Source organism: Mytilus trossulus, chromosome 1, assembly GCF_036588685.1.
Source record: "Mytilus trossulus isolate FHL-02 chromosome 1, PNRI_Mtr1.1.1.hap1, whole genome shotgun sequence".
Lineage (NCBI taxonomy): Eukaryota > Metazoa > Mollusca > Bivalvia > Mytilida > Mytilidae > Mytilus > Mytilus trossulus.
This window is the reverse complement of record NC_086373.1, coordinates 99,089,115-99,161,203: the sequence shown is the minus strand read 5'-3', so window position 1 is coordinate 99,161,203 and position 72,089 is coordinate 99,089,115. Positions and strand designations below refer to the sequence as shown.

The window sequence follows — 72,089 nt, the reverse complement described above, 5'->3', positions numbered from 1 at the left end:
CTTAATTTTATCCCTCTACACATCTACACATGACAGAAGGATTATCCCTCTACACAGGTACAACACCATATAGAGGGCTTGTTTACAACCTGATTTAACTGCATAATGTTCTTATAAATCACAAACTTCAACAGATTTGTGTGGGTGCCACTGGCACTTACATCTTCAGGTGATCAGCTGTTCAGAACATGACCTTTTATTTTACAACTTGACAACCAATTTGCAATGCAAAATGTTTATTATCAGACATCAGAAGATTCGAATAAATGGTCTTGTTAACATAATGCGTTTACCTCTTTGCAATCAAAGATGTATTTTAAAGAATATCAGGAAGCCATTGCTTGATCAAAACAACAACAAAGTAAAGTGTGACGTCATTCATTTTTATTCACGTTGCTTCGGATATCACTGTTTTCACTGTTAATTTGCAGGATAAATCTTGAGGTTTCTAAATGGTTTTTTACAACCTTTCAACTAACTTAACATATTAAACCAAAAAAATAAATAAGACAACTCAGGAACAAAAATAATATTTAAAAATTATCGGAGTACAATGAAAGTAATTGTTTAATTATTATTTTCATTTCAAACAGAAAGTAGAACGTTTTTTTTTATCGGAAAGTAGAATAGGTAAAGTCTAAAGACATTCCGATATAGGTTTTTTTTTCGGAGTACATCAAGTTTTTTCCCTAAAATGATCTACGGAAAATTACGGAAATGTCCGGAAAAACACGAGTATATGAAAATACAGGGAGTTAAAAAGAACAGCTACGAAATTAATTGGAGGATATTCGGTTTTACTCCCTTTATTGGCAGAATATTGAACTTCCTGTTGGATGGTAAGACAAATTTGTGTTAAAAAACACACAAAACTTTACGAAAAAAGAAATTTACTGCGCAAAAATAGTTAACGCATAATTAAAAGACATTTTCTATCATTTTGTGAGAACGGAAGTTCTAATTATTTGTTTATTTTAAATTAATATGTGTTTGCGTCGCTACTTTTAGTTTTCGATGACATTTTCGCTTCCAAAGTGCTTTTAAAAAACGTTAATGCGCTATTAAAATTGATATATCATATATTGCATTGCAAAACATGTATATTTCAATGTTTGTTTTCAAGCAGAATTGTGTAAAGATGGTATATGCGCTTATTATTTTACTTTTGTCGGTTGTTTTTCATGTTTTTGGGTCTCCGGCGGAACATAAAATTTTAAGCGAAAACGAGGCTGAGACATTGAAAAAATATTTTTCAACTTAATGTTCTTATTTTTAACAAAAATAAAACTAGACCCAATCATATACAATGTTTAATAATCAAAATGTCTCTTTCTTTATTTTTTTCACATGAGACCAGTAGCAACGACAGTTATTTTGCAAAAATATGTGTTCATTATATCTGAAAATGAGGATTATTAGGTTCTAAAATTATAAATGTGTAAAACAAATTAATTTAGATACTTTGTATTTAAAAGCAACATACCATTATATATTAAAATGTTATGTTGTACATGTATATGTTTTAACAGTTTGGTCCTTTGTTTAAGTTGGAAACCAATCAAGTCTTGTAAAATCATACTTTTTTTTAATAAATTTTTATATCTCAAAATGAGTTTTTACAAGCCAAATAATTGTGTAGAAAGATGTAGTTATTTTAATACTCAAGTAATAGCTTATTTGTTACTTGATGGCTAATGAGAAATTTAAAAAAAGGAAAATATTGAAAATGTTGATATCAAATATTCAAATAGATCTTCATCGACAAACTGTTAAAAAATAAGCTCATACATTGTAGTAAATTAAAAAGTATTTAACCTCATGTCATCCTTGTAACATACATATAACACATGTAATATTGACTTAGCATGTTTAGATTTTGTTTGCTATTTCTGCATGTTAAATGTCAATTTTACCAATTTCTTCTTTTGAAATACACTGTTTTATTAAAAAATCAACAACATGTCTAAAGAAAAACCTACTAAATTACATGGCATAATGTACATGTAATACACTATATACCTTGTAAAACTCAAAAGTTTGGATAAGGCTGACACAGTGTTATTGCCCAAAATTAACAATTAACAAATAAGATACATGTAAATATGTTCAGTGTTAACATTTGCTTTATAAATGGTATAATTAATGCTTTCTGTTAAAGTGACATTTGGATAACACTGAAATAGGACTGCAAATTTAAATTTCAATTGTACCTTCTCCAGATTTATTTAAAATTAATACACATAAGGCCACACCAATTTAATTTCTTGTTCTACGGATTTTTGGACTCCAAAAATTGGGGCGAGCGAGCGATTTGAAAATTTTAATAAAAAAATATTTAATTTGCAAATTTTTGAGGCGAAGCTTAAAAAGTAAAGGCGAGCGATTATAATTTTTTTTTGTAAACATAAAATAGTGGGTTTTGACTATATTAAAACTTGATTTATCACTTGTACCTTGACATTTCTTTAATTTATGAAGTATTTTTTCCCTGTTCAACAAGAAATATTTGAATAATTAAATCTGGTCTATGTATGTGTGACTGACAATGAGACAATTCTCCATCCAAGTCATAATCAGGTTCAGAACAACCCCTTAATGTTATGAATATCCCTTTTATGAGGGTTCAAAATTAGTTATATTATTTTTTTTGTAAAAACACTTCAAGTACAAAAGGGCTTATATTTTCCCAAAGAACTATAATATTTGGTATTAAATGGTCAAAACGTGTGCAAGAATTTTGTAATATTCCTGGACTTTAACCATGTTAACACATTTACTTTAACAGTTTAATATTATTCAAAATAAATGCACCCATCCCTCCTTTAGAAATGTTGTTTAAAATATAATGTATTTCTCCTCTTTTTGAGTAAAAAATTCTAAGTTGTCAAAGGTTTTGTATAGTAGCACTGTACAAATCCTTAGTATTTCTATTTTCTTTTCTACAACAGTAAACATGGTAAAATGACACCTTCAAGGCCCTTGTCTGAGGGAGGGTTGGTCCCAACCTGATAATAACAAACATAGGTCAAAGTACGGCCTTTTACACAGAGCTTTGAGCAAGACCAACCAGCAAGCTATAAGGGACCCCAACTTAGGATTGTACACAATTCGAACAGGAAAACCAACGATCTAAATTATATTTCCAAACGGGAAAATACCAATGAACCACATCAACAAACGATTACTGCTGATCGACAGGTCCGTGAATCCACAATGACAGGTGCACAAACCTGCAACGGGTATGACCGTAACCATACATTATAATTGCAGTTGAAGGCAAATCCTTCAGAAGTTCTTTGTACTTTATTTTAACAACGAACATTTATTTAAAGGGAATACACATGTATAAGTTAGGGGGAAAGAAACCAACGTTTTGTTCTGTACTGATATTTCTATTTATATCGGAGCACTCCCGCTTGGAATAAATTGGTTTCATGCTGAAACAAATATTCTTGCAGATATTTACAGTGTTGTGGGGTGCTGATAGGTTTAAAATCGTTATATAAAGGCTAGACTGTGATTTTAAAAAACAACATATGTTGAAATCTTTATATAATATTTACAAAAAAACGGTGCGGGAAATGGACATGATTTCATTTCCGGATGCGGGAAGCGGGAATATAATAAAAATTAAAAAAAATTGTTTTGAAAAAAATAGGTCCGGGCAGGTCCGTCGAACAAGGAATCAAATTGGTGTGGCCTAAGTTCAACAATAATTTTTGTGTTTTTTGTTTAATTTCTACCTTCATAGAAAAAAAAACTCTTTCAGTTTTGATATTTCCACTTTTCTGAACTATGTACAATACATTCTTCAAATACATTCGTTTTGCTTTTAAAAAATGTGCTGAAAAAAAACGGTTATTTCTTTACAAGATGAATTTGAGCTTTAAATGCAATGGCAAACAAGCTTTATGTACATTAAACATTTTTCTATACTGCTTTGATCTCCACATCATAGCTAGCTTTTCTGAAATTGGGGAGGTCATTTTTTAAAATTTAAACTAATATCATAATTTCCTGCTTGTTCCACATCTTAAATACTGATTACCGTAGTACAATGTAACACTTTTTTATGTTAAAGAGTTTCAACATGTATTCCATTATGATCCATAAACACAGTCCTACAATCTATCAATATCTTTATTTTGGCATGGTCACAGGCCATGTTTTTCTCTAACTGTTAATGATATCTTTACAATAAATCTAATGGATGTTGGATGTGTTCTGATTGATGAGGCAGAGGATTATGTTTGGTGCCAACAAATTTTTTTTGACACTGCCACAATCTGTATGTACATGTATTTGCCCCAAATCAGCAGCATGTAATTCACAGGTACATGTAGTTGATTGTATATCATAATAATTTTCTGTTTTGTTTTTTTTTGTTCATTAATCAGACCATAAGTTCCTCGTTTGAATTGTTTAGCATTTATCATTTGGGGTCCTGTAGTAAGCTATAAAGGACGAATGATGAGTATGCTGTATGATTTATTCTCATTGTTGAAGACCATAAGTACCCTTACATTATATGGTTTCAGATGAAGGAGCGTTATCTCATTGGCAATCATACCACATTTTCTTATTTTTATGGAAAATCAAACGAAACATTTTAGCTTGTGTGCTCTTGTTTTTTTCCAATTGTAAGAATTTATTTTTACCTACTAACAGTTAAAAAGTACTACAGGCAACTGTTAAGTATTTAATGCAAAAAAAATAATTTTGTTATGAATTTCTTATATCTTATACCTTTACATTGTGAAGTTATGCTTTTCAGAAAAAAATAATGAATCCAACACAAGGGGGAGATAACCCATCTGCTGCTAAAAAGTTGAGAACAGATAGTAATGATGAAGCATCAGTATCTACAATGGGTATCATTCCTACCACCAGCGGTTTGCAGTCCAGGCCTATCAGTCTAACTATAGCCAATGGTAAGTGTTTTCAAGGGTATCTTTCCACCCGCCACCTGCTTATAGTCCAGACCTATCAGTCTAACTATAGCCAATGGTAAGTGTTTACAAGGGTATCTTTCCACCCGTCACCTGCTTATAGTCCAGACCCATCAGTCTAACTATGGCCAAAGGTAAGTGTTTACACGGGTATCTTTCCACCCGCCACCTGCTTATAGTCCAGACCCATCAGTCTAACTATGGCCAAAGGTAAGTGTTTACACGGGTATCTTTCCACCCGCCACCTGCTTATAGTCCAGACCCATCAGTCTAACTATGGCCAAAGGTAAGTGTTTACACAGGTATCTTTCCACCCGCCACCTGCTTATAGTCCAGACCCATCAGTCTTACTATGGCCAATGGTAAGTGTTTACAAGGGTATCTTTCCACCCGCCACCTGTTTACAGTCCAGACCCATCTGCCTAACTATAGCCAATGGTAAGTGTTTACACGGGTATCTTTCCATCCGCCACCTGTTTACAGTCCAGGCCTATCAGTCTAACTATAGCCAATGGTAAGTGTTTACAAGGGTATCTTTCCACCCGTCACCTGCTTATAGTCCAGACCCATCAGCAGGGGTCGAATTTAAGCTTTTTTGTGTACTGGTCAGCTGGACCAGTGGACTGAAAACTCTACTGGTCCTGCAAAAAATGACATTAATTTGACAAACATTTTGACGATCCAGTTACGAAAGTACATTTTCTATCTAGGTCTGTCACCGCAAATTTTTCACATATTGTACAGTTCATTAAATTCCGATCTACAATATAATGCAACCATTCACGATCTTTTTCCCATGATTTTTGGTATTTGCGTTTCCTTTTGTCACTTTCGTATACATACTTTATTTCGATCTTCCTTTTGATTTTCAGTTATCTTATTTTTTGTCCGGTGGTTTAACTCCTTCCAAAAATTTCCACATTTTATATTGTTGTGAAGGACGCTCACCCGAGATATTAATTAACTTGATCAATTGTAATACCCCCCCCCCCCCCCCCCCCCCCCCCCAAAAAAAATAATTGATTTCACAGGTAAATTGTTTTGTAAACAAACGGAAATTGCGATGCAATCTGTGATTTCTATTGACATATTTCTACTGGTCCGCCGGATCATCAGCTGACAAAATCTACTGGTCCGACTCAAATTTTACTAGTCCCGGACTACCGGACTAGCGCTAATTTCGACCCCTGCCCATCAGTCTAACTATGGCCAATGGTAAGTGTTTACAAGGGTTTCTTTCCACCCTTCATTTTTCAGTCCAGACCTATCAGTATATTGCCAATGGACAGTGTTACAAGGGTATTACACCTCCCAATATGTTTATTTTCTCCAGTCTTACAATTGGTTATTTTATGAGAAATAAAAAGCTGTCATTTTGTATTATGAATGTTTGATATATTGACTGAAATCTATTGCTTTTTAGTATTCAATTTAGAATTGTGCAAACAAAATTTAAATATTTTTTCATCATGTTGCTGTTGAAATTTATGTTATTTGAAAATTGTTACAGAATATACGATTGACAATACATATGTTTATATACCCCATATACCACTAGGAAATAGTAGCTTTTAACTTCTGAACATTTTTTAATTCCATTTCATATCATATTCATCATTTTATTATAGCCTTAACAGTGGCGGATCCAGAAATTTTCATAAGTGGGGGCCCACTGACTGACCTAAGAGGGGGCCCGCTCCAGTCAGGCTTCAGTGATTCCCTGTATAAACAACCAAATTTTTTCCCAAAAACGGGGACCCCCCATAAATCCGCCTCTGCTTAATATTGTTATCTGGCACAGATTCACTGTTTCAAATTTAATGAACAATCGAAATTAAATTTCTTTTTTCAAGTGACTTCATGCATGAATAAGATTATGTCATCCATATTTATATCCATTGATGCTGGAATACTTTTAATCATGATAGATTTTCTTTCTTATATATATGAGACCATATAACTGCTCTTCAATCTCCATAAATACATACTCATATGCATGTTTACAGGAATGATAAACTGGAAGACAACTACAGAGCATGCTGCTATTCCTGTTACCATGGTGAAGGGTAAACCTCTTTTTATATTTTTCTGTATATTTACATTGCTTTGAAACAAATTATTTAATCACACCACACCCCTGTATACAGTTTTATGCCAAGTTAAAATTCATGATACAATATTTTTCCTTAGATTATAATTGAAATAACTGAAATTTAAGAAATAGATGAATACATTTTCTTTTTCCCTAACTGTGCCTCTTGATGTCTGTTAATCCCTCTTGTTTCACATTAAAGTTTTGGTTAACCTTGCAGTTGTTCTTTACGTTAACTCAAAAGCTAGATAGAAATAAGAAGATGTGGTATGCTTGCCAAAGAGACAACTCTCCTCCAGAGATCAAATGAAATTAAAAGTTAGCAATGACTGGCCACTGTAATACCTTTAACAATGCAACACCATACCACATAAAAAGCTATAAAATGCATGACTTAATGTTAACAATTCAAACCAGAAAACTAACTGCCAGATTTATGCAATAAACAAAAAACAACAGCAACAAACAACAACAACCACTGAATTACTGCTGGCTTCTGACTTGTTACAGAATCAAACATAATGTCGCTGAATGTGGCATAATCAAAAATTTGTTGGAAAAGGCTTGACTTGTCAGATCAACTTAAAGAATAAAAAGAAAAGAACTTGAAAAAAAACTTTAGACACAGAGTATAGATTGAACACATATTCATTCTATTGCTAACTTTCTAAGTTATACGGTCTTATATGTCAAATTAGGGGTAGTGACCAAGATTTCAAAATATTGTTTGCATGTTTAATATTATTTGAACTTTAAAAAATTAATTCCAAATCAGGGTTTTTTACTCAGATTTTATGGTTCACTTAAAAAATTGATAATTGGAGTGGGAAATGGTGTCCTAAAGACACATTTTGTGTTGGAAAAGACAGTTTTTATAGTTCATAGGGAACAATTTTAATGTGAACTTTAACTTGGCTAATAACTGTTGTAAAGCATGCTGGTTGTTGTTTTTTCAGTTATTCATTTATTCATTTCGACTTTTCATTTCTATATCTTTTAATTTATTTGATTTTAAAAGTCCAAACTACAGTCACAGTGCTTAACTGCATGTTAGTAGAAGACTGTTAACTTCCAAATGAAATTATAAATAATGTTGGTAGAATATATATGATACCATAAAATAGATAGATATTTTTTTATTGATTGTTAAATTATTGATTTTTTTAACTTATATTTTACAAACTGTTAGTGCAATTCAATTTGTATGTCCCCACTGAGTGATGGTGGAGGCGTTCCATTGTAGTTTGGTCTCCTCAAGTGCTGGTGTTCATGAATTCAATCTTTGCGGGGTCAAACTAAGAATTCATTGCATCTCTGCTAAGCATGATTCTTTTCTTTTAACCCTTTCCTCCCAGAAGAATTTTTTACATACTTTTTTAATACATAGGATATTTTGATAAAATGTTGGAAATAACACTTTAAAAAACAAGGTGATAGAAAGCAAACAATCATATTTTAAATAATAAGGCATGGTGAAATAATTTATTTCAGATATTCCTTGTGTATTTTTTTAATAATTTAATGAAGTTTGATACTGCTTGTTTTTTATAAGGTTAAGGGTAAAAGCAAAACTAGTCGGTTCTGTGATAGATACATTTGTCTGGGAAGGGTGACTTGTCTTCCTTGGACTGTATCCTAGGAACTAGTGTATTACATTCTAGTAAAGAGTATTATTCTAGTAGTACATTATGCAGAGTACATATTCCTATTAACCTGTTCTCAATTATCTTTAATTTGCATTAAACTGTGGTCGGCCATTCAAGATTCATCCATCAACCCATTAACCATCAAATTTTACCCTGGTCTATTTGGTAATTCCAAAACTTGGTTTCCATTCAAAGTTGTTAGGAATTTCTGAACACAGATCAACTTTTTGAAAATATTAAATATTCACATACATAGGTACAACTGACAGTTATCATTTTGTACTCATCCTAAATATCATGCACCCCATCAGACCCTATTGTCCAAAAGCACAGGTGGTCTCATAAGTACTTCATTAACTGTATCACTAGCAAGCACTGTGAGCTTGAACCCTACATGTTACTACTACATGTACTAATAGTCAGTCAATGTTATTTGGTAAGCAGTTGTATTAGTATTTGAAGGTATAAATTCCATGGGGATTACAGGGCAAGTTTTAAGGGAAATCATATTATAATGGTATTGGGAATGCAGTTGTATTTATAGCATTGGCATTTATTATTTCTATGGCACTGCATTGTCATGTTTCATTGACATTGAATTGTTTTGGTAAAAATTTACCAATTATTGCCGTTTTAATTTCAATTTGCAGTATACTATCAAATAACATACAGACAAGACATATCTCTGTGTCAACAATTTAAATGATTTGTTTATATAGAAATCATTGAATGTAAAAGAAGAAAAAATCTTTAGATATAAATTCAGCATATGTTTCGCAGAAATTTCTAATTTTTGTTGAAAAAAATTTGTGTGACAGGTGATGAGCTCATGTTTTCATAAATCAAGGATTGATTTTCCTAGTCATTTAATCATTACATTTATACATTATATGATTTTTAAAATATAGGTGTTTCTTGGCTGTGAAGGACATGCAAATATGCAGCCACATCTGTTCAGAATAGGGACACTAAACTTGTTGCATTAATGTTTTATGAACAAACATAGTCTTAGAAAGTTAAACTGAAATCAGTTCAGTGTTAGTCGATGTAACTCAATGAACTATGAATGTGTATTGTAGGAATTACAGTACAGTCTGGACAGATGAGATTTTCTGCTCCAAGCCCCAGGGGCAATGTATCCTTTCATAACCAGCCACAAAACATACATAACATTGGTTCCAGCGGTATGGTAACACTTAGACCTGGTAATCTAGCTTTTACTATGGCCAGACCAGGACTGGCAGGAGGTGTCCAGACAATACAGGGAGCTGTACAACAGAAACAGATACCAGGAGGACAGGTCCAGTTTCAAGTTGGACCACAAACAACACAAGGCATTACCACACAGAAAGTGGTAAGTAAGATTATATTTTCAGCACAGACAGTGAAAACTCTGTGAATTATAAACCAGTAGGCATAAGTCTACTATTATAATGATTTCATTTCTACATGTTCTAATATCATTGACAGGATATCACTAAACATACATGTATATATGAATGCAGGGCTGATTATAAGGTATAAACTATTACAAAGGTTGATCGTAAATTGCAATATCAAAAGATTCTATTTTTTTTGTCATTGATGAAAAAGGGATAGTTATTCTATATTTAAATGCCTGGAATTTTGAATTGTATTTTGTAGATCCAAGGTCAAGTTTCTTTGTCACAGTTGTCAGGTGGGATTGTTGCCCAACAGATTCCTAATGCTGCAGTTCTTAATCAACAGCAACAACAGCTGATCATACCAAATTTTCAGACAACCAGATATATCCGGCCACAACCTGCTATTAGTGGTCAACAAGCTAAGTTATCAACAGTGCAGACAACAAACCAGCCAATATTTTCTGTCAGACCTATTGCTCAAATTCCATTAGTTACAGGTGCTAATAATAAAACAGACACAAATTCCCAGCCTTCTAATATTATGACTGTTCAACAACAGGCTAGCCTGCTTCAGCAAACTGGAAAAGCCCAGGCAATAAAAGCACAACAACAACAACCGTTAGTTAGTCAGATACAACTTCAGAATGCGAAAGGACACCAACAAGTTACTTTTACTATAAATACACAGGCTGCTGGCCAGGTTAGGCTCAATCCAGTCATCCAGAGTAATAAGGCACTTCCTAACCGTAATCCTTCGGCTGTTTTAATCAGACCCCCTATCCGACAAACCACTCAAATCCCACCTAAATTGAATATAAACCCACAAAACGTAGCTCAGTCTAGTATTATAGTTCAGTCCCCTGTCAATAGATTCCAGACACCAGGTGTGAAAGCTCACATCCTTGAAAATCCAAAGAAAAATCCACTGGCAACACAATATATGATTTTGTCTCAAAATAAAAACTTGGTTCCAATGCCTGTAATGCAGCAGGATACGGCACATCAGATTCCAACTCCTGTGTCGGACCTAGATGGATTGATGCCAGAACTGACAAAGAAAACAGATTTACCAGTAGTTGAACCAAAACAAAAAACAAGTAGAAAAAACTCAGCTAATTTACCTGCTAAGGAAAATAAAACCTTGTTACCTGCTAAGGAAAATAAAACCTTGCCGCAAGTTGTTACCTCTATTGGTAATGTAGACAAACAACTTCTTGAAAATCAGAATATGGCTAATCAATTGAACGATATTATCAAGTTAAATGAAGCGGCTTTAGGAAATATGAATTCTTCTGGTGTTATTCAGATGGTTGTAGAAGATAAACCCGAAAGTTTGCCAGTTGTTGATTCTACTGTAAAGGAGGAACCTTCTAATGTAGAGGAATCTATCCATACTACAGTAAAAGATGAAAAAATTGAAGAAACGATCAAACAATTTAAAAGTGAAAAAGGAGACTTTGAGAAGCTTTTAAGGGAAAATAAAATCACCATAGAAAACGAAATGACAGAAATTAAAGTTGAAAATAAAATGTCTGTTAAAAATGAGCCCAGTGAAAATTCCTCAGAAACTGTGAAACAAGAAACAACCGAAAATGCAATGGAAGTTGATGAAGTAAAGAAGGAAAAAGAAACTTTGGACGGAGAGAAAAAAGAAGAAAATAAAGATGTAGCAGATTATGAAGCTTTGACATGGAAAGATGGTGTAGGAACATTAGAGGGGAGTGAACTCAAGGTAAATTTTATGTTGAAATACAATCATTGGTTGAAATTTTATGTTAAACTACAATCATTGGTTGAAATTTTTTTACTTCGTATAATATCCTAAATAGCTTTGACTTATTTTTTATATAACTTCATTTGCTAATTGTCTTAATTTACAACTAGCACAAGCACTGCATTTAACATATTACTGTTATTTCTCTTCTATTGCAACAATAGGGTCAAAGTTAAACATGAATATTGTACAAACATAAGTTATGAAACACTTGCCAATGACTGCAATCATAAGTAGAATGGATAGTCATGATAAGTGGTTTCACAGGTCAATTAGCCTTAAAATTTACGGTTTTACATTCAATGTTATTTAACTCCTTGATAATTTAATGATTTTTGCTTGTATCAATCCAGAACTATTGGACTTATTCTAATTTTAAGTTGGTTTATAAATTTCATTAAACTTAATGTTAAAGTGTAAAATTAAAACTAAAAGGATAATCAGAGTCTAACATGATGAAGGAAACCTTGCATTGTCCATGATTATTGTTAGCTGCATCATAGATTGTTTCACAGAGACTACATTTTATTTACAGTTTACGCTGAATGAGTTTGGTTGTGTTGAAGTAATAACTGAGGAGTTAGAATGTGATGAGACATTGAACACTAGTAGTGAGACAGAACAGAGTAAGGATGTTACAGAGGCTACTGGAGATAATGTGTTCAAAGATGATACAGAAATGAAAGAAGGTAGGATTATTTATGTCTGTTCCTTGACAGATAAGTCTTATACTACGAAAGGTAAAGAAAAAACTGGATGTTACCACAACAGGTTCATGACTGGGGACAGGTGCAAACAAATGCAGCAGGTTTAAACGTTTTTAAAGGCACCAACCTTCCCCCTAACCTGAAGTAGTACTGTAAAATTACAACAGAAAGACACAATATAAAATATCTATTGGAATGGCTTAAATCAATCAATAAAACATTATCAAAAACAAGTACTGGTAAACATAACTAATAAATTCACTTTTAATATAAAAAAAAAAGAGGGGGGGAGGTAAAACAATATCAGAAAGACAACCATAACCTTGGACAAAATGGCGAAAAATAAAATAACATATACAGGTAAATATAACCATTTTGTTGTAAGAGGTTCATGGTTTGATTTTGACATTTTAGAAAAACCAGATGAAAGTGGTGACAAGAAAGATTTAGTTTGTCAGTGTAATCATTGTGGAGAATATGGATTTTACAGTGAATTCTGTCAGAATGGACAATTCTGTAGTCAGACTTGTGTTGGAGCATATCAGTCAAAGTAAGTTATTACAGTGAATTCTGTCAGAATGGCCAGTTCTGTAGTCAGACTTGTGTTGGAGCATATCAGTCAAAGTAAGTTATTACAGTGAATTCTGTCAGAATGAACAGTTCTGTAGTCAGACTTGTGAGGATCATAACAGTCAAAGTTAGTTATTACAGTGAATTCTGTCAGAATGGACAGTTCTGTAGTCAGACTTGTGTTGGAGCATATCAGTCAAAGTAAGTTATTACAGTGAATTCTGTCAGAATGGCCAGTTCTGTAGTCAGACTTGTGTTGGAGCATATCAGTCAAAGTAAGTTATTACAGTGAATTCTGTCAGAATGAACAGTTCTGTAGTCAGACTTGTGAGGATCATAACAGTCAAAGTTAGTTATTACAGTGAATTCTGTCAGAATGGACAGTTCTGTAGTCAGACTTGTGTTGGAGCATATCAGTCAAAGTAAGTTATTACAGTGAATTCTGTCAGAATGGCCAGTTCTGTAGTCAGACTTGTGTTGGAGCATATCAGTCAAAGTAAGTTATTACAGTGAATTCTGTCAGAATGGACAGTTCTGTAGTCAGACTTGTGTGGAGCATATCAGTCAAAGTTAGTTATTACAGTGAATTCTGTCAGAATGGACAGTTCTGTAGTCAGACTTGTGTTGGAGCATATCAGTCGAAGTAAATTATTACAGTGAATTCTGTCAGAATGGACAGTTCTGTAGTCTGACTTGTGTTTGAGCATATCAGTCAAAGTTAGTTATTACAGTGAATTCTGCTGGAATCGACAGTTCTGTAGTCAGACTTGTGTTGGAACATATCAGTAAAAGTAAGTTATTACAGTGAATTCTGTCAGAATGGACAGTTTTGTAGTCAGACTTGTGTTGGAGCATATCAGTCAAAGAAAGTTATTACAGTGAATTCTGTCAGAATGGACAGTTCTGTAGTCAGAATTGTGTTGGAGCATATCAGTCAAAGTAAGTTATTACAGTGAATTCTGTCAGAATGAACAGTTCTGTAGTCAGACTTGTGAGGATCATATCAGTCAAAGTTAGTTATTACAGTGAATTCTGTCAGAATGGACAGTTCTGTAGTCAGACTTGTGTTGGAGCATATCAGTCAAAGTAAGTTATTACAGTGAATTCTGTCAGAATGGACAGTTCTGTTGAGTCAGACTTGTGATGGGGCATATCAGTCAAAGTAAGTTATTACAGTGAATTCTGTCAGAATGGACAGTTCTGTTGAGTCAGACTTGTGATGGGGCATATCAGTCAAAGTAAGTTATTACAGTGAATTCTGTCAGAATGGACAGTTCTGTTGAGTCAGACTTGTTATGGGGCATATCAGTCAAAGTAAGTTATTACAATGAATTCTGTATACACTTGAAAAATAAGCCTGTCTGTATAATATAAATACATTATACCTGACTGATAAAACAGCATCTTTTACATTACTTTTTAACAACTTTTATATTTTGCAGAAGAGAAAGAGAAGTAAAGAAGAATAACTTGGTATCTAAGATGGTGCTTGGCATGAAGAAAAAAAGAAAGAAACTTCTTCTGATGAAGGGGGAAGATGATATAAAAATAGCACCAGGTTAGAATTAGTCCTGAATGGATTATATGTTATATCACTTATGTTTTTGAAAAAGAATTACGTATTGGGGGGATAATGAATGAGACTTAGTGCATGTTTTCAAAAATTTTGAAAAGTTTGTATAGACAATAACACACAAAATAAATGGACGAAGGTTAAATTTCTTCAGGGATACAAAACTATACTATTTTATGTATTGTTACTAACTAAATATGTTTACATTGACTGACATAAATATATAACATTTCCCAACACGGCTCATATTATTGTAATTTTACAGGTTTTATTTAAAGTTAAATTTAAGAAACTCAACTGTATCTTTGTAATTGTTTTATAGGAAGAAAATCCAAAACCTTTTCGTGGACAACCTATATATCTGAAGAGAAATGTCCAGCAGCACCTCCAAGATTGTTTAAAAATGTTAGTATTTTATTGAAAAGATATAAAAAGATATAAAATGCCAAGAATTATACACTAGGTCTTTTGCAGCTCATCTATCCCAAATTAAGAGTGTTATTTCTAGCCATTACTTGTTGTCTTTCATAAACTTCTACTTTTTACAAATACCAGTAATATGCTCCTATGGAACTACTGAGACAATTGAAACCAAACTGCTTCACAACCATTATTGCGAATAGTAGTTAAAAAATGGTTTTACATTATGCTTACTGACCAGCATGGCCAAAATACTATAAATAGAACATAAGGGTAAAATGTTAGCAATGGTAATATCTTGAGAGACTAGCAGGGACAAAAAAAGTTCAGAAAGTAAACATATTTGCCAGACAACTTCTTATAGGAGTTAGTTATCATAAGTGATTGCATAAATTTCCAATTGTCACCAAATGTTTAAATCTATAATAGAAATAGAGAAGCTTAGAAAAAAAATATGATCAACAAATGACTTATATTATATTGGTAACTAAAATAGATTGACAAAAACTTTGAACATCAAAAGAAATAATCAATGTAAAATCTACAAAGAAATGGTCAGTCACCTTATAAATCATGATTGTTACCATTTTTTTCTACAATTAACAATTATAGCTCATTATAGTTGATGACCCAAGATCATATCATTTGTCATCTAAGTTATAAAAATCTATTTTTGTTTTTAGGCATTCCCCTCTCACAAGAATGGATTTAAATTAGGTATGAGGATGGAAGGCATAGATCCCAAGCATCAGACATTGTTATGTGTCTTAAGTGTAGCAGAAGTCTGCGGATATCGAGTAAGACTTCATTTTGATGGTTACTCAGAATGTTACGATTTCTGGACCAATGCAGATTCACCCTATATATTCCCTGTTGGATGGTGTGAGAAAAATGGAAAAATATTACAGCCTCCAAAAGGTAGGAATTAAAGAAGACCTCATGAACTTTACAAAATATTATAACTCAATACATTAAGAGACCTCATATATTGCTTATCAAGAAGTTGTCATGTATTTATTATTTATCAAATCTTGCTACACAACTCTTCATTTATTTCAAATATGATAAGAAGGGATTCAAAATATACAGCAATATGACAGCTAAAACACAACTCAAAACATCCTAGACCAATTTACACAGCTATAAAAAATATGTGTTATTTCATTTTCAGGATTTAACAAAGATACTTTTAATTGGGCAACCTATTTAAAGCTAGCTAAAGCTATATCTGCTCCAAAGCAGATGTTTCACAACCAACCTAACACAGTAAGTATTATTCGGTTATTACAGTTAACTTAAATTTATTATATTCTGCATAAATAGCTTCATTTTATACGACTTCACATGATTAAAGTTTTATTATATGTACAGACTGAAAGAATAATACCGGTTTATAGATTAATACACATAAAATACCTTCCCGAAAGATGTATACAAAATATCACAGATGATTTTATACATAAAAAGTAAGCCTTAAATCTATTCTATTTATCTGTTTTTCAATAACTGTACAATATTAAAGAGAATATAGAAACCATAGCATTAGTATCCATGAAAAATAATTGAGCTTACAGCTAAAAATTTGATTGTTCAATGAGTTTTGTGTAAAGAAAACATGTTTTGAGAAATCATATTAGAAAAGTTTAATGTAAATACTTATATTTATTTCAGCCTGTGACCCCTAGTTTATTTAGAATAGGCAGTAAACTGGAGTCTGTAGACAAGAAAAACAATAATTTAGTGTGTGTGTCGACAGTAGTGGATACTATGGGAGATAGAGTGCTAATTCATTTTGATGGATGGGAAGATACATATGATTATTGGTGTGACATTACCTCCCCTAACATACTTCCTGTTGGATGGTGTGAAGAGCAAGGACTACCATTAAATCCCCCATGTGGTAAAGTTTACTTATACGGTTAGAAATAACACTAATATTCTATAACATTTTAAGTTAAGTATTGTTGAATTTTCAAAAATACATTTAAAATGCTGATTTGGTAATCAAATATATAGGAGTTTATAATCATAATTAATGTAATTGTTGATAAGTTATATTTGTTTTATTTCTGTTATAAATTCATATTGATAAAACAAATTTGATCATGTTTTTTATCAACAAATCTTAGTCAATTTACCTATTTTTTGTTCAGAATGGAAAGGTGCAACTTTTAGATGGGATGAATATTTGGTAAACACAAAGTCAGCAGCAGTCCCAGCCAGAGCATTTAAACCGGTAAGATTTTTTTTACATTGCAGTAAAAGAAACATGAATATTGTTGGTAAATAATGACCAATATGCTTGATTTAAACTGTTATTACTCCATTAAATTATTAGTTTTACAAATCATTACTTTATGTCATCAATTTGTAAGAATCAAAGTCTGTACTTTGAGTGAAGGGATAAAAGTCTTTTTCATTAAATTAATTTCAATATCATGTCTAAAATGAATGATACGACTAGCATATTTCTGTCAGAAAGGTTGAATAATGTACTTTTGAATATTAAAACAAATGACAATATCAAGCAAGCACACTGTTAATTCAAGGAAGCAGAGATCTTATCAGCCAATATCACATGTAAGGATGTAAAAAATCAGAGAAAAGTAATAGTTTATTCTAGTTATTAATGGAAATGATGTTAAATAAGCTTGACTATTTATATGAGTAATATTTTGTATGAAATTAAATTTTAAAGGTATTAAATGTGTGAAAATTTCTTTACTTTCATGTTCCAATTAAGTACAAGTTTTTATCTATGACCACTTTGTTACCTATACATTAACAGAGAGCCCCCCTAGGATTTGAAGTGAGTATGAAGTTAGAGGTAGTGGACAAGAGAAACCCTATCCTAATTAGAGTAGCCTCCGTTGTGGATACTGATGGACATCTGATTAAAATACATTTTGATGGATGGGCTGACAGCTATGACTACTGGATGGATGATGATTCTTTGGACATTCATCCGCCAGGCTGGTGTGCTAAAACAGGACACCCTCTCACAGCACCTATATGTAAGTGTTCAATGTTATATTGTGGTGTTCTAAAACAGGACATCCTCTCACAGCACCTATATGTAAGTGTTCAATGCTATATTGTGGTGTTCTAAAACAGGACATCCTCTCACAGCACCTATATGTAAGTGTTCAATGTTATATTGTGGTGTTCTAAAACAGGACATCCTCTCACAGCACCTATATGTAAGTGTTCAATGTTATATTGTGGATGTTTAGTTGTAATACTATCAGCAGAACTGATCAGTGCAGTGTATGAAGATGGAACAAGAATTGTGCAGTTAAATTATGTAATTAATCTTTCCTTGGTAACTTTTTTGATAGCAAAAGCTATGATAAAGATAATATTTCTAAATTCCAAAATGATTAAAAAAATCATAAAATTTTACACCCATCATAAAGTTTTAATTAAGGTGGCATCACTTTCATTGTTCTTGAGTTATGTCCCTTTATAAATGGAATAATGCAGAATTTTCTGATCTGATCTATCCATAGAATCTTAATAGTTAACAGTAGTAAATGTTATGTTGTTCTTTAACCCCAGAAGATCAGATCCAGTCCCCAGATTCTTATCATTAAACAGTATTATGTGTTTTTTAGCTCCAGAAGATATTATCCATTCCCCTGGACAGTCAGGATGTCCTACACCAGGTTGTAAAGGGATAGGACACATCAAAGGGGCCAAATATATAGGACATCACAGGTACTATTTTACATTATTATTTTATCATCATATCAAATAAGTTGTAAAACAGTATAAAATATGTTTACCATAAGATACAGATTAAAACTCCATATTAACAAACATCAGTTGGAAATTATTTCTATAGATACTTTAGAATGTAATTAATGGCTTATGCTTAACTTGTTTGGAAAAAGACTGCTGTCAAATATGACTCTTGTAGAACTTGAAAGGCTTTTGTACATTTATGAATTTTCATAGATTGATTAATGTGTCTTTAATTGTTGTTGACATAGTTTTACAGTTTTCTCACTGAAAAAGTTAATTAAATGAAAGATGGTTAGAAAAGGAAATTACACAAACATTATTAGAGCTTAGGGTTATTTCTAATCCAAACCAATTTACAACCTAAAGAATGTCATCAAAACTAATATAAGCGCTTAGAAGATACAAGTATAGATGCCTGATTTTAAAATGATTATCACTTTGACATTTTATTTATTTTGATTTTTGAATATGACTGTTGTAGAACTTGAAAGGCATTTTGTACATTTATGAATTTTCATAGATTGATTAATGTGTCTTTAATTGTTGTTGACATAGTTTTACAGTTTTCTCACTGAAAAAGTTAATTAAATGAAAGATGGTTAGAAAAGGAAATTACACAAAAATTATTAGAACTTAGGGTTATTTGTTATCAAATCCAAACCAATTTATAACCTGAAGAATGACAACAAAACTAATATAAGGGCTTAAAAGATACAATTATAGATGTCTGATTTTAAAATGATTATTACTTTGACATTTCATTTACTTTGATTTTTGAATTTTATTTCCCAGTGCTTTTGGTTGTCCATATTCAGCGTTGAATATGAATAGAGAAACAACCCTCCAAGATAGGTTAGGGTCAACACGTGCTGAGGAAGGACAATCTACGCCAATGCCAGGATCTGGTGATGATCAGTCATTAGACGGATTAGATACACTAAAGTCAGAGCCACAATCTCCTTCGTCACAAGAAAATGGGTAAAATTTACAGCTTTTAAAAGAGTAGTTTCATGATATTATATGAATAGTAAAACTTGTTTTACAAAGCAGTATTTTTACTATTAAAGGGAAATATTTTTACGTTGCAGCAGCTGTGAATGAAATTTTGAGAAGAAGTTATTTTAATGAAATAAGAGAATTATGAGATTTTTATGTGTTTTAAAATACTATTATAGTAAATGTTCTATTTGTAAAAGAAAACAAAAATTTGCTTAAATCAATGTAAATTTAGTAATTTTTAAAGAACATGTATGTATTAGGTTTTTTGTGGCTTTAAAAGTTGTACAATCTACAATGTTTATTCAAAAATAATGTCACAAACACGTTTACAAATAACTGACTGTGTGGCATTTTATTTTTACTCATACTTTTCATATAAAATTTGATAACCCTTTTCTGTTCCATCTGTAAACATATTGGAAAACACGAACAAACTAGTTGTTCAATAAGATAATGCAGTTAAAGTCTCTTGTTTCAAAATGGGCATTTAATAATCAAGTAAGTAAAATATAATGTTATATAATTATAAAATCAGAATTATCAAAGATATTTCAAATTATAGGAAATGTGAGACCCCTGGATGTGATGGCTCAGGTCATGTGACTGGTAGATTTACATCTCATCACAGAAAATCAGGCTGTCCCCTTGCCCAGGAAAATCTCATAGAAAAACAGATGCAGCAGTATAGACAACAGTTAGAAGTCAAACCTGGTTTTAAAGTGAAATCCACTAGAGGAAGAAAACCAAGGTTTGTAAGAAAGGGAGATCATTTTTTTTTTAAAACAACTGAACATATATGATTGGTTTGTTCTTATTATAAAAGAAGTATGAAGGGATTAAATAAAACATCTTTGTATGCATGATGCGTTTCAGAACATAGAAATACTAGGTGCTTGTTTATGTGTCGGTCTGTCTAATCTTGTAAGCACTCTCACATGCACAACTTTTGCCCAGTTTTTATCAAAAGGTTATATCAGCAATGTCTGACAAGTTCATAGAGTGTCAATCAAACTTTTTTCAAAGAGTGGAATATTGCATTGTATAGCGAAAAAATTCTTGCAAGATTTTTATCAGCAATGTCTCGAACAAGTTTCAAAAACTGCAGATCAACTCATCTTAAAGGGTTAACGCCTATTTGCAATATTAATTGTATAAATTATACTGCTTTGAGTCCTCTAAAGTCTACATTTCTGTAAGATATTCATTTGATATTCATGCTACAGCTCTGTTCAATTTGTATTGCATATTTATCACAGAATTGAAAAAAAATAAAGGTGAAATATCTGATAAGACATTTCTGTTATGGACACACATGACACATGTTTTAGGATTGACAGTTAATTATTAATAAATCAACACATGAATAGATACCACTTGTTCCAATTAATCATTGACATTTTATTTCTTGATTAACTCATTAATTAAGATGAGTGGTGTACTCAACTTGTCAAGAAATGTACTTAGATATGACAGAATACTCAAAATAAAAGCTAAATATTTTGTTTATATTTTTTTTTTTAATCAACTAGAATTTTGAAATAATGTGAATTCTGCTGTCTTGAAATTGAACTCTTGATGTACAGATATTGTAATAATACCTGATTTTTTTATTAGACATGTTTTATAATGAGATATATGTATTGTAGAAGTTATTACCTGAATATGGGTGACAGAGGGCCATTTAAATCACATCTTACTGCGAAAAAAGAAAAAGAATTTAAAGAAGGTAAATATTTGTAAAATTCACAGAAGAAACTATACTACACACCAAATTGTTAGTAAAGGACAAAATTGTCAATATAAGACAGCAAGCATTTACTGATTAGCATGAGTTTTTATTGAAATTATAATTTTCTAGTGAGTTAAAACTTTTAGGCCTATAAAGAGGTGTGTTACCTTCATATTCTTAGATATTGTTTTCAACAATTAAGGCAAGCTGTGTTAAGCTCTTTTGTTTTGACAACATACATTATTTTATTTTATAATGGGTGCAATTCTATTTCATCCCTTACTTTAATTCACATTATTTTATGTTGAAAATTACAAATTATTTTTCAAACTTAAACGAGAGTAAATATAATTGAGTAGTCAAAATATTTTGTTTCATCCGTTAAACTATTTATATTTGTACAGGTCAGAATCAAGCTGAGAGAAAAGTTGAATCATCAATTCACAAATCTGTGTTTTCTTCTTCATCCATCATCAAACCATCTAAAGATCTTCCATTAGGTTGGGAACAACATTCCAAACTTTTACCCGGTGTTAATCTAGGGACAGATATCAGCAGCTGGTCTGTTGAAGATGTCTGCCATTTTGTACGCAATTTACCTGGATGTCTTGACTATGTCAGAACTTTCAAAGAGGAGGTAATTATATTATACAAGTTCCACTTTATTATCCATTGAATTTTTAAAAAAGTTGAATTTATATTGTAAAAACAACATTTGGTATAGTTCCAGGCCATTTGATAAATAATAGCTTGTAAACCATATTTCTTTATGCAAGGGATATGTACCGATTATCAGGTTATCTGCATGTTGATATCGTAAAATATCAGCTGCGAGACATAATATGAAGCTTTTTGTCGAGTGAGCGTAGCGAACGAGATCAAAAAGCCTTCATATTATGTCAAGCAGCTGATATTTTATAATATAAATATTCAGATAATCTGATAATCGATTTATCGGGCTATATTTGTGTGTTTCGGAAGTGTTTTCTTTGTTTCACCAGCACTCAAAAGATGACTTGATAAGTTCGGGTCAAAGTTATTAACGTCGGTTCAAACATTATGACGTCGCTGATAAGTCCGGGTCAAAGTTATTAAGGCCGGGTCAACGTATTTGACGTCACAAAGACATGATACGGAATAATATTAAGAGCTGAACAGAGTGATATAGACAGTGGGACGACCGATAATTAAGCATACAATACTAGTGTTGTAGGGTTACAATGATGAGACATAAAACTTAGAAAATATAGCTTACAAAAATTTCATAGGTAGGAAAAACATAAAATTGACTATTAAATGACAAATCCATGGGCAGTAATTCCTTGAAAAGAGTTCCAAAGATTTACGTCTCATGGGGTCAAAGGTTTGATCCCAGTTAAGGTCAAACCAAAGTCTTGAAAATTGTTATTTGCTGCTTTTCTGCTTTTAGGAGAAAGGGCAAAGACTGGTCAAGTGGGAGTCATAATGATGGCTAAGGTGACATGTCTTTCCTGTGTTTAAAAATATCCTGCTCAGCACAGTAAAAACTAAAAACTGAAAGAAAAAAAAAACCCACATTATTCATTCCATGCATCTAAATCACTTTTCTGGATTTGCCTTCACCAGGAACACTCAGAGCTGATCATTTGAAAGCCAAGGATGTATAAAAACCAAAACAGTTGAAGAACTATATAAACCAAAATGTAATGAACCAGAAACAGCTGTATATTTGTAAGCAAATGGAAAAAAAAAGGTCTCAACAACTTATGGGTAGCATTTTATGACAACGCACACAGACTGATTGGTTAAATAAGTATCTTGCTTACTTTACTCATACATTTATTGTTATCTTTTCAGCAGATTGATGGTGAAGCTTTTCTTCTGATGGACCAGACAGATTTGTTGAAGATTTTAAACTTAAAACTGGGACCTGCTTTAAAAATATACAACAGTTTATTAATGTTCAAAAATTCTCTGGATGTGTGAAAAATTATTGAATACTGGTTATTACATTTCTACCTGAAGAACCAAGAGAAATTAACATGTTTCAAAAATTCAAATTATTCCCTAGATGGGTGAAAAATGTTAAATGACAGTTATAATATACAGAAAGTGTTATTTACTATTTAAATTCTACTAAAAGAATCGGAATATTTATTATCACAACAAAAGTATCATAAAATATATTTAACATGCTTTTAGAGCATGGGAGAGTTGTGTTCTATAAACAACTTGTCTTTATGAAGAGCAGTTGCAATGATTTGAAAAATAACTAAAAATAAGGCATTTTTTTTTCTTCTTCAAAATATGAATAATGCATGCGTTGGAGAGAAGATCTAGCCTTAAAAAAGGAGAAGATTGAAGTGGAAGGTTTGGATATAGAAAGGAGATTCACACCTTCCAAGAGAAGGGAAGGAGGATGGATTATGAGAAGATGAACAGAAGAAAGCTGCTTCTCTCTGTCAATCTGTAGTTGTTTCTCTACTTACTGAGAATATATTGTAAAAGATGTAGTGTATAATCTCCTTATATGGAAATCTTTTTTTACTGCATTAATAGAAACCTATTGGTTATTTAGTTTTGAATTGGAATTAACATATATCATCTCCTGTCTAATTTGTAGATATTACTGAATTCTTCAAATAATCGTTTGTCTGTAAGGTGTTTAGCTAATTTCCTAATGCATGTAAAGCAAGACTTTGGTTAGCTTGCTTGCTTTGTTTGTACATTGTACAATTGCAGTTGGGATAACACCCAATCAAATTTAGATACAATACATACAGGTTGAAATATACCTATGCATATATATTGTTTGAAGATGTCAATGGTTATAACAAAGCTTGAATGAATATTTATACAAAAAGACCAAGTAAGCCTAATAAAGTTTTACTCTACAAACATTTAGGAAATTAGCTGTAACACCAGAGTTGTTGTAGGTTTTAAGATATTTACAATTTATCATTTTTGTTAAAAACTGTGATAAATCTAAGAGAAGAAGTAGCAATACACTTTAAAGGTTTATTTTAATAGACTCCTATTTATTACAGATATACAGATATACTTTGAATGGTTAATATATTTTATTATAATTAGAAAAATAAATATCAAGAAGGATAACTCTGTATTTTATAGATTTTTTGAAATTATTGTTGTTTCTTGAACATGTGAATTTTATTATTATCACAGAAAAATCTCATGTTAAGCATCTTGAAAATGTTAACTTATTATTATTATTGTGAGGAATCTCATGTTAAGCAGCTACTGAAGACCTTGAGTGAGAAGGGTGCCAATAGTAAAAAAAATCATGGAATAATTTAACATTCATTTGATTTTGATAATGTTTAGCATATGCTACACAAAAATCCAAATAAATTCAGCCCTTTAATATTTGTATTTGTCAAACAATTTCTTTAGATTTCATTTGTCATCTGCATCCAATTTTGACCAGAATGATACACAATTCTCTTAGTTATTTTGGTGAATTTGCTTGCCATTATAGTTTTTTTATTCAAAAGTTACATAGGGCTTTTAGGGTTGTTGTTTTCATGCGGGTTAAATGTTATTATGAAAATAATAGACAAATATAAATTATCTTGCAGCAAATTTCGATTCAATGAGATTCTGTGAAGATTGTCAAATTCTTTAAAATGTCATTGGAGATGACTGACAGTTACTTTTCAGACCAACTCTTAGATAGAAGAGTAAATCAACATGTTTCTCTATCTTGCTACCCAAATACCTAGTACTTTTGAAACCTAGCGCTTAAGAAAATTGTAGTCCATACTCAGAATTTCCAGAGATGATCCATGCATAATATTGACATAATGTTTGGTGCTACATGTATTATCGTCATGCAGAAAATGTGCTTAAATTTCATGATGCTGTTAAGAATGTGATTAATAGAAAGGAATCGATGTAGCCTTGTTTTTTTTATTGTTTTTGTATGCTTGAATGAGTGAAAATGTTTGCCAGATTGTGCTATTTGTATGATTGAATGAGTGGTAAGATCTGCTAGATTGTGCTATTTGTATGATAGATTTGTTATAAACACATTGTATTGTTAATTTTAAAAGCTTAAATCATGTTACTTATCTGATTTGTTTAGGATATAAATTGAGTCATGTGAAAAATTAGTTTGCATTGTAGATTGCATGTGTAATATTGAAATCATGTCAGGCATGGTAAAAATGTGGTATGGATTGGTGGTGCAAGTGTAATATTGAAATCATGTCAGGCATGTTAAAAATGTGGTATGGATTGGTGGATTATTGTGCACTTCATTTGTGAGAAATTTAATGTGCTTTGTAGATTGCAAGTGTAATATTGAAATCATGTCAGGCATGGTAAATATGTGGTATGGATTGGTGGATAATTGTTCTCTTCATTTGTGAGATATTTAATGTCATTTTGAAACTTACTTGAATTGCAAAAATGTTTACACTTATCACATGTTTGGGTTTCACTCTAGTTTTGACAAAGATAGATAAATTTGAAAAATAGTTTTTGTTGCTGTTTGGTAATCACAAAATTTGAAGAATTGTATTTCAAGTTATTACAAATTCTTCAAAAAATGTTTGTTGTAAAAAATTCATAGGGATCAAATAAGTATTCTTAATATATAAATGGAACACATATAAATGTCTAACATTTGGGTAAGAAAGAAAGTGACTGAGGAAGAATTGAATGCTGTGATTTTGAGGAATAAATATGTTTTTGTTATGTTTTGTAATGATGCTGAAAATGTGATAAATAAATATAATATAAAGGTAATTTGTTTTTCTTTTCTTGTTCAAATATATTACTTTTTGTCCCTTCTGCGAAGAAAGTAGTAGATTTGTGACAGTGATTAAAATATCCCATAGTGGTAGCTTACACTATTTGTAAAAAGCTTTATATTTCAGTCCTAGATGCTTGATACCTTGAAAGCAGATTTATTGGGAAAGAAGTTTCTGTCTTTCATTTGTCCATTGTCCTTAATATATAAAAAAGAAGATGTGTTATGATTGCCAATGAGACAACTATCCACAAAAGACCAAAATGACACAAACATTAACAATAAAAGGTCACCATACGGCCTTCAACAATCAGCAAAGCCCATACTGCATAAAGTCAGCTATAAAAGGCCCCAGTAAGACAATGTAAAACAATTCAAGCCAGAAAACTAAAGGCCTTATTATACCCCACGCAACGAGTTGCGGTGGGTATAATGTTTTTGACCCGTCCGTCAGTCCGTCTGTCAGTCCGTCCGTCAGTCCTGTTTCTTGTCATCGCAACTTCTCTCAAACCGCACAACAGAATTTCACGAAACCTTTTCAGATAATAAGGACATACTATGTAGTTGTGCATATCGACGGGAAATTGCGATTCAATTTTTTTTCTAGGAGTTGCGCCCCTTTGAACTTTTTTACTTTAATGTACTACTGCAACAGTTTGTCATCGCAACTCCTCTCAAACCACTCAACAGAATTTCATGAAACCTTTTCAGATAATAAGGACATACTATGTAGTTGTGCATATCGACGGGAAATTGTGATTCAATTTTTTTTCTAGGAGTTATGCCCCTTTGAACTTATTTACTTTAATGTACTACTGCAACAGTTTGTCACCGCAACTCCTCTCAAACCACTCAACAGAATTTCACGAAACCTTTTCAGATAATAAGGGCATACTATGTAGTTGTGCATATCGACAGGAAATTGCAATTCATTTTTGTCGAGCCTTCGACTTTAGTCGAAAAAGCGAGACTAAGCGATCCTACATTCCGTCGGCGTCGTCGGCGGCGTCAACAAATATTCACTCTGTGGTTAAAGTTTTTGAAAATTTAATAACTTTCTTAAACAATACTGGATTTCTACCAAACTTGGACAGAAGCTTGTTTGTGATCATAAGATAGTATCCAGAAGTAAATTTTGTAAAAATAAAATTCCATTTTTTCTATATTTTATTTATAAATGGACTTAGTTTTTCTGCGGGGAAACATTACATTCACTCTGTGGTTAAAGTTTTTAAAATTTGAATATGTTTCTTTAAACTATACTGGATTTCTACCAAACTTGGACAGAAGCTTGTTTATGATCATAAGATAGTATCCAGAAGTAAATTTTGTAAAAAGAAAATTCCATTTTTTCTGTATTTTATTTATAAATGGACTTAGTTTTTCTGTGGGGAAACATTACATTCACTCTGTAGTTAAAGTTTTTAAAATTTGAATATCTTTTTTAAACTATACTGGATTTCTACCAAACTTGGACAGAAGCTTGTTTATGATCATAAGATAGTATCCAGAAGTAAAGATCGCAAAAATAAAATTCCATTTTTTCTGTTTTTTACTTATAAATGGACTTAGTTTTTCTGCGGGGAAACATTACATTCACTCTGTGGTTAAAGTTTTTAAAATTTTAATAACTTTCTTTAACTATCCTGGGTTTGTACCAAACTTGGACAGAAGCTTGTTTATGATCATAAGATAGTATCCAGTAGTAAATTTTGTAAAAAAAATGAATTATTTTTTTCCGTATTATACTTTTAAATGGACTTAGTTTTTCTGCCAGGAAACAACACATTCACTCTGTGGTTAAATTTAAAAAAAATTTAATGACTTTCTTATACTATTTTAAATTTGTACCAAACTTGAACAGAAGCTTGTTTATGATGAAAAGCTAGTATCTAGAAAGGAAATTTTGTTAACAGTTGGTACCTGTGTATCTGTATTTTAATTATAAATGGACTTAGTTTTTCTTCCAGTTAACATTACATACAGCCTGCAGTTTAAGTTTTTAAAACATTTATTCGATTCATAAACTATCCTGAAATTTTTACCAAACTTGGACAGAAGCTTCTTACAATCAAAAGATACTATCAAGAGGAATATTTTTATTGATTGTTTTCCTCATTTTTTTTTAGCCTGGGAGTTACAGCAAAAGTAGGCGAGACACTGGGTTCCGCGGAACCCTTACGAATTTTTTTTCTAGGAGTTATGCCCCTTTGAACTTATTTACTTTAATGTACTACTGCAACAGTTTGTCATCGCAACTCCTCTCAAACCACTCAACAGAATTTCATGAAACCTTTTCAGATAATAAGGACATACTATTTAGTTATGCATATCGATGGGAAATTGTGATTCAATTTTTTTTCTAGGAGTTATGCCCCTTTGAACTTATTTACTTTAATGTACTACTGCAACAGTTTGTCATCTCAACTCCTCTCAAACCACTCAACAGAATTTCACGAAACCTTTTCGGATAATAAGGACATACTATGTAGTTGTGCATATCGACGGGAAATTGCGATTCAATTTTTTTTTCTAGGAGTTGCGCCCCTTTGAACTTATTTGCTTCAATGTACTTCTGCAACAGTTTGTCATCTCAACTCCTCTGAAACCATACAACAGAATTTCATGAAATTTTGTAGATAATAAGGACATACTATTTAGATGTGCATATTGGCAGGAAATTAATTTTTCTTATATAATTTTATTTTCTTACACTTATTTAATTTCTCCAATGACAATGTGGGGACGTGGGGTATGTGAGCGTGCTCACTAAGGTTCTTTAATTTATGTAAAAAAATGAACAAAAAACAAATATGTAACACATAAACAAACGACAACCACTGAATTACAGGCTCCTGACTTGGGACAGGCACATACATAAATAATGTGGCGGGGTTAAACATGTTAGTGGGATCCCAACCCTCTCCCTAACCTGGGACAGTGGTATAACAGTACAACATAAGAACGAACTATAAAAATCAGTTGAAAAGGCTCAACTCATCAGATAGACAAAAAATAAAAGTGGACGTGGACGGGTACTTATACATCCCGACACTAAAAGACACAAATGAACAGATCTGAGAGTACTCCCAGTTATCTGACAGCTAGTTCAAAGCCATTAACAACTAATAAAAAAATCATGCCTCTAAGAATAAGCAATCAATCCGTTCACATCCAACATACAATGGATTTAGTGAAAAGACGTCATAAACAGCCAGAGAAAAACATGACCTTGAGCAATGCCAAGTTACAGGTATCGACAGATTGTAGATCCATGAAAATGTATATGTATATAACATACTAGTAATATTTAGTTAGCTTTTAATTTACTTATAACAAAGTCAATATTTATACCAATAAAAACAATATTCAATGATCTTATCACAGTGTTGAATAGGTAACCTTTAAGAATAAGTTTATTTAAAGGAGCAACAAGTTTACATGGATCATTTCTAAGGTTCCAGGCACGGTTAACAACATTTCCGTAAAAATAAGGATGTGCTATCCCGTTTGAAATAAGTTTTCTACAGGTACAACCAAACTTCAAAACCAAATCTTTATATCTATGGACAAATTTCGTAAAGGTTTTAAGTAATTTATGGTAATGATATCCCTGGTTTAATTATTTACCAGTAATACATAGGTTGCGTTCGTTTAAATCAAAAACGTCACAACAGACACGGGCATAGCGAACAAGTTGTGAAATAAGATGGTGCCAAAGGAACATCACCATCTAAAAATGGAAAATTAACAATAGGGAACGAAAAATCGTCCCTTTTGTCGTAAATTTTAGTGTAGTTTCCTGTTTAAAACCGAAATATCTAAAACCAGATGCTCCGCAGGGCGTAGCTTTATACGACCGCAGCGGTTGAACCCTGAACGGTTGGGGCAAGTATGGACACAACATTCAAGCTGGATTCCGCTCTAAATTTGGATTGTGATTAAATAGTTGACACAGCATAGGTTTCTGACACAGAATGAATGTATTCAAATGAACTTAAAATTTTTGTTTTCTCTTAGAGCAATTCACTATGCTGTTGAATATTAATCCTCTCAAAAAAATGTTTGAAGAAATTTTTCTTTTTATTTATGAAATTTCAAATGAGAAAAATTGAACCCAATTTTTTAATCACATCCCCCTTTCCCTTATTCCAAAACTAATTTCAATTAAAATATTCTAATGGAGTTTGCAACAATTACTACTCATTTAAATACATCATAAAATATTAAGATGTAAAAAAACTGCTTGTTATCACTGAATGGTAAAGATTATTTAAATTTATCAGTTGGTAGTAAAAAGTGAATATACATTGTATATTGTATATAACAAAGATTTAAGTTGATTCTGGACAAAGAAAGATAACTCCAATTAAAAAAAATTCTTGCAGATATTTCTTGCTTACTATACTGGACAAAGAAAGATAACTCTTAATTAAAAAAGAATTTGCTATTTCACAATATTGTGAAATTAGATATTTCTTGCCATTGCACAATACTGTGCAATTGAAAAGACTTGCTATTGGACAATACTTAATATAATAATTTTAGATCCTGATTTGGACCAACTTGAAAACTGGGCCCATAATCAAAAATCTAAGTACATATTTAGATTCAGCATATCAAAGAGGCCCAAGAATTTAATTTTTGTTAAAATCAAACTTAGTTTAATTTTGGACCCTTTGCACTTTAATTTAGACCAATTTTAAAACTGGACCAAAAATTAAGAATCTACATACACAGTTAGATTTGGCATATCAAAGAACCCCAATTATTCAATTTTTGATGAAATCAAACAATGTTTAATTTTGGAACTCGATTTAGGCCAACTTGAAAACTGGGCCAATAATCAAAAATCTAAGTACATTTTTAGATTCAGCATATCAAAGAACCCCAAGGTTTCAATTTTTGTTAAAATCAAACTAAGTTTAATTTTGGACCCTTTGGACCTTAATGTAAACCAATTTGAAAACGGGACCAAAAATTAAGAATCTACATACACAGTTAGATTCGGCATATTAAAGAACCCCAATTATTCAATTTTGATGAAATCAAACAAAGTTTAATTTTGGACCCTTTGGGCCCCTTTTTCCTTAACTGTTGGGACCAAAACTCCCAAAATCAATACCAACCTTCCTTTTATAGTCATAAACCTTGTGTTTGAATTTCATAGATTTCTATTTACTTATACTAACGCTATGGTGCGAAAACCAAGAAAAATGCTTATTTGGGTCCCTTTTTGGCCCCTAATTCCTAAACTGTTGGGATCGAAACTCCCAAAATCAATACCAACCTTTCTTTTGTGGTCATAAACATTGTGTTTAAATTTCATTGATTTCTATTCACGTTAACTAAAGTTATTGTGCGAAAACCAAGAATAATGCTTATTTGGGCCCTTTTTTGGCCCCTAATTCCTAAACTGTTGAAACCAAAACTCCCAAAATCAATCCCAACCTTTCTTTTGTGGTCATAAACCTTGTGTCAAAATTTCATAGATTTCTATTAACTTAAACTAAAGTTATAGTGCGAAAACCAAGAAAATGCTTATTTGGGCCCTTTTTGGCCCCTAATTCCTAAAATGTTGGGACCAAAACTCCCAAAATCAATACCAGCCTTCCTTTTATGGTCATTCACCTTGTGTTAAAATTTCATAGATTTCTATTCACTTTTACTAAAGTTAGAGTGCGAAAACTAAAAGTATTCGGACGACGACGACGACAACGACAACGACGACGACGACGCAGACGACGACGCCAACGTGATAGCAATATACGACGAAATTTTTTTCAAAATTTGCGGTCGTATAAAAATTGTTATGTGAATTTCTCACATATAAGTAATAGGATAACACTATTTGGTGTATGGGATCCTTATATTGCTAATGACTGTCTGACGGTTCACCTGACATTGACCTCATTTCATGGATCAGTGTTCAAGGTTAAAGTTACATGATTTGGTAGGTTTCTATAATTATATAAGCAGTAGTTCGACTAAGTGTAGAGTATGTGACATTGACCCAAGCAGTAGTTCGACTAAGTGTAGAGTATGTGACATTGACCCAAGCAGTAGTTCGACTAAGTGTAGAGTATGTGACATTGACCCAATTTTCATGGTTGATTGTTCAATGTGAAGTTGTGGTGTTTTGGTCTGCATTTCAAGTACTATTAGAAGAATGTCAAATTAATGTGGTGTAATTAATGATTATAGCGGGTACATTCCAGTCTAGTCGTTTCATCTGATCTTGATCTCATTTTCATGGTTTATTGGTCAATTTTAAGTTTTATGTTTTGGTCAATTTTTCAATTACCATAAGCAATAGTTCAACTATATTGGATGTATGGAATTATTTTAAGGTGTACATGTCTGTCTGTGTGGTTTATCTGACCTTGACCTCATTATAATTGATCTATAAAAATGTTAATATTATGTAATGTAGGAATTTTACCCTGCATTTTATTACAGAAAACTTTCTGAGTCAGAAACATATATATTGGTTTATTAAAGCACCAGAAAATAAATAAAATAAAACTTTATATTCATGCTAAGTCATTTGAAACAAAAGATAAATTCCACACATTTTCTGACTGTCAATTTGACAAAGACTATAAAACAATAGGGGTACTACCATTCTATAGGAAATTGCATTGCTGGCCCCCTCTAGCATACAATTCTTGTTGGATTTTGATGAACCTCATATCAAAGGTTTATATCATTATGTCTTGAAAACTTTTAAAAAATCAGTGCTGATCAACTTCAAAATATCATCTATTTAGAACATTGCACTAATAGTACTCTTGAACCAGTCCTACATTTTGTGATTGTCATTATATAAAATCTACATTAAATGTTTGCATTAGCAAGGTCATCAAAAAGTTTGATAACCATTGTCTAGCAAATAGAAAATACCATATGAAATAATAATATAATAAATAATTTCTTGTCTACATTTCTAGAAGGATCAATGATAAAAGAAAAAGTTCTTGTGATAAACAAAAGGCCAAATATAATTGGTATGGATTAATTGTAAGGTGTGCATGTTTATATGGCAATTGGAATTTTTCCATTTATAAAAGGTGCATAACTCTAGAACAGATGAGATCTAGCGAACCTACCCAAATTTAAACTTGATCTGTATTTTGTGTTAATTAGCATTGTGTATAAGTTTCATAACAATTGGTTAATAAAGTTAGAGAACAGAAACTACAAATTTTGCAATTTTTCCAAATAAAACTTATACAAAATGCTTATTACCATAAAACAAAGATCAAGTTTGATTTTTTGTGTATCACATTTACTGGTTTTTTTCTTTCTGTTCTTTAACTTTAGTTTGCCTCAAACAAATGTTAGTAAACTTATACACAATGTTTATTACCACAAAACACATATCAAATTTGATTTTTGGTGGTGTCACTTCAACTGTTCTAAAGTTTTGCTCCATTAGAAATTGAAACTAGAGGCTCTAAAGAGCCTGTGTCGCTCACCTTGGTCTATGTGCATATTAAACAAAGGACACAAATGGATTCATGACAAAATTGTATTTTGGTGATGGTGATGTGTTTGAAGTTCTTACTTTACTGAACTTTCTTGCTTCTTACAATTATATCTATAATGAACCTTGCCCATTAGTAACAGAGAAAAATATTTGGTAAAAATTTACATAAATTTACCGAATTAATGAAAATTGTTAAAAATTGACTATAAAGGGCAATAACTCCTTAAGGGGTCAATTGAACATTTAGGTCATGTTGACTTATTTGTAGATCTTACTTTGCTGAACATTATTGCTGTTTACAGTTTATCTCTATCTATAATAGTATTCAAGATAATAACCAAAAACGGCAAAATTTCTTTAAAAATTACCAATTGGAGGGCAGCAAGCCAACAACCGATTGTCCAATTCATCTGAAAATTTCAGGGCAAATAGATATTGACTTGATAAACATTTTTACCCCATGTCAGATTTCCTCTAAATGCTTTGGTTTTTGAGTTATAAGCCAAAAACTGCATTTTACCCCTATGTTCTATTTTAGCCGTGGCGGCCATCTTGGTTGGATGACCGGGTCACGCCACACATTTTTTAAACTAGATACCCCAATGATGATTGTGGCCAAGTTTGGTTTGATTTGGCCCAGTAGTTTCAGAGGAGAAGATTTTTGTAAAAGCTAACGCCGGACGACGACGGACGACGGACGACGGACGCCGGACGCCAAGTGATGAGAAAAGCTCACTTGGCCCTTTGGGCCAGGTGAGCTAAAAAAGGAATCTTATAGCTGTTCTAAAAATATCAATGGTATATTTGTTGAAATTAATTTTTAAAATTGAAGTTATCTTCTTTTGTCCATAATTGTAGTAAAATCAACTAAAATTATGGACAAAGAAAGATAACTTTAATTTAAAAAAATTAATTTTAACCAGCTACAATTTAGGACAAAGGAAGATAACTCCAATTTGAAAAATTAATGTTAACAATTACATTAACTACAAACAATGCTTTATACAATGCAATGTTCACTAAAAAAGATTAAACACTCTGTATCCATCAGTGTTTACAATTAAGAAGCGTCACTTATACAGTTCTTTAGAATTATGTCCCTTTTTCATGTAATATGCTAGCTGGGTCATCATCTGTGTACCTGTGGACACATTCCACATTTTTTTTTATATTACATCATCAGCTCTTTTAAAGGCATGCAAATACAAAGAAACATGACAATATCATTGGTTACAATTTCACCAGTGCTTCTATGAGAAAGGAGTCTTTGAAAATCAGACCAATCAGACCCCTATTTAGTCTCTTAAGGGCATAGGATACAGTTTTGATCCCGTATTACATATTGATAAAAATTGCCATATACACTATTTTTTATCTGATTATATCAAATATGTAATAAAAAATATGCATTCATGAAATACTTTTTGAGTAAAATGAGGTCAAAATTTTGTATATTTGCTCAAAATTCGGATTTGTGGCCGTATTTTCCCTTTTGAAAGAAAGACATAACTTTTTTTTGTTTTAAAAGATACACACAAATTCTTTTTTGTTAAATCATTTGTAATTTCTGTATTTTATAAGTATCATAAAAACTTACACATTTTTTATTCACAAATAACTCATATTTATCAAATGTTCATGATTGAGAAAAAAACATCTTTTTTTGCTCTATAGACAATAGACAATATTATTAGAATTTAAAAAATTGCACTATTTACGTTTTCATGAAAATTGGCACACATAATCTTCTTAAAGTACTCAAACCGAATGGCATTTTAAAAAAGAGGGGTCCATGAACTCGTTTTTAAGTTAAATAAGTTTGAATGATAAAAATCAGATGAAAACTGAATCTTTTCCAGATAAGTCATAGTTTGACGCTGCGGCGAAAATCATAATTTTCGTTAGCAACATCATTACCTCCCCTGTAACTGTATCGTATGCCCTTATTAACGATATACTACTAATTGACTTTGGATCAGTATAAAAAAAAGTAAACACTTGGGGATGACCTTTTTAACAATGCTGCTTGATTTTTTTTCTTTTCACTTCACCCTTATCTGAAAAGAAAAGCAACATATAATTTCATCATAGAGATCACAAGATATAATTGACTGTTGTCTCGAACATTTATTTAGAAATATACTAAAACATAAACAGAGTTATATGCAGTATGGGCTTTGCACATTGTTGAAGGTGACCTATATTAATTGTTTATGTTTGTGTCATTTTGGTCTTTTGTGGATAGTTGTCTTATTGGCAACCATACCACATCAGGCTTCTTTTTTATATTATATGATTATAAAGTAAACTGACGATTGAAAACAAAGTGTATAGGTCTTTGGTATAAAGAACCAACAAAAATGTAATAAAAACAAAGCTTTAAACTGATCACATTTATAATATGAGAATGACGGAGTTGTCTCTCTTTGTCAAACATGTATCTCCTGTCTCTCTTGAAAATGCATACTGGAGATACTGCAGACTTATCTCCCTGGCCGTTGTCAATATAAATTAAGTTATTATACCCCACGCAATTCATTGTGTCCGATATAATGTTTTGACCCGTCCTTCAGTCCTGTTCTTGTCATCGCAACTCCTATGAAACCAACGTGACAACAGAATTTCATGAACCTTTGTTAATAATTTTAAAGGACATACTATATAGATTTGCATATCGACATGAAATTATGATTCAGTATTTTTTTTCTTTCTAGGAGTTATGCCCATTGGAACTTATTGGTCTCATTCTACTACAGTCCGTCAGTCATGTTCTTGCTACTGCAACTCCTCTTAAACCACACAACATAATTTCATGAAACTTTGTAGATAATAAGGGCATACCGTATGTATATGTGCATATCGGCAGGAAATTATGATTCAATTTTTTCTATGAGTTATGCCCCTTTGAATTCAGAACTTTGGCCTTAATATACTACTGCAACAGTTTCTTATCACAACTTCTCTGAAACCACACAATAGAATTTCATGAAAATTTGTACTTGATGATGACATAATATCATGGTTAATGTGCAGATAAAAAAAAATATCAGGTGGCTCTTGTGAGTTATGAGTCTTTGAATTTAGGAATCTGGTGAAATTTTGTCCAGTGACAATGTGGGGCGTGGGGTATGTGAGCGTGCTCACAAAGGTTCTTATATGGAACATGTAATTTGCCACCAGACACATATAATATTTTTAATATATGTTTCTGATACCATCATCTATGACTTATTTTGAGAACAAAGACACTCTTAAGGAGTAAATATATGGCTTCAGGAAAGGTAGATCCTTCGAAATCCCATAGGTACTAAGGGACAGGACAATATTTTTTTGCCCTTCCCTTTTTTCCACAATCCGTTTTTTTCTCTCCTTAATTTCAATTATTTTCGTGTTTTACAATATGATATAAACATAATATATACTTGAAATAACCTTGTATGTGTTACCTACTATCAATCAGTCTAAGTTTACTATCCACAGCGGTCACTGATATATTATATATAGTGACATCTGGATGAAATCATGTATAGTTGTTATTACGAACATTGTCCGGTGATGTTGATGCAAGTATATGATGCATACGCAACATCTCCCCAAACCTGGATCATGTTAAATCTAAGCATCCCTGCACTGGTTCAAGTACATGTTTTTACTCAATTAAAATTACAATGTATAAAAATAAGGAGAAGTGATCGATATTATTGCCAAGGAGATATTATCCACCAAAAGTCACTGAATAAAATAATAATTTCCTAGTCATTGCTTCGACAATCTTTCTGTCGAAACTCGGGTATGGGCGCGTTGATTGTGCATAACGAAACCAGAGATCTATATCTACTGTCTATAGATATAATTAAGAAGATGTGGTATGAGTGCCAATGAGAAAAACATCCAAGTCACAATTTGTAAAAGAAAAATCATTATAACTCATGCAAAGTACGGTCTTCAACACGGAGCATTGGCTCGAATCGAGCATCAAGCTATAAAGGCCCACAAAAATAACTAGTGTAAAACCATTCAAACGGGAAACCAACGGTCTAATCTACATGAAAAAACGAGAAACGATAAAAATTTATGAGCCACATCAACAAACAAGAACCACTGAACATCAGGTTCCTTACTTAGGTGCAAACAAATGCAGCGGGATTGAACGTTTTGATAGTTACCAATTAACCTCCCCTTTACTTGAAACAATGGTTTAACATCGCAACATAGAAGGATACTATTTAATTATAATTGCAATAAATTCACATAATCAAAAGACGTTTGAAAAAAAAACCAGGTGAATATACACCGAACGAATAAAATTTGATCTATGACAATATGTGTCCATTTTTGGTAAAATCCTTTAAGCGTGGTTCGGTAGCTAAGAATACATAAATGACCACAGCACATCACATTGCCGGGATTCATGTCTTTCGTTTTTTATTATGTGCTTTGTCTGTGTTGTAACATTTTGTTTTTCTTTGTTTACATATTTGTTTGTTTTACAGTGTTTTAAGATTATAACACTGTGTTGCCTGCGCTACTTGACATTTTTACCAATTATACCTGTTTGATTTGTTCACACATTGTTCTCAATATTATGGAGTTGTATGCGACTGTCATACAAGCAAGGAATTTGCCTAGCTACAAACCATTTTTTTCCCAATCTTCAAAATACAACCCAAATTCAACACTTGCGCATGATTAAAAACAGGTTAAAAACAAATTCTAATTCTGATAAGATTTCAGTTTCTTCATGAAACGTTTAAACTCTGGGACTACGCATAGTAACATTACAAATATAGTGTCCTACGGCAAAATATACAATGATATAGTGTTTACACTAAAATCAGATTGATACGATTAAAATTACAATCATAAAGTCTAGTATTAGTGTTTTTTTTATGTAGCCCTGAGTGGGAATCATCAACTGATCCCGCTTCAGCAACATTAGCAGGTAATAATTGCTCTTGGAAAGAAGGACGGTTCCTGTAGACATCACTGGTGATTCTTTTATGTGGTAAAATGTGTGTCCACCACGAGTTCTTCTGTCGCCACCTTTGAGGTAAGTATTCTTGTTGATATATATGTGATGAATGTAGGTGACAGACAGCCACAAGACAAAAAGTCACAGACAAAAAGTCACAGGACAAAAAGGTCACAATTCATTTTTTCTAATTATTTTCTTTGAATAAAAACCGCTTATTTTAACAAAAATATTTTTGTATTTTCTTGAACTATTGTATATAAACCAACTTTGAAAACAAAATTTATCAAAAAATATCAAGGATGATCAAATAATTGTTTAAAAAAAACCCAAAATGTCAAAATGGCTTGGCCTTTATTTGGCTTCATGGTGCCAAGAAATATATCTTTTGCATGATTAAAATTAAATAAATCTTATTATTAAAGAAAATTGACACATCTCCTTAACTTTAATATGAATATATGTATTAAAAAGTAAATATTTCAAGATATTTCTCTTATATATTCAAACAAATGTCAACAAATTATTTGTGACTTTTTGTCCTGTGACTTTTTGTCTTACCAAATTTGTGACTTTATCTCCTGTGACTTTATGTCCCACTTTATGTCCTGTGACTTTCTGTCCGTTTACCATATATGATCTACCAGCTCATTCTGAATACAATAGAACATGCATTGCCTGTTATCAAGGTTTCTTGTCTGTAATGTGTCCCATTTCCCCCATTTTAGCTAGTATAGCATTGTAGTGACATCCTCAGGTGTACGTTATGTGTTGTCATTATCGACAAATCTAGCAGCACTCCATCGTATAAATTCTAGACATCATAAGTGTGTCAATATAAAAAAAAAGAAGATGTGGTATGATTGCCAATGAGACAACTATCCACAAAAGACCAAAATGACACAAACATATGTCGTTCATTATCACTGGACTAGTATATATTTGTTTAGGGGCCAGCTGAAGGACGCCTCCGGGTGCGGGAATTTCTCGCTACATTGAAGACCTGTTGGTGACCCTCTGCTGTTGTTTTTTTATTTGTTGTCTCTTTGCCGTGTCACATTCCCCATTTCCATTCTCAATTTTATTAACAACAATAGGTCACCGTACGGCCTTCAACAATGAGCAAAGCCCATACCGCATAGTCAGCTATAATAGGCCCCAAATGAACGAGAAACAAATATGTAACACTTAAACAAACGATAACCACTGAATTACAGGCTCCTGACTTGGGACAAGCACATACATAAATAATGTGGCAGGCAAGGCCGTAACTAGGCATCTTATTTTAGTGAGGCAAATTAATTGAGCCGAGCGAAGCGAGGCGAAAAATTTTTTTGGAGGGTATGAAATGAATGGTGCAAAATCCTGCATTCTAGGCATTTTTAGAGAGTTTGATAATGTTTTGAATTTGGACACTTTTTATATAATTTTTTCATATTTTAAGACTTTTACTAACACCAAAGTTTTAACAACTTTATTTAAATTTATATGTAAGATAATCATCCAAATATCACTGATTTGAGTCTGCTGCCAGAACATAGAACAAACATCGATTCAATAGAGTTTGCCAAATTTTTCTACGGCGGTTGGTCTGCTGATATCCTTATTGCATGGAGCATGACAAGACCGCACAATCTCTCCACTCATGTATGCTCTTTTCCAAGTTTTCAGTCATTTCAGGGCAGTATGTGTTTCTAAAGGTAGCACATTATCATCAACACAATGACAAATGTCTTCTTCCAATTCCTTCTCCATCAGCAATTCCGTAGCAGCATCTGTAGTAACAGTATTGTTTGCAAAAGGGAATTACGATTTTCTGTAAGCACCATCATACAATCGCAGTTACAAAACATTAAACTCGCTTTTATGCTGACAAAGAATAGACAAACTAGGGATACAATGAGATAAGATACAAGTATATGATTCTATCGATCTATATAGTAAGTATATCTGATATGGGTACAGGGGAAATTGGAATGGAGTTTTTGACGTTTACAAGTAGGTCCGTAATTTTCAAGTATTTCTGGAAATAGTTGGTGGTATTTTAGTTCCAGAATCTATAAATTAAGGGGTTAGGGGTTGTCCGATTCCGAAACCCCGAATATAAAGAAGCGAAATTCCGTAGTCCCGAATAAGAAAAGACGAAATCCTGTGTTAAAGGTTCTACCATTCCTCAATAGTATTAAATTGGAATATGGGATATTCCTTCAATTTTTAAGGTTAAAAAAACATGGATAAAAACTAATCCATGCATGTTTCATATTATTTATATTTTATTTATCTGTGACCCGCCTGTAAAGAGAAAGATTAAAGTTCGTGAAATGAATACGCAGACAGGACTGCCCCCTTGCGATGCCCAGTTCTTGATTTGTCAAAAGTTGGTGAAACGGAGAAATGAATACGCAGACATGACTGTCCCCTTCCGATGACCAGTACTTGATTTGTCAGTCTACTTATCGTTTTTGAATTGTTCTAATGAAGTTATATGCAATACTCAGACTCTGTTCACAAAAAAAGTCTACTAGAATTATTCCTTCTTTACCTTCAGTGTCGCTTTTCCTTTTTCTGCAATAGCCCATTTATAACTAGAGATCCATGATGATTATCGTTACTAGGTCAATGTAATCGAGAAACATCACCCGTTGCGATGCTGAGTTATATCCAGAAAGAATACATTGTAGTTTAAAAGGAATGATGACAAGTTATAGAAATCAAGGTTGAGACAGAACAACAAATGACTATTATATTTATATATATATATATATATATAAAAAAATAATCAGTATCGAAATTTTAGTGAGGCAATTGCCTCACTTGCCTCAAGGGTAGTTACGGCCTTGGCAGGGTTAAACAATGTTTGATTTGTTGGTAGGCGCGGGTCCCATATAGCACTGGGAGGCATTCTCAATGACAGGTCGTACTAGAGTTATATAGCCAGCAGCCTTGACCTTTCTTGAACATTCTTTTTGATTCCGTTTAACAAAGCCAAGTGTTCGGTTACTCTTTGCTGTATTGTTTTGTATTTGATTGTTCCGTAAGAGATTGTTCATAGATATTAGAACTCCCAAGTACTTGACACTATACTGGTTCCGGGAGTTTGGTCATGCCCACGACTCGATAACTGCATTGGTATTGGAAAGGTTCTCTGTTCTTTGATGGTGTATACGGTTAATGTTGTATTTTGTTTGGTCAGTTTTATCTCAAAATCATCATCCATGTCTTTTCCCAACTGTCTAACGCTTCAATGTCTTCAAATTTTGCAGTTAATTGGTCTTTACTATTGATAGATTTAGTTAGAACGGTTTAATCCACCATTTTCTACATACGGAAATGCCAATTCTGGAAATTTACAGTTGTTTTCCATTCGTTTGATTGTGAGGTCTTTGTATTTTTTTTTAATAAGGGCCCATGCAGATCCATGCAGATTTTCCCAATTTTCGAGTTCGGTTATTTTTATCTAATTCCGGCTAATTACTTTTTAAATTAGATTGGACTTCTTTCTGATGATATACTGTAAAATGGTCAATAATATGATAAATAGTTAAATGCATGTTATGTAATTAAAATTATAATCAGCTAAATTATGTATCATTAGTTAAAATGGAAAAGATGACATTAAGACTTATAACCGCAGCTGTCATGTCAACACCATTTGACATCGGGCACATGTCAATGTTTCCATTTGATGGATAAACAAATATTTCATTGGTTAAATTTTTAAATTGCTATGCCAACAATTGTTGGCATTATTACAATTGGCTATTTTCTGTCACGTGACCTATTGCAAGCTAATCGTCTATTTCAAACATGGCCGTCGACTACGGAATCAACTAGGGGGGTGTTAAATTTCTTGTTAATTACTGTGAATTGAGGCAGATAAATGGTATAAGATCTAACCATTCATGGATTGGTAGTCCCCAAAACGTACTTTTATTGTTTTTATTTGTAAAGACTTATTTATTTTAACCTATTTTCGAGACAGAAGAGTCAACATTGATTTCGTTGGGGAAATTTTACCATCGATTGAGGTTTTTATTTACTTTTAATAAATCCAGTTTAATTAATTATGGCCGAAGAAAATGAGATAATTGGCAGTGCATCGGAATTTATAAAAGGTGAGTAATAAAGTTCTGTATCATTCCCTTTGTTGAAACTTAGAAAACAGAAACGCCAGAACAAGTCTTGACAAGGTTGCAACGAAATGGCGATTTCCCTCTCGTTTGTGTACTATGTGCAACAGCAAATGGTCATTCAGATAAATCATGATCTCAATGTCTTGCTGTTCTGTTTGAATTAAACGTTTAACCACAAACATCACTTTCTGGACTAACTTGTTCTAGATAATATCTAAAACTGAAAAGATATTAAAAAAGGGGGAGGGTTTTGTATCATTCATATACAACAATACTTCCTAGTTTCTTGCACCTTACCTTACCTAACCTCTGTATCTTTAACCCCCTTTGTAGAGGAACCATACACTAGTATGCATAACTTGTGGCTTTCAAATATACAGTGATGCCTCCACCAAATGCGTTGCAGTGCTGAGACTATATACACAGTGAGATCCTACCCTCACACAATTATATTAAAATTCTGTTATCCTGTATTTACAATGTTTCTGTGTTGATTAAAAGTAATGTCACATACTTTAAAATTCCTCTCTTTCTTTATATATACACTGGTATCACATTTATACCCCTAACCGATAGATGTATTCTTTAAAAATTTTAAAAATTTGAAATCTTAGGTGTCATTCATTATAAATCTTCAATGTGGGTCTAATTGGGGTCTAAGCGTGAAGGGGGATTGACGATATTTTGTAAGCGTGACCCGTGAAAGTCAAATTATTGTATCGTGAAAACGGGAAATTAGGTCTAGTGGAATCCAGGAAATGACAAAAAAAATTGAGAATTGCTTACGTACACAGTGTTAGTGGGAGACATGAATCTGACAAAACTGTAAGCCGGATCAGGCATCGGAACCTCCCAATGAGACCCCCTTCAATGTTTTACTCATACCAAGCTACATTTGTGTAAATACCTGCAGTATTTACATCAGATCAATATTATGAAAAACAACAGTCTTGATTTTCTCATTATGAATTATTCAACTGAAATTTGATTTAAAATGGGTGTGAACGGACCTTTGGTGGGAACAGGGAAGGTGTGAAAGTGTATTATGCGCAAACGGACCTGATGCCGTCAAATGAACCCCTGCCATTGTTAAATTATCTTGCATGTTTTCCAGTATGGTTAGATTGTTCCTGCCATTGGGTGTAAAATAAAGTATTGTTTGTTTCCCCAATCCCGACTGAACCTTCAAATTGGTCGGACTCGAAGAATTTTATTGTCAAAACTAAGTGGAATATTATTTTATTCATTTCCCATTAGCAGGCTTTCCAGATCGACAGATATTGTACCAGCTTTTGGGAAAAAATAAAATTATTTCCCTACCTACAAATGTACATGTACCTACCCACACCTGGCTTGGCAGGATTCGGGAAACAATCAATATATATAAGGCCTTGTCATTATTTATTTTCATTTTTCTCGCCACCACCAGTTCTCATTTCTTAGCATTTATAATCAATTGCATCTAATAAAAAACTTAGGCGTTTTGTATTTTAATCCAATGATAAAGATGAGAGTTGTTAACAACCTAGACTGGCTAAACAGCCCTCCCCAGGTAGGAAATTCCAAGGGTTCTCCTTGTAAAAGGTTTTTAACCCTTTCCTCCATAATGAAGCCTTTTGACGCCACCCCCTTTAATACATAATGACGACTGTGTAGTACCTCCGTTGAAATGCTTTGACTACAAAATGTCTACATCAGACCTAATAAAATTTGTATCCAATATGAAAAGGATATTCATAAGAATATCTGACTTCAATTTATTTGATGAAATATTTGTTTTTTGCAATGCATAAATACTTTAAACATGAGGATTTTATTTTAAAGAAAAAGTCCTATGCAAATCAAGCATGTAAAAAAAAATCCATGGAGGAAAGGGTTAAGCCTTGAGGGATATCTGGCTATAGATCGCTAATCACTAGTACGGGTACATTGACACACCTGACAGGAGAACACTTAATTAGGATAAATGATTGATTGCATTATGTTTCAGCAAATGTGCATGTCAGAGTATTTAGAGATATTTTTTTTAATCCAGATGCAAAAGAAAAGTCAATTTAGAGGCATAATGTATGTTAAATATTAAATAAGTACAGCAATTATCAATAATATTAAGTCATAAGTAAAACAGTAAATACATGAATATTAACTGCAACTAGAGGCCTTGCTGCCCAAGTGGTCTAAGTAGTTACATGTACTACTGAAATCACTAGCCAGTCAACACTGAGGTTGTGAGTTTGAACCCTGTTAGTGTGGGTGCACTTGACTCCAAACTTAATTGACTTGGAGTGTCAGTTTTCCTATCAAAGTTCGGTGGTTTTCTCCCGGCACTTTGGCTTCCTCCACCAATAAAAACTGACTGCCATGAAATATAGCCTAAATGTGGTGCTTAAAAGTGGTGTTAAAACATCAAAAAATCAAATTAACTGCTACTGAACAAATTTCATATTATTGTTCCAAATCCATTTCATAGTTTACAATCACATTGATATCCAGTTTTTCAGTTTAGATTCATTTCAGAATCAAAAGATGCAAAGAACATTTTTTGTACATTTCTATGAAATTGGCTTGATGTCCCCTACTGACAAATGCATTGGGACTTTAGCATCTTTAGGTTTGCACTACATCAGTCTCTCTGTCCATTTGTTATGATGAATACATGTATTCTTTAAAAGACTAAAGGAATCACATTTTCATAAATAATGTTTTTTTTTTATTCATAACTATGTCAGTGTATGTACCATTGGTAATATCTATCATATTATTTTTCAGACCGACTGTATTTTGCAACATTACGGGCCAAACCAAGATCTACAGCACATACACATTACTTCTGTGTGGACGATGAATTGATTTATGAAAAGTAAGTATATAGTTTTAATCATGTTGGACAATGTTAATATTTTAAGAATTATATTTAGCATTGTTAACTGTACATAGTATCCACCTATACTACCTAGCCCACATGAAGACGATAAGTCTTTAGTATCACAGTACGACAAGTGACCAGTGTACATGTTTTGTAGATTGAGGAAAATTGAATTTTCAGGGATCAATGTGGATATTAAAAGTGTAAACAAGCCATTATTTTCTTTTCTTGCAGACGTGTGTACATCGTTGAACATTTAAATTTAGTACAGTAGTTCACCTTTACTCACTAAATCTAGAAAAATTGGTTTCCCACAAACATGACAAATAATATTGAATCAACAGCATGTAAATGTTGTAATATAAAAGATTGTTTCTCATACTTTCTATATGTGCTCAATGCTGTACAATTGGTGTGATACAAAATGTATTATATACTGTGGATTCATTTATTTTTGTGGGTACCAATTTTTGATGGATTATAAAAAACTTGCATGTTCGTGGATATTTAATTTTGTGGTTTTGCCAAAGTCTGCATATAAGCCTATAGGAAATTTGTTATTTGTTGAACATTTAATTTTGTGGTTCTGTAACTTCACATGTACCAACGAAAGCAACGAAAATTGGTATCCAACAAATAATAATGAATCTACAGTATTGCAGTTATATATGCCTTCTTATCATATCAAACAAAATATCAGTCATCAATGGACAAAATGTTTTTCTGTGATGAAAATTTACCTTTTTTACAACAAATATTTTAAAATGAACACTATTTCCTTGTCTTGATGAATTGATATTTAGAAAAGATGAGGAAGAAAAATTGAACTTGATGTGTTGTAATTACAACTAAAAAAAACATGAAATGTTAAACCTTTAATTAGGTTCTTAACAAATTTGCTTTTATGAAAACTAAGTTTTTTTCAAGTGCATTTGTAATTTGATGCTCTCAAATATCGTATTCTTATAAACAAGGACAAACTTTGTTACATGACTGCTTATACACATTTTCTGCCTCTTTAGGCTCTCTAGTTTTAAAAGTATGTTATATCTAACTTTTTATTTTAATATTTCAGTTTTTATGCTGATTTTGGGCCATTGAACTTGGCACAATTATATAGATACTGCTGTAAGCTGAACAAGAAATTAAAGGTAACTTTATTTTGTACCAGGATGTATTAATTTACGTGTTTATATGAAGTTGCACAATCACAGTATTGAACTGTTTTATTTATACTTAAAATGGGGGTAAAGTTCAAACCTTAACATTTTCAAACTTTTGCTCATAAATAAATGTATACATATTTAAAATGAATTACAATGAATTATGTTTTATTGTTATGGTATATTGGTAAATATAAATAGAAGTTTCATCCATTTGCTTATAGTTTACAGTCATACATGTACAAATGTCATATGGTATTTAAACCTTGTTTGGCTAAGTTCCAGGTAACCTTTGGCTTTGACCTGCCTCGGGTACAAAGGATTAACCTAGGTGTTCTTTAGTCTGTTGCCAAATATTTCTTACTTTGTCATTTGCAATAAGAAAAACAGGTGTTTTGAAGAATGGATAGAGATTTGTCACTAATTAATTGGCCATGATAAACTTAAATTTGTGTATGTGTAAGATATGGATATCTATGGTGTTTAAAAGGGGGAAAATTTGAATTAAAGTGTAAAGAATAGAAACAAATGAGTGGCACTCTAGACGTCACTAGAAAAGGATAATGCATTCTATAAACCTTTCCACATTTAAGACATAAGCGAAAAGAAAATAGGTTGACCCCTTTTAAATTAATAAATAATTATGATATTTCAAACATTTCAAGGAACAGTTATAGATATGATACAGGTTTATACATTTGTACATGTATGTGTTCTGAAAGAAACTTTTCACCACACGTTTTATTTTAATGAAATGGTTTAATACTCAATATTTCATTAGTTTGCTCCCTACTTTGTCCTATGTCTTATACTTATGTTGGTAAAAACTTGAAAAAAATCTTACTTTTTAGTTTTATGAAGCAAGAAATTATCATTTTCATTTTTCATAAAAAATTACTTTTATTGCAGTCTTTTTCATTAGCTAAGAAGAGAATAATACATTATACAAGTTATGATGCTAGAAAGAGAGCAAATGCAGCATTTCTGATCTCTGCATATTCAGTAAGTATTTCACAGATTGGTATTCTAAAGTTATATCACCATAAGGTTTATAATAAGGGAATGGTTGTATTATAGGGTCAATAGGCAAGGGTGTATTGTTTTGAAAAAGAACAGGAATTCAACAAAATAAATATATTTTGAAAATGCATATTATGAACTAAAACCTTTTCTAATGAACTATTGCATGTTAAGGCATGAAAGGCACGAATGGTAATTGGAATGTGTTTGGTTTTGGACTTATTGATAAAGGGAGTTGTAAAAGTACATGTAAATTTTGACTTCAACTCAATTTTGACCTTCCTTGCATTTGTAATATGGTTTTTTTAAAGATACAGGAAAAACATTCAATGAATTATCGACTTTCTTTGTTTCAGGTTATTTATTTAAAGAAAACACCAGAAGAAGCTTATCGGCCGTTAGTTGCTGGTTCAAATCCTCCATTTCTTCCTTTTAGGTAAGTTATACATTAGGATTCTTAAAAAAGGTACATTTTGACTACTCTAGAAAGTAAGAGCTGATACTTTATGAAAGTATTTGATAAGAATGTTCATGTAAGCAATTGACTTTAACTATTTATTCAGTTATTCAGACTATAATATTAGACATCTTCAATTCTAAGTTATAAGAAGAAATGATTTTTGTAACATGATTACAACATTTCAAGTGGATAGTTAAAGCGTCTCTTGACATAAAAAAAATGAGATGTATACTTAATGTCAGAATTGTCAAAGAGAGACAACTCTCCAACTTAGGCAAAGCAAATACTTGACTTTTGTTTCATGCTTCTGTTTAAATTGACATTAATTCCTAAAAAAAAACAATATTTGCAGAATATGTTACACTTTTTATTCAGTTATACAAATTAAATTGCAATACATTTTTTGAGTATATGCACTTTATAATTGCAATACATTTATTGAGTATATGCACTAAATTGCAATACATTTACTGAGTATACTGTTTATGCACTAAATTTCAATACATTTATTGAGTATATGCACTAAATTTCAATACATTTATTGAGTATATATATGCACTAAATTGCAATACATTTATTGAGTATTTTCTTTTTTATCATCCATATCTAAATTATTATGCTAATATTATTGTTGTTATATTTTACAGAGATGCCTCCTTTGGTGCATGTACATATAACTTGACTTTATTAGACTGTTTACATGGTTTAAGTAAAGCCCTGGCAAATGGATTCTTTAATTTTGATACTTTTGACGTTGATGAGTATGAACATTATGAGGTAAGATTGTAGTTTGCTTTACTTTCATGTAAAATATTTATCATGTAAACAAATTAATACAGATTCTCAAAACTGGAAAAAATGGCTCTCAACATAAAAGAAAATATGTGAAATTGGATAACAAAAGTCTCATGGTGAATATCATTTTAATTGATTTTATTACAATTTGCTTCCTTGCCTCTTCTCAAAAGTATTCAAGTGATCTGAGTTTATTTTTATTTGTGAAATGCATGTTTTAAAGAAGGACGGCATCCTCATGAACAGAAAGTGAACATCACTGACACAGTTGAGCTATGTTTAGTAAATGGATTTTCTACCACAATAATTATGAAATAATGTAATTATATATGAACAGATCATTTCAATGAATACTAAAAAAAAAATATTTATTTTTTAAACAAAGTTTAATTTATTGTTATGTTGCTAATTGCGACATTGTATAATATTTTTTTTTATTACAACACTGAATGACATTACAATGATTACCAATTTTGATGAAATGTTACTACTAAAAAAATATTTACAATTTTTTTTGACATCAGTATATTGTTACAGTTTCATAGTGCCTTCACCAGGAGAATGCTATTAACATTTAAAAAAAAAACCAATATCATCACAAACATTATTATGTTAAGACTTTCAGATTTCAATGTATTTCAATAAAATGTTAAGTTTTTTTTACCACAAAAATTATATGTTACAGAAAGTAGAAAATGGAGATTTCAACTGGATAGTGCCAAATAAATTTTTAGCTTTCTGTGGACCTCATCCTAAAACCAAGATAGAAAATGGTAGGCTTGAAATGTGTTTTTGTATTTGAACATGCTGTCATTATAATTGAAGTATTTGGTGAATGATTGCATGTGGTTGGCGGTGGTTAAGTGATTGACAGCATGTTCTGTAAACTGATGTTTGGGTAACTCAGACTTCAGTTTGACATTAATTGGTATCAGTGTATATCATGTTTGAAGGTAGGGTAATGTATATATGTCTGTTCATTAGTTATCATTTTCAATACAAATTTGGAGATTATGACTGAAATCTTTAGATGGGTTTGGAGAATTCTTAAATTCTGTTTCAGCATTTGTAATGCAAGATTATTTTTTTTTTTTCAAATTTGATAATCAAGATATTGATGGATCCCGTCAAAAATGATTAGACTGAATGAATGACTAGTTAACCTACCTTCAAACATATTACATGTTCATGTTATTTTATAAGTTATAGATTGTAATTTCTATTGGTGTTTATTATTTAATGTTTGTTTATCCTACAGCGGGTAGAAAATGGGGATTTCAATTGGATCATTCCCAATAAAATGTTGGCTTTTAGTGGTCCACATTCCAAGAGCAAGATTGAGAATGGTATGAAATGCATAAAAAACTGCTAGTCTGAAATGCTTGCTTTTCATTCATGTCTGAAAATTTGAAGAAAAATTATAATCTTCACTTAGGAATGAAATTGTTGCTTTTTTGGTCACTTTTCAGTAGTTTTTTTCAGTGCTATATTTTTTTCATGAACATATATATGCACATTGTTAACCATTTAAAATGAAAGAAATCATTGGCTGAGCTTTTTCAATAGCGTTCATGGTAGCATTAAACAAGAAATTTGTTCACTAGTATTGCTGTGAAAACATCTTGCTAAATGTGCATGCATTTTTGACAAGACTATTATCCAATCTGTAGTCTTCTGTTATATCAAACTGTGTGCATGCTACTCTACTATACATGTAGTGTAAATCATTCTTATAACCTTAAATGGTTATTCTTTGGTATATACATAGTGTTAAGTTTGTATATGAAGTAGTATATTACACATAAATATGTAAATGTGACATAATGATAGCATGTATGCATTATTTTAGCAGGTAAACCATGACAGCTAATACTCAAGCTCTAGAGTGAATTCTGAAAAATATAATAACAAATTATTACCCCAAGTTGGTTTACACTTTCTGATGTTTAGATTTCTAGTTGAAAATGATTATGTAATTGACATTTTAACCTCAATTTGGCACTTGCTAAGGGGGATTCCATCTCCAGGTGTAAACATGAAATCTACCTATTCAAATATCCATAAAGTCCTAGACTGATAGTATATATTATGATTTATTACTCTGTGAATTTTATGAAGGAGGCTATGTTTAGAATATTTGAGATACCAAATTTTATGCCAGAAAAGATTTTTTAGGGTATTCCCCAAGTAAAACTTGGGAGTATCAGATGGCTTGTAGTAAGACATCAAGTATGTCCAACAAGTTTCCATTCCTTTCCTGATCTTTCTACATATATTTTTGATCTTTATAATCTTAATCAGTATTAAAAGTATAACTTCTTTTCATCTGTATTTGGTAAATCTTGTGTACACTACCTGCAGTTTAGTGGTAAATTTTATATATAAATGTGTGTATTGTCTAGATTTTATTAGAAAAAAGTATTAAAGTTATTACAAGAGGTTTCTGTCGCAACTCATGTTAGACTTTATCTAGAGATCTTGTCAAGGCATTCTGAAATAAGTTTCTTCTTGATAACTTCCGTTTAGAGATAATAGAATTATTTGAATTATGGAAATTTTGTAAGGAAAATAAATGCATTGAGTTTTCATGTATTTTGTAAGACTGTCTCCTTACATGTATGAAAAACTGTGTCAGAGTTATATTTTATGGGACTTTCCACTACAATTTATTTAAAACTAAAAGTGTTATGAAACAGTATATATATGATTTCTTGACTTACTTCGACTAAAGAGCCATTTTAAAATCATATAAACTTAATAATTTCATCTAGAAAATATGTAACCCAAACTTGATAACTTAGAATTCTGTATCCTTTCAGGCTATCCATTACATGCTCCAGAGGCCTATTTTCCTTATTTCCGGAAGCACAATGTATCAACAATAGTACGATTAAATAAGAAGATATATGATGCTAGAAGATTCACAGATGCTGGCTTTGATCATTTTGATCTGTTTTTCACTGATGGTAGTTGTCCTACAGATAATATAGTGCGGCAGTTTATAGATTTATCTGAGAATGCTGATGGTGCTATAGCAGTTCATTGTAAAGGTAAGATTGGCATGTTAACAGTATATAGACTTATCTGAGAATGCTGATGGTGCTATAGCAGTTCATTGTAAAGGTAAGATTGGCATGTTAACAGTTTATAGACTTATCTGAGAATGCTGATGGTGCTATAGCAGTTCATTGTAAAGGTAAGATTGACATGTTAACAGTTTATAGACTTATCTGAGAATGCTGATGGTGCTATAGCAGTTCATTGTAAAGGTAAGATTGGCATGTTAACAGTTTATAGATTTATCTGAGAATTCTTATGGTGCTATAGCAGTTCATTGTAAAGGTAAGATTGACATGTAGATGATCATATACCTTAATTAAACTTGGTTCAGGGAGATAACTCTTTAAATTGTTATGCATTTGTTAAAGTCAAGTCCCATCAATGTATTTTAAGCATTTACCTTAGAGTATAAATAATTTAATTGTTATTTGATAACATGGATTACTCTTTTAATTTCAGCTGGCCTAGGTAGAACTGGATCTTTAATTGCATGTTATATGATGAAGCATTATAAATTCACAGCAGCAGAATGTATAGCTTGGTGCAGAACATGTCGACCGGGATCTGTGATAGGACCACAACAAAATTTCTTAGAAGAGTAAGTGTATTAAAAATAATGTCATTCAATCTACAGGCCATATATAGAAAGATTGTAGTTCTGAGCTGAGGATTTTAAGGCACTGAAATAAAATATTAATAGAATTAAATCTTCAATACTGACAAAATATGTAACTTAGGAACTTTTCATAAATCTTGAAATATCCTTTGAAGTTATCAAGAAACTTTATATTCATTTTGAAAAATACATCTTATAACAAAAAGATCTTTGAACTTTATATTTTTTCAGTGATTATTAAAGATTTCAAGGTACTCAAAATAATAAGATAATATCTGAAATACAAAAATACCTACAGAAATAAGAAAGCCAACAAAAAACTTGAATTAAAAAAGAATAAGTATATCACAAATAGATAAAATATGGTTTTAAAATACAAAGAGCTGGTCAGTCAAAAAGAGTGAGCAATTACTGTTGACTCTTTTCACACCAAACTTACCATATCTACAGCAATGGTTGTACACATGATAATCTGAATAAGAATATGAACTTTAACTTTCTACACAATCTATTGTAGGAAGCAATCTTGGATGTGGATGCAGGGTGATTTACACAGAGCAAAGTCCAATGATAAAGATCGTACGAGACATCGTCATCACAGCGTGTCAAAGATTCTGTCAGGGGTAGATGATATGAGGATACAGGATGCATTTGATTATCATTATCAGTCAGATGATGATGTTAGTATATTTAATTTATTTTAACTTCAGAATTTTGTAGATAAAACCAAATCAGAGTCAGAGGATTTTAGGCAGAAAAGGTCACCTGACTTAATATATGATAAATGGGAATATGGTTATCATGGTTTTAAATTCCCCAGTGTTTTAATTAAGTTTCATATATTTATTACTGCTTATAATCCTTTCAATATGAATCAGATATATTGCAAGAAGAGCCCATTTATCTTGAAATGAATAAACATTGACTGAATACAAATCTTAAAACCGTTTAAATAATTCTGTTAAAAAAAGAAAGAATGATTTTCTGAGTACTTAAGCAAGATATCAATGAAGTAAGCATTTATAGTTATTACTATTGAAATTATAACAAGTTTATTATGTGTTAATTACAGATGTACACTGGCCCACTAACACGTGGCAGTATGATTGAGACTCAGGGAGACAAATTAAACCAGTTAAAGGTACTGAGGAGAAACCATGCCAGATCTGCTACAACTGGTGCATTTGGGTATGTATTAAGACACTGCATGTCGTGTGTGTGGCTAGGCATGTCACATGCTGCTTAAAACCATCCAGTTTGAACTATGATAAGCACAAACCTGACAATAATAATGTTGAAAGATATGTACATATACCTTATTGGTGATTCAATTCACCAGAGAAAAATGTCTGATATACATCATTAGAACAGACTTGCATATTGATTAGTTTTAGTGCTATTACTGGATGCTGTATGCTATTGTTCAAAAAGCCTTTGGAGTTTTATGATACATTTCTTTTTAACAATTTTAAAAAAGGACACATGTTGAGTATTAAATTAAAGCAGCCACACAAAATGTATGTTTTTACTCAACAAGAAATGTAAAACGTGTTTTCAAGGATAATAAAAAAAGAAAGATTTTTTTTAAAAATACCCACAAATGATGAGGAAACTTTCTTCTAAACAGTCCAAAAAAGTTTGATATGAAATATTTTTATATGCATCTCTCAAGTTTGAAGAGGATACATCTTTCTCTCATTTTTAGCTCACCTGGCCCGAAGGGCCAAGTGAGCTTTTCTCATCACTTTGCGTCCGGCGTCCGTCGTCGTCCGTCGTCGTCCGTCGTCGTCGTCCGTCGTTAACTTTTACAAAAATCTTCTCCTCTGAAACTACTGGGCCAAATTTAACCAAACTTGGCCACAATCATCATTGGGGTATCTAGTTTAAAAATTGTGTCCGGTGACCCCGCCAACTAACCAAGATGGCCGCCATGGCTATAAATAGAACATAGGGGTAAAATGCAGTTTTTGGCTTATAACTCAAAAACCAAAGCATTTAGGGCAAATCTGACATGGGGTAATATTGTTAATCAGGTGAAGATCTATCTGCCCTGAAATTTTCAGATGAATCTGACATTCTGTTGTTAGGTTGCTGCCCCTGAATTGGTAATTTTAAGGAAATTTTGTTGTTTTTGGTTATTATCTTGAATATTATTTCAGATAGAGATAAACTGTAAAAGGCAATAATGTTCAGCAAAGTAAGATCTACAAATAAGTCAACATGACCAAAATGATCAGTTGACCACTTTAGGAGTAATTGCCCTTTATAGTCAATTTTTAACCATTTTTCGTAAATCTTAGTAATCTTTTAGAAAAATCTTCTCCTCTGAAACTGCTGGGCCAAATTATTTGAAACTTGGCCACAATCATCATTGGGGTATCTAGTTTGAAAATTGTGTCCGGTGACCCCGCCAACTAACCAAGATGACCGCCATGGCTATAAATAGAACATAGGGGTAAAATGCAGTTTTTGGCTTATAACTCAAAAAACCAAAGCATTTAGAGCAAATCTGACATTGGGTAAAATTGTTAATCAGGTGAAGATCTATCTGCCCTGAAATTTTCAGATGAATTGGACAACCTGTTTTGGGGTTGCGGCCCCTGAATTGGTAATTTGAAGGAAATTTTGCTGTTTTTGGTTATTATATTGAATATTATTATAGATATAGGTAAACTGTAAACAGCAATAATGTTCAGCAAGGTCAGATTTACAAATAAGTCAACATGACCAAAATGGTCAGTTGACCTCTTTAGGAGTTATTGCCCTTTAAAGTCAATTTTTAACCATTTTTTCGTAAATTTTATATATCTTTTACTAAAATCTTCTTCTCTGAAACTGCTGTGCCAAATTGATCCAAACTTGGCCACAATCATCTTTGGGGTTTCTTGTTTAAAAAAAATGTGTGGCGTGACCTGGCCATCAAACCAAGATGGCCGCCACGGCTAAAAATAGAACATAGGGGTAAAATGCAGTTTTTGGCTTATAACTCAAAAACCAAATTATTTAGAGAAAATCTGACATGAAGTAAAATTGTTAATCAGGTCAAGATCTATCTGCCCTGAAATTTTCAGATGAATTGGACAACCTGTTTTTTGGGTTGCGGCCCCTGAATTGGTAGTTTTAAGGAAATTTTGCTGTTTTTGGTTATTATATTGAATATTATTATAGATATAGGTAAACTGTAAACAGCAATAATGTTCAGCAAAGTAAGATCTACAAATAAGTCAACATGAACGAAATGGTCAATTGACTCCTGTAGGAGTTATTGACCTTTGTAGTCAATTTTCAATCTGCTTCCTTTGTTTAATATTCACATAGACCAAGGTGAGCGACACAGGCTCTTTAGAGCCTCTAGTTTTTCTTTATTTTTGTCTCAGAGTTTCCTATGTTCTCCTTAAGGACAATATTTTATATGTAACAAGCAAGACATCAGATTTATTTGTATTTTTATACGACCGCAAATTTTGAAAAAATTTTCGTCGTATATTGCTATCACGTTGGCGTCGTCGTCGTCGTCGTCGTCGTCGTCGTCGTCGTCGTCGTCGTCGTCGTCGTCCGAATACTTTTAGTTTTCGCACTCTAACTTTAGTAAAAGTGAATAGAAATCTATGAAATTTTAACACAAGGTTTATGACCATAAAAGGAAGGTTGGTATTGATTTTGGGAGTTTTGGTCCCAACATTTTAGGAATTGGGGGCCAAAAAGGGCCCAAAATAGCATTTTCTTGGTTTTCGCACTATAACTTTAGTTTAAGTTAATAGAAATCTATGAAATTTTGACACAAGGTTGATGACCACAAAAGAAAGGTTGGGATTGATTTTGGGAGTTTTGGTTTTAACAGTTTAGGAATTAGGGGCCAAAAAAGGGCCCAAATAAGCATTATTCTGGGTTTTCGCACAATAACTTTAGTTTAAGTAAATAGAAATCAATGAAATTTGAATATAATGTTTATGACCACAAAAGGAAGATTGGTATTGATTTTGGGAGTTTAGGTCCCAACAGTTTAGGAATTAGGGGCCAAAAAGGGACCCAAATAAGCATTTTTCATGGTTTTCGCACCATAACGTTAGTATAAGTAAATAGAAATCTATGAAATTTAAACACAAGGTTAATGACCATAAAAGGAAAGTTGGTAATGATTTTGGGAGTTTTTGTCCCAACAGTTTAGGAAAAAGGGGCCCAAAGGGTCCAAAATTAAACTTTGTTTGATTTCATCAAAATTGAATAATTGGGGTTCTTTGATATGCCGAATCTAACTGTGTATGTAGATTCTTAACTTTTGGTCCCGTTTTCAAATTGGTCTACATTAAGGTCCAAAGGGTCCAAAATTAAACTTAGTTTGATTTTAACAAAAATTGAATCCTTGGGGTTCTTTGATATGCTGAATCTAAAAATGAACTTAGATTTTTTATTATTGGCCCAGTTTTCAAGTTGGCCCAAATCGGGGTCCAAAATTAAACTTTTTTGATTTCATCAAAAATTGAATAAATGGGGTTCTTTGATATGCCAAATCTAACTGTGTATGTAGATTCTTCATTTTTGGTCCCGTTTTCAAATTGGTCTAAAAAAAGTCCAAAATTAAACTAAGTTTGATTTTAACAAAAATTAAATTCTTGGGCCTCTTTGATATGCTGAATCTAAACATGTACTTAGATTTTTGATTATGGGCCCAGTTTTCAAGTTGGTCCAAATCAGGATCTAAAATTATTATATTAAGTATTGTGGAATAGCAAGTCTTTTCAATTGCACAGTATTGTGCAATGGCAAGAAATATCTAATTTCACAATATTGTGAAATAGCAAATTTTTTTTTAATTAGAGTTATCTTTCTTTGTCCAAAATAGTAAGCAAGAAATATCTTATTGCAAGAATTTTTTTTAATTGGAGTTATCTTTCTTTGTCCAGAATCAACTTAAATCTTTGTTATATACAATATACAATTTATATTCACTTTTACTACCAACTGATAAATTTAAATAATCTTTACCATTCAGTGATAACAAGCAGTTTTTTTACATTTTATTTACAGTTTATTTTATGATGTATTTAAATGAGTAGTTATTGTTGCAAACTCCATTAGAATATTTTAATTGAGATTAGTTTTGGAATAAGGGAAAGGGGGATGTGATTAAAAAATTGGGTTCAATTTTTCTCATTTGAAATTTCATAAATAAAAAGAAAATTCCTTCAAACATTATTTTGAGAGGATTAATATTGAACAGCATAGTGAATTGCTCTAAGAGAAAACAAAAAAATTAAGTTCATTAGAACACATTCATTCTGTGTCAGAAACCTATGCTGTGTCAACTATTTAATCACAATCCAAATTTAGAGCTGAATCCAGCTTGAATGTTGTGTCCATACTTGCCCCAACCGTTCAGGGTTCAACCTCTGCGGTCGTATAAAGCTACGCCCTGCGAAGCATCTGGTTTATATTAATGAAGAACAAATTCAAAAACACTGAATATATTGAACATGATGATGAAATTAAAGCATTTTGTTCACATATAATATATGAAATAAAACAGGTGTCATGGTAATTTTTTTTAAATTTGGGTGAGTTACTATGATATTCTGTACAATAGGCATGATGATTTGAAGAGTCACAAGAGAGGCACAACACAGTCATATCGTTCAGGCGGCTCAAAAAGTGCTCACGCTACTCCTTCATCGCCGTTAAAAGCCTCCAAAACCAGTACAAGTAATACCCACCATACAAATACTTCTTCAAGTATGAAACGTGGTACACGGCATACTACTGGCTCTACACCCAGTGCCAAAAGGTAGGTTGCTCTGACATCACTCATCATTCATCGTGCATCATCAAAGGGAGGTAATCTATCAATTTACAAAAAATTTTGTACTCATTGTTTGAAACAATGATGATACTTTTGGTTCTTATATGTATGTCAGAAGGCATAACAAGTGTTTTGTGATTACAAATTAACCATAGAATTGATTTACCTCCCTTGTCATCACTAAATCACAGTTGGGCTTTCTAATTTTTGTGTGGTATCATATTAATTGGGTTTTATGCACTTGTGGACTTGATTTTTTTGGGGAATCTAGTTCCATTTCATAGCAGCTAGTCTGTTCAAAAATATATCTACAGAATAAGTTTAGTTTTATAAATGGCTGCACTTTCCTTCACATTTCTGTAACTGATCAACACCTCAGATCATTTCCATTCTGATCAGATGCAATATCATAACATGAAAATCATAAATATTTTTTAGGCTAGATTACAGATGATATATATGGTATTTTTTAATGTCATACTATTCATTTTGTCCCCCAAACTGTTACATATTATAAAAGAATGAATCCTTTTTGTAGAAAATTCAACTCGCATACATATAGTCTGAGGAAAGCTGTAGGCCCTAGGTATGATCCAGTATAGTCATTAATGGGCAACAGTTTCTGTAAATTTATGTTTGCTAATTTTGGTCAAGCTGATTTATTTCACCCGCGCATGCTAACTCTTCAGTTTTGATCAAGTTTTGCTTTATAATTTATAATTGGAGCTTTGTTAACTGTTGTCATGAGATGTTGCTAGGTTTTATTTCTTTTGTTGAATGAAATGTAATTTCAAAGGGAAGTAAAGGATGGGTGTATTCCTTCTTTAAAACTAAATAGGATAAAAATTGTCTAAATCATAATTGTGCTTAAAAATGATCACAGAGTTAATCAAGTATTAAATATACTTATCTTGTAAAATTGTAAAATAATAAATGATTCATTTGTAAGAAAAGCCAGCTTTTTCAGTGGTTTTGTAGATAATGATTAAATGGTTTATTTTATGACAATGCACATGTTTTTGTTTTATCTTGCAATTCTTAATTTGTATACACATGATGTTCTATACCCTAGCTGTTATATACTTTCAAATAAATCAACCTGTACCATAGGTCACCAAAATAACACTTTTACACTTGTGTTTACTTGTAAATGCCCCCCTTAAACATATTTCATAACTCTAGCCAGATACAGTACTAGGAAACATTTATGTCACACAGATATCATAACAAATGGTTTACATCCCTATATTGTATATTAGAATAGTGAATTGCAGGATAAAATGAACGTGCCTTTTCAGTTGTCTATAAAATTTGAATTGAAGGAAGGAAAGCTGAACCTTTAAAACAGAATAAATCTGATTTCTGTAACATTAGTCATGTTAGTTACTTAGTTTTCCTTTGTTCAAATTGTGTTTCTGCTGTAACACACAAGTGTTACCAGAATTTGTTTTTATGTATCATTGTGAATTTAGCTTACATGGACTGAAGGTTTGAGCTATTGACATTTCATGCATTCTATACTATCTTTTCATATATTACCACACGACCAATTAAACTCTGCTATTGAATAAACTTTAAGAGGTCTTGTGTGGTATTTAATTTGGTAGCAACATTCTCATCCAATTAGGCCAACCAAGTTTTAAATTGACTGATACATTTTGAAACAGAGGAAAGTTCACAAGACATTTTAGTATTTGACTTTCAACCTACAATCTACTATTGTGATAAAATCAATTTGGAAAAAAACCCTATCATTTATGTTGATAGATGAATAAAATTTACCAAGACTAAAACTTTTTCTGTTACATTTTTTTCCCATTTTTATACGACCGCAAATTTTGAAAAAATTTTCGTCGTATATTGCTATCACGTTGGCGTCGTCGTCGTCGTCCGAATACTTAAAGTTTTCGCACTCTAACTTTAGTAAAAGTGAATAGAAATCTATGAAATTTTAACACAAGGTTTATGACCATAAAAGGAAGGCTGGTATTGATTTTGGGAGTTTTGGTCCCAACATTTTAGGAATTAGGGGCCAAAAAGGGCCCAAATAAGCATTTTCTTGGTTTTCGCACTATAACTTTAGTTTAAGTAAATAGAAATCAATGAAATTTAAACACAATGTTTATGACCACAAAAGGAAGGTTGGTATTGATTTTGGGAGTTTCGGTCCCAACAGTTTAGGAATTAGGGGCCAAAAAGGGACCCAAATAAGCATTTTTCTTGGTTTTCGCACCATAGCGTTAGTATAAGTAAATAGATATCTATGAAATTTAAACATAAGGTTTATGACTATAAAAGGAAGGTTGGTATTGATTTTGGGAGTTTTGGTCCCAACAGTTAAGGAAAAAGGGGCCCAAAGGGTCCAAAATTAAACTTTGTATGATTTCATCAAAATTGAATAATTGGGGTTCTTTAATATGCCGAATCTAACTGTGTATGTAGATTCTTAATTTTTGGTCCCGTTTTCAAATTGGTCTACATTAAGGTCCAAAGGGTCCAAAATTAAACTTAGTTTGATTTTAACCAAAAATTGAAACTTTGGGGTTCTTTGATATGCTGAATCTAAAAATGTACTTAGATTTTTGATTATTGGCCCAGTTTTCAAGTTGGCCCAAATCGAGGTCCAAAATTAAACATTGTTTGATTTCATCAAAAATTGAATAATTGGGGTTCTTTGATATGCCAAATCGAACTGTGTATGTAGATTCTTAATTTTTGGCCCAGTTTTAAAATTGGTCTAAATTAAAGTGCAAAGGGTCCAAAATTAAACTTAGTTTGATTTTAACAAAAATTAAATTCTTGGGCCTCTTTGATATGCTGAATCTAAACATGTACTTAGATTTTTGATTATGGGCCCAGTTTTCAAGTTGGTCCAAATCAGGATCTAAAATTATTATATTAAGTATTGTGCAATAGCAAGTCTTTTCAATTGCACAGTATTGTGCAATGGCAAGAAATATCTAATTTCACAATATTGTGAAATAGCAAATTTTTTTTTAATTAAGAGTTATCTTTCTTTGTCCAGTATAGTAAGCAAGAAATATCTGCAAGAATTTTTTTTAATTGGAGTTATCTTTCTTTGTCCAGAATCAACTTAAATCTTTGTTATATACAATATACAATGTTTATTCACTTTTTACTACCAACTGGTAAATTTAAATAATCTTTACCATTCAGTGATAACAAGCAGTTTTTTTACATCTTAATATTTTATGATGTATTTAAATGAGTAGTAATTGTTGCAAACTCCATTAGAATATTTTAATTGAAATTAGTTTTGGAATAAGGGAAAGGGGGATGTGAATAAAAAATTGGGTTCAATTTTTCTCATTTGAAATTTCATAAATAAAAAGAAAATTTCTTCAAACATTTTTTTGAGAGGATTAATATTCAACAGCATAGTGAATTGCTCTAAGAGAAAACAAAAATTTTAAGTTCATTTAAATACATTCATTCTGTGTCAGAAACCTATGCTGTGTCAACTATTTAATCACAATCCAAATTTAGAGTGGAATCCAGCTTGAATGTTGTGTCCATACTTGCCCCAACCGTTCAGGGTTCAACCTCTGCGGTCGTATAAAGCTACGCCCTGCGGAGCATCTGGTTATACAAGTTGAAAATGTGAGGGGAAGTAAAATAAACAAGATTTGTACTTTGAAAATCATAGTTCAGTTCATGTGATTTTTTTCAATGTGATTAATTTATGTTGATATACCTTTTTGAATACAAAGTCAAGCATACCAGTTGGTTAGAACATTAATAGATATTGTAACATAAGTGCTTGCACTTGAATATTTTAATGAAAATAATTGTTCAATCAATGGTTGCAAAATAAAGATTGTGAACTATATAGAGTTTACTGTTTACAGCTGAAGTGATTTTGAGAAGTAAACTCTGGTTAATTTCATAATTTTGCTTTATTTCACAATTTCATCAAATTACAGAAAACTCTTATTATTCAATATTTAAGGTTTTATGATAAAGATTTTAATTAATTCACTCCGTTACATCTATTTCTGGTTGATGGATGGATGGTGACAATTCAACTTCTGTATTGCCTTCATGTGTTGTGCTTTTATATAGTTTAATTTCTTTTTAATTTTCTTTTTTAATGTTTGTAATGAACTAAAAAAAAATTGGTCTGGAACAACAAAAAAACCAAGGTTTTGCATAATCTTTTATTATTAAAAACAATAAGTTTTATGGCCCGTTTTAACATGGTCTTCAAGTTTAGGCGTTGCATCATATTTATACTATGTCTTTAGAAAAATGTGTATATTTCCAAGATTTACTTTATTTTGTTCCGTAGTTACCTCCCCTTACAGATTCATGGTAAACATTTGTAAGCTTACTGTTTGATGTGTATTAATATGTTTATATGTGAAGTGATGGGTGAATAAACTTGGGAGATAATAATTGATTTGCTTTTCGGTTGGGTGAATGTTTCGTCTTACTGTGAAAATTAAAACCAACCATACTCGAGATTTAGTTTTCTTCCATTATGTTGATTGATGATAGAATTATGTTGATAGGAATACACATATTGCTTTTACTTGTTTCTCATTCTTTTTCTTAGCTGCATGGCTATGCTTAATATTAAATATTTGTCACATGATTTTTATAACACTTTTTTCAAAATTAGAAATGCATTTTCACAACTTTTGCATTTAAAGAAATAATGAGGGACTAACTGACTTGTATGATAATAGGGTGTTCAGCATTATTCTATTGGTCTACTGAGCAAATTTATATTTTTGTCTTTTCTTTGATATATTAACTTGGATGTAACAAGTGTTCTTATTGGCTAAAAGTTTTTTTTGGTTCTATCAGCTCATTAGGACTTCATTCTTTCATGTGACTGACGTCATCAACATTTGTGTAACTCCTTAATAATGGAATTAAGAATTATACTCTTAGTATTGTCTAAATTATAAATGTTTTTCTGTCTATTTGAAATAACCAAGAAGCAAAGAGCTCCATATATTTGATGCTATTTTTTTCATAGAAAGAAAAATATCACATTTATTCCTTGAATATAAATGAATATAAATGAAACAAAGGACAAGGGAATTATATTCATTTTGTAAGGTGTTCGTTTTAGATCATGCTGAATGCTTTAGAGACATACTAAGTTGTTGAGTAATTTTGTCTTTGTCAGAGTTATAACATTAAATGTTTCTCTTCCTTTAATTTCTGATGTCACTTTTGTGCTTTAGCTCCTTCGACTACCTCCTTCGTAATAAGACATCCAGTGACAACTTGGGCCTGACGAGCAGTCGAGGTTGGCCCTACAAATATCAGTTTATGAATACAGTAAGTTTCACTAACATGTTTAACCCTTCACCATCTCCACATTAGACCTGTATAGTGTATGTGAACAAAAACAAATCATTTTATAAAAATATTGTTGTACTCAGTTACTATATCTTGTATAAAGTGTAAATGGTTAAGTTGATACAACTTTTAATAGCTTTTATGTGAAATTTTTTGGATACATATTGGTATTAGTAAATGCTTACTATCAATATGGTTAAAACACTGATTTAAAGCATTCACAGAGAGAAAGTTCTTATTTACATGAAATTTTTGAGTGAAAATGATATATTTTATTATCTTTGATTTATTACATTAAATATAATTTTTGTTTTGGAGGAGGTACACAAAGTTCAGATATTTTAGTTATATTGTTTTTTTCAGTAAATGAATGAATGAATTAAAAAAAAAAATATGAAAAAGGAAACAAACAAAAATTTAAAAAAACAACCAAATTTTAGCCTATTTATTAATGTAGTGGTAGGTTATTAACAGACACTGTACAGGTCTTATTTCATCTCTCAGCTGCTTGTTCTTCTTGATGTTCAGCTTTTTTTGAAAGTTCAAATTCATTCAACTTCTGTAAATTATCTTTGAAACTACAAACAGAAGTGTGATGTATATGGATTATTAGATTATTAATTTTTTATACGATCGTCGTATATTGCTATCACGTTGGCGTCGTCGTCGTCGTCCAAATACTTTTAGTTTTCGCACTCTAACTTTAGTAAAAGAAATCTATGAAATTTTAACACAAGGTTTATGACCATAAAAGGAAGGCTGGTTTTGATTTTGGGAGTTTTGGTCCCAACATTTTAGGAATTAGGGGCCAAAAAGGGCCCAAATAAGCATTTTCTTGGTTTTCGCACTATAACTTTAGTTTAAGTTAATAGAAATCTATGAAATTTTGACACAAGGTTTATAACCACAAAATAAAGGTTGGGATTGATTTTGGGAGTTTTATTTTCAACAGTTTAGGAATTAGGGGCCAAAAAAGGGCCCAAATAAGCATTATTCTGGGTTTTCGCACAATAACTTTAGTTAAAGTAAATAGAAATCAATGAAATTTAAACACAATGTTTATGACCACAAAAGGAAGGTTGGTATTGATTTTGGGAGTTTCGGTCCCAACAGTTTAGGAATTAGGGGCCAAAAAGGGACCCAAATAAGCATTTTTCTTGGTTTTCGCACCATAGCGTTAGTATAAGTAAATAGAAATCTATGAAATTTAAACACAAGGTTTATAACTATAAAAGGAAGGTTGGTATTGATTTTGGAAGTTTTGGTCCCAACAGTTAAGGAAAAAGGGGCCCAAAGGGTCCAAAATTAAACTTTGTTTGATTTCATCAAAATTGAATAATTGGGGTTCTTTAATATGCCGAATCTAACTGTGTATGTAGATTCTTAATTTTTGGTCCCGTTTTCAAATTGGTCTACATTAAGGTCCAAAGGGTCCAAAATTAAACTTAGTTTGATTTAACAAAAATTGAAACCTTGGGGTTCTTTGATATGCTGAATATAAAAATGTACTTAGATTTTTGATTATTGGCCCAGTTTTCAAGTTGGCCCAAATCGGGGTCCAAAATTAAACATTGTTTGATTTCATCAAAAATTGAATAATTGGGGTTCTTTGATATGCCAAATCTAACTCTTAATTTTTGGTCCTGTTTTAAAATTGGTCTAAATTAAAGTGCAAAGGGTCCAAAATTAAACTAAGTTTGATTTTAACAAAAATTAAATTCTTGGGCCTCTTTGATATGCTGAATCTAAACATGTACTTAGATTTTTGATTATGGGCCCAGTTTTCAAGTTGGTCCAAATCAGGATCTAAAATTATTATATTAAGTACTGTGCAATAGCAAGTCTTTTCAATTGCACAGTATTGTGCAATGGCAAGAAATATCTAATTTCACAATATTGTGAAATAGCAAATTTTTTTTTAATTAAGAGTTATCTTTCTTTGTCCAGTATAGTAAGCAAGAAATATCTGCAAGAATTTTTTTTAATTAGAGTTATCTTTCTTTGTCCAGAATCAAATTAAATCTTTGTTATATACAATATACAATGTATATTCACTTTTTACTACCAACTGATAAATTTAAATAATCTTTACCATTCAGTGATAACAAGCAGTTTTTTTACATCATGTATTTAAATGAGTAGTAATTGTTGCAAACTCCATTAGAATGTTTTAATTGAAATTAGTTTTGGAATAAGGGAAAGGGGATGTGAATAAAAAATTGGGTTCAATTTTTCTCATTTGAAATTTCATAAATAAAAAGAAAATTTCTTCAAACATTTTTTTGAGAGGATTAATATTCAACAGCATAGTGAATTGCTCTAAGAGAAAACAAAAATTTTAAGTTCATTTGAATACATTCATTCTGTGTCAGAAACCTATGCTGTGTCAACTATTTAATCACAATCCAAATTTAGAGCGGAATCCAGCTTGAATGTTGTGTCCATACTTGCCCCAACCGTTCAGGGTTCAACCTCTGCGGTCGTATAAAGCTACGCCCTGCGGAGCATCTGGTTTTAAAGTGCATTTAATATTTTTTTGTCAGAAATTCAAGATAGAGGTCAGGTCCCTTATTAAAGTCGGTAATTGACATTTTAAACTGAAAGTCATAAAAGTAACCCAATGGTGGAGACATGTTACATTTTCGGAATATAAAAATCTCTTTTTGTGTGTTTTTCACACATTGTGCTATACTATTGAAGTTTTTGTGAATTGCCTATTGAATATAAATACAAAGTGACAGTGGAAATGATGACTTGTTAAAGTCCTGAAAGTGATGTTGAATAACTGTTATCTGTTGTAACACTGCTGATCTCCTATTGCATGTATTATATATATACTTGTGTGGTTGTCGTAGGTGTTGTAACATGGATCTAATGTATATAACTTCCTTAATGAGTCTATTACTTGTTTTGTTTAATTTGCATTTCTGATGGTGCTTCTTAGTGTTATATTATCTTTAAATACCTAACTGAATTTAACATGCTCAATTTAATTATTATTTAAAAAACTTAATAGTGATAATTGTTATTTTTTAACTATTATTTATAAAGAGTTATTAATATTTATTGAGGCATTTATATGATCAAGACAGAATGATATTGATACAGTTTTAGTTCTAGATAAAATGAGTATATGTAGCAACACACTTCTTGCATGGCAGCTTAAATTGACCAATGGAAAGTGTGTGTATCAGTAAATTAACCAATTAAATGTGTGTACATCAGTTACAAGTAGTCCTTAAGTAGTCATGATGAAAGAATGAATGAGTGAATAATTTATTAAAGTGCAACCTTAATTTACATAATATAGTATTCATATGTTATGATCATTATGGACAAATGATGAAAGAGACCAAATAACTTGATCCATCCTCTCCACATGTATAAGACAGTTTTTCCTATACTCAATTTTTAGAATGCACAACTGATTTGAATTTTGAGGAAAGATATCAAATAATGAGTCAAATTCTTGTCAAAACTATACAAACATAACTGTTTATTCTAGCTTCATCAACTCTTCATTAAAAGAGAGTGATCCTATTTGATTTCCATGGTCAGTAAATAAGGGTTAATCTGAGGAGTTTTAATCAAAATGATGTTAAAATAATTCAGACTTAGTTAATCAGAATTTTCATGAGAGAAGATCAGGTATATTAATTTAAAGGGTTCAAGGTTCCGTGATAAGAGATTACTATAGTACAAGTTTTTTTCAAACTTCACCTTTAAGAGAATCCGAATTGTATTGCACATGGAGTGAGGTGTTGATTTTGAGGATAATGATTTCCTATAAAAGAAAGCACATTTTGGGGTTATATGGTTGCAAGAGAAAGTTATCTTTGTTGTGTACTTTATGTAGAACACATAAAATTTTGAGGAACCGTAGTAAATTTTATAAGATGAGATAAATGTAAGGTCAGACCACATTTTCCACATGCATGGACCACCATATTTTTTTCTTAGATGTATATCTTACCCTTTGCATCTTTTATTACACATTTATTTTAGTCAAAGGATGTGACTAATCTTCTGAAGGAAAAATTAACTTAATGAATGTTTATACTTATTCATGTATCTACTGCAGCATCAAGAATATATATACATGTGATTAAAACTGAAGTATTTTTACTACGATGATGGGTGTGAAATACTGCCGTAACTATTCATTCCTTGTATACTACATCTTAAGATTAAAGTTTGTATAGGGTACCTGTACAATATCTCATAAGTATTTTAATGAGACTGAGACACAGATGAGATTTAAAGCTAGCAATTATTTATTTGCTGTTCCATGTCAAGTCAGAACTAGATAAACATTTGAAACATTGTACCAAATTTATTGTTCTCAAAGACCCAAGTCTACTTGAGAAAGGAATGGATTTGAATTATTGATTGGAGGATAAAGTTGTTACATAGGAGATACGTTTTCCTTATGAAAAAGGTTGTGTACATTTAACAGAGAGGATGTTATCAAATATATGCGTTATAAGTATTTGTTAGTATATGTTTATCATGTATATTGTAATTATTTTCAGTGATTTATTTTCTATGCATGCTCAAATGGGTGTGTGTTGTAACACTAAACAGTAGTACAGTGTTATAACAGCTATTGTAATTTGTTTATAACACTGTTGATAGTAATGTACGTGTATTAAATTATACTTTCTGTAGTTACTTTAATGGGTTCATCTGAAAGAACAATTCAGCATTTGATTGGATCCCAGAAAAAGAAGAGAGAATGGAGTTTTCAGGTACTATGGTATCATTAACTATAACCAAGATTTATTGACAAATATATTTTATCTTTGCAGGTCGGTTCCTCTTACTCGAAGTACTAAAGCCACGTTAATAAGGTGAAGAGAGAATGGTGGTTACTGTGATAAATGTCTACCTATGCAGACTTTTTAGTGTTGTTTTAACTGGAGTTAATTGATTGTGTACAGTTTGTAACATAGCACAACCTGCTTATTAAACCAAATTGTAATATACTGGAGAGTGATCTCCCTTTGTACATAACTGATCATGGTCACACAAATGTTTGTCTCTAGTCTTTTTCTTAAACTCTCTCCTTTTAGAATAATGTATTAATCAAAGCCAGTTTTATATTTTTGACATTTAACAGACTTTTATGATGACCATATCAGGCCTATTATTATAAATACATATTTTATTTATTAATTTTTACAACATTTTTGTAAAGTGTTGAAATATTTGTATAGTCTGTATTGTTGAGAGGTGTGAGATTCGTAGGTTATCTTTTAAATGAATAATGGTTTTATACATGATGTTTTGAGAAAACTTTATTTTATTATTTGTTGTTGATGTGCAGTTTTGAAGGACCCAAGTTGTATATTTAATTCCAACAGTTTATAAAACAGAAAAGGAATTTTTAAAAGTGTTTTAATCACCTTGTTTTAATTCAGATTGTTAACAACATACATTCATCATTGTGCCTTTTATCACGCACATTGTACTTGTTTTAGCAAAAAACTAAAGCATATTGGAGAGTTTGTTAAAGTAGTATTTTATCTTTTACTAACTAGTAAGTTAAAATTTTGTTGAAGAACCCCATGAAAAAATCCAAAATCTAAAGCTTGCATTTTGAAATAAAATATTTTATTTGATTCCAAAAAATAAAGCATTAGATATACCAAAGTTACTTTGTACAGTATCACCTGTTAATTTGTAGATCAGTTAATAGTTTTATTGATTCCTGCTTCATATTGCTTCCATAACCAACTTAATAGAAGAAAATATTTACTGCTTGCTTCTTTATAAATTTTGTATTAAACCTTATCTTTTATTTAATATTTATATTTGCATAGAGCTCAGGTTAAGCTCTGATTTATATTAAAATGAATTTTTAGGAATTTTAAGATTAGCTTTCTTTATTTCTGACATGTGTTGAGCGCTTGCATGATACAATGGCTTTTTATATTATTCACTCTCCTTTTTATGTTGAATCACTTTTTATACTTATTAGACATCTGTAGAATCCTGATTATATATGTTACATTTGATACATTTTATATATGTAGATACATTTTGTTGAATTTTAAATATTTACGGGGCTAATGTTTTTCATGAAGAAAATAATGGTATTAAACTAAACTCTTGACACTATTGAAATTAAATTATGTTCAAACTGTAATAAAATATTTTAGAAATTAAAAAGAAAATAAGAACCTATAAATAAATTGTCAGACTGGAAATTTGTCAATTTTCAAATGATAATTTAGATAAAAATGTAAATTTTCAAATGTAATGATGTGAAATGTAATTGTTTAAATTTTGAAAAAAGTTTATGAAATAATTACTTTTGCCTTGGTATGGAAATTTTTATGTTAAAAGTTTTGGAAATAAATTGGGTAATTATTTACAAAATGGCTAGGATAGGGGCTTATTAACATAGACGTATGTTTTAAGTAAAACATTTTTTTTATAGAAAAGATTAATCCTTTAAATATTATACAATGTCAGTTATTTCTATTTTGTGTCATTTCAGAGATGTTATATCAGTATAGTTGTTATTTTATTAATAAATCAGCATTGCTATAAATATGATGCACCAATCTATATATCTTTACACACTGAATAAGGGATTATTCCTCTATGTAAACTTGTTTTTCGAACTTTTCAAGATTTCTAAGAGGAAAAATAATTATATCACCAAACTATCCAATAATGAAATTATAAAGAAGAATTATTAACTTTTGATTAAGATTTGAAAAAAAAAATCAGAAAATTTGGACAAATAAATTTGGTGAAACATGTTTAAAGTAAATGTTTGATTATGTATGAACGTGGCATGAAATGTACACAAAAGAAGAATTGATATGTGTTCGTTATGTCGCTGATCCTATCTATCCATTCAACATCCTGTCAATTGACGAATGTCAAATTGTTATGATTAGAAATATAAAAAAGATATTCAACCATAATGACTTTATCTTTATTTTGTAGCCTCACTGATAATTTTTGTGTGTAGTTGTATTATATAGATGTCCCATCAAGTATTGAGCCACAGAAATAGGGTAATGGTCTCTATCCTTCTGTCCATTCTCCTAGAAACAAGGAATTATTTGAATCGTGCATGGCTAACCCTATTTAGTTGGGTTAGTTTACACCATTCATTTCCAATCAATTTTTCAGAATTCAAAATTATTCCAGATTCAAATAATTCCTTGTTGAGAACATTTGAATGAAACTTTCATTATTAGAAGGATAATTTGTTGTCATATTTATATCTAGTCCATGCTGTATAGTCAATTTGATTTGACAGTTAATGGCAAGTGATGCCCTTTGACCATTCGTTTTAGCTATGAAGAGCCACATGAGCTTTTTACATCACTTGGTGTCTGTTATCGTTTTACAAAAATATTCTCCTCTGAAATTGCTTGTCAAAATTTGATGATTGTGGCAAAGCCTTCTTGAAATAAAACTGAGAATGGAAATAGGGTATATATAAACTTTTCAAGTCTGTAATATGAAGGTACAACTACAAGCAGCACTTCAACTCAGATTTATCAATTATCCATGAAAATGAGTCCAAGGTCAGATGAACCATTCATGACAGACATATACACATTGCAATCTTTCTATATACATAAAATATTGGTCCTATAGCTTATAGAACTTCAAAAACAGACCAACCATTTAAACATGACAATGAACAATGGAATGAAGTCAGTCACATGAACCTAACAATCTATCCATACAACAACTATAGTAGTTTTACTTACCTGTAAACTCTGAGGTTGTGATTTGAATCCTGCACGTTGCAAGTGTATCCAACTCCGATCTTAATTGACAAAATTAAATTTTTCTATCAAAGGAGGGTGGGTTTTACGAATATAAGCTGACGGTCACTGAATAGCACAATACTGCTGAGTGGTGTAATACAAATAGTATCTGAATCTACCAAAACCATAAAACTTGACATTGACACATAAACCATTAAAATACAATCAATATAAAGAAAAGATGCGGTATGATTGCCAATGAGACAATTCTCCACAAGAGACCAAAATGACACAGAAATTAACT

At 31.5% G+C, this 72,089-nt stretch overlaps 4 protein-coding genes across 12 annotated transcripts in view; 3 read left to right on the top strand and 1 right to left on the bottom strand.

Annotated features, from left to right (window-relative positions):
• Positions 1-437, bottom strand: part of LOC134693196 (protein-L-isoaspartate O-methyltransferase domain-containing protein 1-like) — a 13,936-nt gene extending 13,499 nt beyond the window's left edge. The window contains exon 1 of one of the 3 annotated variants that reach the window (XM_063553924.1): positions 294-437. The gene's annotated coding sequence lies outside the window, so the exon portion shown is untranslated. The other 2 variants (XM_063553938.1, XM_063553932.1) reach the window with 2 other exon arrangements.
• A 4,993-nt stretch (positions 438-5,430) lies between these two features.
• Positions 5,431-11,290, top strand: LOC134705189 (uncharacterized). Its single transcript, XM_063563950.1, has 5 exons — positions 5,431-5,463; positions 6,956-7,015; positions 9,767-10,041; positions 10,332-11,215; positions 11,275-11,290. Exons 2-5 carry the CDS (start codon positions 6,958-6,960, stop codon positions 11,288-11,290), a joined length of 1,233 nt encoding a protein of 410 aa, XP_063420020.1. The 5' UTR covers positions 5,431-5,463; positions 6,956-6,957.
• LOC134693190 (lethal(3)malignant brain tumor-like protein 4) lies at positions 11,223-24,614 on the top strand. The gene is made up of 16 exons (XM_063553909.1): positions 11,223-11,804; positions 12,382-12,535; positions 12,968-13,103; positions 14,566-14,681; positions 15,019-15,101; positions 15,800-16,034; positions 16,288-16,382; positions 16,788-17,034; positions 17,270-17,352; positions 17,905-18,130; positions 18,731-18,833; positions 19,653-19,838; positions 20,422-20,607; positions 21,506-21,585; positions 21,993-22,225; positions 23,425-24,614. The coding sequence occupies exons 1-16, from the start codon at positions 11,301-11,303 to the stop codon at positions 23,551-23,553; spliced, it is 2,796 nt and encodes a 931-aa protein (XP_063409979.1). The 5' UTR covers positions 11,223-11,300; the 3' UTR covers positions 23,554-24,614.
• A 17,949-nt stretch (positions 24,615-42,563) lies between these two features.
• LOC134693149 (dual specificity protein phosphatase CDC14A-like) lies at positions 42,564-70,984 on the top strand. Of its 7 annotated transcripts, none has more exons than XM_063553866.1 (15): positions 42,564-42,917; positions 45,705-45,795; positions 46,877-46,952; positions 47,874-47,966; positions 48,341-48,420; positions 49,092-49,221; positions 50,498-50,585; positions 52,059-52,289; positions 52,759-52,897; positions 53,433-53,595; positions 53,988-54,103; positions 58,500-58,697; positions 59,251-59,298; positions 63,929-64,025; positions 68,855-70,984. In XM_063553866.1, the coding sequence occupies exons 1-15, from the start codon at positions 42,869-42,871 to the stop codon at positions 68,879-68,881; spliced, it is 1,626 nt and encodes a 541-aa protein (XP_063409936.1). In that variant the 5' UTR covers positions 42,564-42,868; the 3' UTR covers positions 68,882-70,984. The 7 variants fall into 7 exon arrangements, with proteins under 7 accessions (XP_063409936.1, XP_063409929.1, XP_063409944.1 ...); XM_063553859.1 differs by lacking the exon at positions 50,498-50,585 and adding an exon at positions 49,925-50,012 and having other exon boundaries at positions 42,565-42,917; XM_063553874.1 differs by lacking the exons at positions 50,498-50,585; positions 59,251-59,298 and adding an exon at positions 49,925-50,012 and having other exon boundaries at positions 42,565-42,917.
• Positions 70,985-72,089: the final 1,105 nt, after the last annotated feature.

Coding starts and splice junctions, on each gene's coding strand:
- LOC134693190 (XM_063553909.1), top strand. CDS start 11,301: ATGGCTAATCAATTGAACGATATTATCAAGTTAAATGAAGCGGCTTTA. Junction 18,834..19,652: donor AAATATATAGGACATCACAG/GTACTATTTTAC, acceptor TTTATTTCCCAG/TGCTTTTGGTTGTCCATATT. Junction 21,586..21,992: donor AGAAAAAGAATTTAAAGAAG/GTAAATATTTGT, acceptor ATATTTGTACAG/GTCAGAATCAAGCTGAGAGA.
- LOC134705189 (XM_063563950.1), top strand. CDS start 6,958: ATGATAAACTGGAAGACAACTACAGAGCATGCTGCTATTCCTGTTACC. Junction 7,016..9,766: donor TCCTGTTACCATGGTGAAGG/GTAAACCTCTTT, acceptor TGTGTATTGTAG/GAATTACAGTACAGTCTGGA. Junction 10,042..10,331: donor GCATTACCACACAGAAAGTG/GTAAGTAAGATT, acceptor TGTATTTTGTAG/ATCCAAGGTCAAGTTTCTTT.
- LOC134693149 (XM_063553866.1), top strand. CDS start 42,869: ATGGCCGAAGAAAATGAGATAATTGGCAGTGCATCGGAATTTATAAAA. Junction 52,290..52,758: donor TATAGCAGTTCATTGTAAAG/GTAAGATTGGCA, acceptor TTTTAATTTCAG/CTGGCCTAGGTAGAACTGGA. Junction 58,698..59,250: donor TCTACACCCAGTGCCAAAAG/GTAGGTTGCTCT, acceptor TCCTTTTTGTAG/AAAATTCAACTCGCATACAT.